The sequence below is a fragment of the Zea mays genome, chromosome 8 (genome assembly GCF_902167145.1).
Source record: "Zea mays cultivar B73 chromosome 8, Zm-B73-REFERENCE-NAM-5.0, whole genome shotgun sequence".
In the NCBI taxonomy this organism is placed as follows: Eukaryota; Viridiplantae; Streptophyta; class Magnoliopsida; order Poales; family Poaceae; genus Zea; species Zea mays.
The window spans coordinates 6037764-6109852 of record NC_050103.1 but is presented as its reverse complement, the minus strand read 5'-3'; the positions used below and the strand labels follow the sequence as shown (position 1 = coordinate 6109852).

The 72089-nt window shown below is 47.2% G+C and overlaps 1 protein-coding gene across 1 annotated transcript; it reads left to right on the top strand.

Moving 5' to 3' along the window:
- Positions 1-37870: 37870 nt before the first annotated feature.
- On the top strand, positions 37871-38978 carry LOC100283356 (uncharacterized). Its single transcript, XM_020542662.2, has one exon. It carries the CDS (start codon positions 37981-37983, stop codon positions 38497-38499), a length of 519 nt encoding a protein of 172 aa, XP_020398251.1. The 5' UTR covers positions 37871-37980; the 3' UTR covers positions 38500-38978.
- Positions 38979-72089: the final 33111 nt, after the last annotated feature.

The window sequence follows — 72089 nt, the reverse complement described above, 5'->3', positions numbered from 1 at the left end:
GGAGATCGATTGGTTGTTCCCAAGGACCCGGAGCTCAGAAAGAAGATATTGGATGAAGCTCACCTTTCTAAATTCTCCATGCACCCCGGTAGCAACAAGATGTACCATGATCTCAGATCCTTATACTGGTGGACCAGAATGAAGAGGGAAATTGCCAAGTACATATCTGAGTGTGACACCTGCCAAAGGATTAAAGCCAGTCATTTGAAGGCAGCAGGCCCTTTGCAACCCCTTCCCATACCATCTTGGAAATGGGAGGACATTTGCATGGACTTTATCGTGGGACTGCCCAACACCTCCAGGCACCATGATTCCATTTGGGTTATCGTGGACAGATTGACCAAGTCAGCTCATTTCTTGCCAGTACACACCACCCATAGGACGGAGAAGTATGCGGAAATCTACATTGACCAGATAGTTCGTTTGCATGGTGTACCAAGGACTATAGTCTCAGACAGAGGAGCACCATTTGTGGCACGATTTTGGGAACAATTGCAGGAATCACTTGGGACCCATGTAATACGAAGCTCAGCGTACCATCCTCAAACAGATGGCCAGACTGAAAGGGTAAATCAGATTTTGGAAGACATGTTGAGGGCGTGTGTGCTACATTATGGAAATGATTGGGACAAGTGTCTTTCGTTGGCAGAGTTTTCTTATAACAACAGTTACCAGTCTAGCCTGAAGATGGCACCTTTTGAGGCCTTATACGGGAGAAGATGTAGAACCCCGCTGAATTGGTCTCAAGCAGGAGAGAGGGAAATATTTGGGCCAGATTTGGTACTGGAAGCAGAGGAAAAGGTCAGAGTCATCAAAAAGAACTTAGAAGCTGCTCAGGCCAGGCAAAAGAGCTATCATGACAAGAGAAGGAAGCCTCTACAGTTTGAAGTGGGAGACCATGTTTATCTTAAGGTGTCACCCACTAAGGGTGTCCAGAGATTTGGGCTCAAGGGCAAGTTAGCTCCTCGCTACATTGGACCCTACGAGATCAAGGAGACTTGTGGACCTGTAGCATATCAATTGAAGTTGCCACCCAACATGTCAGCTATTCATGATGTGTTCCATGTATCTCAGCTGCGGAAATGTGTCCGCTTACCCACTAAAGTGCTACCTGAACCAGAAATTGAGATAGAACCAGACTTGTCCTATCAAGAGTACCCTGTCAAGGTATTGGATCAGAAAGAGAGATCAACGCGGGCAAGATCGATCAAAATGTATAAAGTTCAGTGGAGTCACCATTCCATGGAAGAAGCTACATGGGAGACGGAGAATTTCCTACGCTCTCGCTTCCCCGACTTTCTGCCCAAAGGAGCCGGTATGTAACCCAAAACCCCACCCCCACCTGCCCTTTGAATCCAAATATAAGAAAGATCTAGATGATAAGGGTAGTATAAGTTGTGGTTTTAACTTAGAAAGGACTTCCTTCTGAAGTTGCAAAGAGGATAACATTCGAAGAACAGTTAACTAGAGAAACTTAAAGAAAAGCAGAAACCACCCACCAGCACACCTTCATGGCACCCTCCTGAGGACTCTACCTAAAATCTCGGGGCGAGATTCCTTTAAGGGGGGAGGGCTGTAACAGCCTAGGTGTTACTCAGGGTACCCACCCAGGGCTACACCATTTGAACCTACTATCACATGTGGGTTAGCTTGAGCAAAGTCCATCAAACTTAGAATTCAAATCCTAAGCAAAGTGCAACCCATCTTAGATGTTATACCTTATCCCATCATGCATCTACAAGGGAGAATTGCCTAAAACCTTAAAGCAAACCCCTTTGGACAATGGGAACCCTAGATGTAAGTATGACCAAAAGATCATGAAAACCTTATGATCATGGCTTAGACCAAATATAAAAGTTGTAGTACACTTAATAACCTACAAATAATAGTAAGAAAGTAACCCCAAAAGGATTTCAGAAAAACCCCAAAAAGTTCACCAAAGGTTGAGCACAAAAGAAAAATCAGAAATTGCCTAAGTCCAAAAACTAACCCTTGGCCAAAGATCACACATGTTCACCTTCATTCAAACTTCAAAACACTTCGACCCAATTGACAAAGTGGCGCCAAATTAACCCTAGAATGCCCTGGAAAAAGTTGACACCTACCCTAAGTCGTTTGACACGACTTGGCATGGCTTTTGTCCCGGGTTGGACAGTTATGACATAGGCAACTTCTCACCCCTCTATCTCCCTACCCCGACCGTATCTTGGCTTGGAACTCACAGCAAAAAGATAGGATTTGGAGCAGAGAAGAGACCGTACACAGTGGTTTTGCCAAGATACGCACGCTATGGTGCTCAAAATCGCCGTTGAAACATGGCAGAAGCAAGCTCCCACGTGTTCGACGCGGGCTGACACTCGGGGGCACGCTCAGAGCACGCCCGCGCGCGAACCCCCGCGCGCCCGCGGCCACCCATGACCCCGCCCGCGCCACGGCTATAAAACCCGTCCCAGAGCCCGGTTGCCTTCCCCGTTGCCTCCTCCGTACCACGCCTAGCTTCCCCGAGCCCGCCCATAGCTCCGGCGACCTCCCCGCGACCCGCCAGAGCTGCCCGAGGGCAACCACCGTGGCCAACCCCTTTCCCGCCCTCCTCCGTTCGATCCGAGCCCTCGGATAGCTTCCCTGGGAGGCCGTGAAGCTCGCACGAACTTGAACCGAGGACCCGCGCCACCGGAACAGTGCAATCGTGCTCGCCGGAGTTCAAAACCTCGCCGGCGCACGTGGACCGGGTAAGCCACGACACCATTTCCAAATTTGTTGCGCGCAGGGCCTCTACATCACCCCATGGAGCTCCTCGTGCACTTTAATCGAACTCTACCGTCATGGTTTGGCCGGAGCAGGAGCCGCCGACGACCCCCACCGCCTGTGCTCGTGGCCAGGATAGCTCCGACCACCTCCGACACCGACCAGCATACCGACGTGACCGTCGTGACCTCCCCGACGTCAATTACCACCCCGCGCGGAGCTCTACTGCCGCCGGTAAGCCTCGCCGCCGTAATCTATGTCGCGGGTACTGTTTAAGCCAGCCAAGGAGCGCGGGTTAGATTTCGGTTAGGCTCGGGGGGTTATGTGCAATGTCAGTGACTCGGATGAATAGTAGCGCGAGGGTATAACTGAGAGAGTTAGTTTGGAAATAACCCGAGGACTTCAGTGCAAAGTGGTTTTTCCAGGAAACCTTTAATTAAATCTGATTTAAAATTGAAACAGCACTTGAATAATTCATATCTTCTGTTTATTCATCTAAATTGAGTCAAACCAATTTTGTCAGATCTTAAATAATATAAACTACTGAAGAAAAATATGAAACCCCTATGTGCTACAGAAAACTTTAGGGTTCTGAATTAAATACTGATTTGGCCAAAAGCTAAATAATGAGAATAAAAATAGTTGCACTATTTAACTAAGGTTAAGAAAATTTGGAGAAGTATATGACCACCTACTGACCTACTTAAAAATGCTAAACCCCTCTGTACACCCCCTTAAGGTAGATTTTGCCATTTATTTTACATTATGCTTAAAGTTAAAGAAAATAGGGAAGGTGATTTAAATAAAGAACCAGGGAGCCCCCATATTTTTGTTAGTATATTTATTTAGTTTAGTTCACTAGAAAAATTGATTATACCCTGATTTAGTATAAAATAAATAGGATACCATTTATTTTTAGAAAACAAGGCAAACTTAGAAAAACCCTAGAAAAATAACCCCAAGGCAAAAACACCCCAAACCTTGGGATAACTAATGAATTGTTATTAAGAACATAAAAAAATTTAAAATCTGTTGTTTGATATTTTTCAAATAACAAGTTAGTTATAAGCACTTTTTTGGCATAAAACTTTAGAAAATCACAGCTAAATAACCACCAATTAACCTTCTGTGATTCTTGGCACAAAAGCTTATTATTACTGTTAGATGCCAACAAAAATAACCCTTAGGGCAGAACCCACTCCTAGTTAAGAGTTGTAGTGTAAAGTGGCCCATTTACACAACTTTTGTTATTTTTGTCTAAAGCATAGCCTTTTTATTTTGAACCTCAAACTCCTAGAACAGACTATATTGACCAATGGCAAGCCACTGTAATTTTTATAGAATTTTTGGAAGAAGTTAATTCACTGTTGTAGTTCAGACCCACATTAGAATTCATAAATAAAGAATAAAGAAGAGGAAAAGGAAATGATGGAAATTAGTGTGACCCTAAAACCCTTTGTAAATTGTCCACTGAAGTATATAAGGGGAATTACAAATCCACTATGCTTATCCTTAACAAAACCTAAACTTAGAATGATAAGCGTAAACTACTAAAAGCCACGTATGACCAAGAAACCCTAAGTTACGAACTAACTTAGTTTTCCTTCCTTTAGCATAAAGTTGTTAAATCCTGCATAATCATGACACCCATATTCATTGCATTCGATAGATTGCAACCTCGCTGACGGAGAGTACGTCCTCGTGCCGGAGCAAGGAGCTGCTCAGGAGGTAGCCCCGGATCCAGCACCAGAGGATCTGCCTGCCACAGCTTTGGAAGGCAAGCCCCGGTTTTATGCATAACCTGTTATTTATGCTATTTTACTATACTTAATGATTGTAGGATTGATTGTGCACTTAAGTGTAGGAGTTGTTTGAAACCCTAGTTGCATGACCTCAGGAATCCTTTTGAGATGGATACTAGTATGCTAGGTCGAGTAGCTGCTTTACTAATTAGGATCTCGGTAGAAGTCGAGTGATTTTTCTAGCACTCGCGCGAGGTCAGGAAAAATTGGTTGTATCCACTTTCTTATCATAATGATACTGGTTGGTGGACAACAATCCATGGGGATTGGTTGTCCATGGGATAAAAATTGGAATAAGGATTAAGGTGTGGTACCGTGTGTCAAGCGTTTGAATGTACTAAGCACATGCCGAGAAATATGGTAAATCGGTAAGCCTAGTACCTGAGTGAACCTGGTAGTGGACATATCCCCTCACGCGACCTGAGACGAGGTCTCCCATTCCGGTTATGGTGGGTACAAGTGCGGTCACTGCACGACGGCAGTCGGGGTCAGTGAGGCATTGTACGCCAAGGCGGTGAGCCCTAATCTGCTGACGGGGAATCGATGGGGACGGTTGATGTGTGTGGGGACGGAGTGCCTCGCCATGTCGTGTGTTTAGGTTTACCTTGCGAGGATATAAACTCGATTTAAATCGTCTGCTTCTCGCAGCTAATGAGACTGCTTGATCCATGCTGCTACATTGAGTAACAAGTGGAAATATGATGAGTTGATACAAGATGTTGATTGCTAAAAATGTTTGCTACTATGTATGAGTAGATAGTACATATTTAGCCTTAAGAGAGTCACACTTAAATTTGCAAAGTTAAAACTTGATTTAGAAACTCAGCTAGTGCTTTTGGCAACCAAACCCCACAGCCAAACAGATGCATGTCAAGAGGTAGAGGAGTAGACTCCTCACACCGGGTAAGTCTAGCTGAGTATTAGTATACTCAGCCTTGCTTGTGGCATAATTTTTCACAGGTTCCTTGGAGGATATGGTTGCTGGAGTGACTTGGTCGTCCGCCTTGCCACCGGGTTGGACTGTCGAGTGGGACCCCGCCTCGGCCGAGGAGGAGCATGAGGAGTGATGGGACAGGCTTCCCCATCCCTCCATTTATCTATCGTTAGTTTTATTCCGCTGCACTTCGAACATGATGACTACTTTTGCAAAACTCCGATGGTGATGTAATAATTTAATACTCCTTAATGTATGGTTTTATGCTTTATTGTATTTGCTCTGTGACTCACCTTCGAGTGAGATTGTGGTACTTGATCCTGTCAGTGGCCTCGTCGGACTAGATCCGAGGGATTGACGGGTTATTCCCATTTAAGTGTGGTCTAGCCTCTAAGGTGGGACTTAGGCACTTAAGTCGGAATAATTCGGGCAGTTCTGCCACAGGCTAGTTCTAACACACCGGACAGTCCTGTCAGCCAATGGTGCGCCAACTGTGTGCCAACAGTGCACCAACGGTGAGCCAACGGTGCGCCAACGCTGTGCAGCCAACGGCTAGTTCTGACACACCGGACAGTCCGGTGCACCAATAGTGTGCCAACGGTGAGCCAACTGTGTGCCACCGGTGTGCAGCCAACGGCTAGTTCTGACAGCTAGCCGTTAGGTGCACCGGACAGTCCGGTGCCTCCTCTCAGAAAACTCTGTTGGCTGTCCTGTGCGCCAACTGTGGGCCACCGGTGCGCCAACTGTGCGCCACCGGTGAGCCAACTGTGTGCCACCGGTGCGCCAACTGTGTGCCACCGGTGAGCCAACTGTGTGCCACCGGTGCGCCAGCTGACAGCCCATCTTCTAGGTCTTCTCTATTTTATTCTTGGGCTCCTTTGGTCTTGAGTCTTGGACTTCTAAGCTTTTTTTATGTCTTTATTTGAGGTGTTGCATCCTCAGTGTCTTAGTCCAATCCTCTTCGCATCCTGTGAACTATAAACATAAACACTAGCAAACACATTAGTTCACAGGTTGTGTTAATCATCAAACACCAAAACTCATTTAGCCAAATGGCCTGGGGTCCATTTTTCCTTACAGTCTCTTAGGAAGTGATGTCGGATGTCTATGTGCTTAGTGCGGTTGTGTTCAATAGGATTATTCGCCATGCGGATTGCACTCTCATTGTCACATAGGAGTGGGACTTCGCTCAGATTGTAGCCAAAGTCCCGGAGGGTTTGCCTCATCCAAAGTTGTTGCGCACAACACTGTCCTGCGGCAACATACTCGGCCTCAGCGGTGGATAGGGCAACGGATGTCTGTTTCTTTGAACTCCAAGACACCAGGGACCTTCCTAGGAATTGGCACGTCCCTGATGTACTCTTCCTATCAACCTTGCATCCGGCATAATCGGAGTCTGAATATCCAATCAAGTCAAGGGTAGACCCCTTTGGATACCAGATCCCGAAGCAAGGCGTAGCAACTAAATATCTAAGAATCCGCTTAACGGCCACAAGGTGACACTCCCTTGGGTCGGATTGAAATCTAGCACACATGCATACGCTAAGCATAATATCCGGTCTACTAGCACATAAATAAAGCAAGGACCTATCATAGACTAGTATGCATTTTGATCAACGGACTTACCTCCTTTGTTGAGGTCGATATGTCCGTCTGTTCCCATTGGTGTCTTTGCGGGCTTGGCGTCCTTCATCCCGAACCACTTGAGCAGGTCTTACGTGTACTTCGTTTGGGAGATGAAGGTGTCGTCCTTGAGTTGCTTCACTTGGAACCCAAGGAAGTAGTTCAACTCGCCCATCATCGACATCTCAAACTTTTGAGTCATCACCCTGCTAAACTCCTCACAAGACTTTTGATTAGTAGAACCAAATATTTTGTCATCAACATAAATTTGGCACACAAAAAGATCACCGTCACAAGTCTTAGTGAAAAGAGTGGGATCGGCTTTCCCAACCTTGAAAGCGTTAGCAATTAAGAAATCTCTAAGGCATTTATACCATGCTCTTGGGGCTTGCTTAAGTCCATAGAGTGCCTTAGAGAGCTTACACACATGGTCGGGGTACCTTTCATCCTCAAAGCCAGGGGGTTGTTCCATGTATACCTCCTCCTTGATTGGCTCGTTGAGGAAAGCGCTCTTCACATTCATTTGGAACAACCTGAAAGAGTCGTGAGCGGTATAGGCTAATAGAATGCGAATAGACTCTAGCCTAGCCACAGGAGCAAAAGTCTCCTCGAAGTACAAACCTGTGACTTGGGCATAACCTTTTGCCACAAGTCGAGCCTTGTCCCTTGTCACCACCCCGTGCTCGTCCTGTTTGTTGCAGAACACCCACTTGGTTCCCACAACATTTTGCTTGGGACGTGGCACCAGGCTCCAAACTTCATTCCTCTTGAAGTTGTTGAGCTCTTCTTGCATGGCCAACACCCAGTCCGGATCTTGCAAGGCCTCTTCTACCCTGAAAGGCTCAATAGAAGAGATAAACAAGTAATGCTCACAAAAGTTAGCTAATCTTGAGCGAGTAGTTACTCCCTTGCTTATATCACCCAGAATCTGGTCGACGGGATGATTCCTTTGAATCGTCGCTCGGACTTGAGTTGGAGGGGCCCGTGGTGCTTCTTCCTCCATAGCTGGGTCTTCTTGTGCTCCCCCTTGATCACATGCCTCCTCTTGAGGAACCTGTTCATCATCTTGAGTTGGGGGATGCACCATCGTTGAGGAAGAGGGTTGATCTTGCTCTTGTTGTTCCTGTGGTCGCACATCTCCAATCGCCATGGTGCGAATTGCGGCTGTTGGAACGTCATCTTCATCTACATCATCAAGATCAACTTGCTCTCTTGGAGAGCCATTAGTTTTATCAAATACAACGTCGCTAGAGACTTCAACCAAACCCGATGATTTGTTGAAGACTCTATATGCCTTTGTATTTGAGTCATAACCTAGCAAAAACCCTTCTACAACTTTGGGAGCAAATTTGGAATTTCTACCTTTCTTTACTAAAATGTAACATTTACTCCCAAATACACGAAAGTATGAAACGTTGGGTTTGTTACCAGTTAGAAGTTCATACGAGGTCTTATTGAGGAGGCGATGAAGGTAGACCCGGTTTATGGCGTGGCAAGCTGTATTCACAGCCTCCAACGAAAACCTCTCGGGTGTCTTGAATTCTCCAAGCATCGTCCTTGCCATGTCGATAAGTGTCCTGTTCTTCCTCTCTACCACACCGTTTTGCTGTGGTGTGTAGGGAGCGGAGAACTCGTGCTTGATTCCTTCCTCCTCAAGGTACTCCTCCACTTTTAAGTTCTTGAACTCGGACCCGTTGTCGCTTCTTATCTTTTTCACCTTGAGCTCAAATTCGTTTTGATCTCTCCTTAGAAAGCGCTTTAGGGTCCCTTGGGTTTCTAATCTATCCTGCAAAAAGAATACCCAAGTGAAGCGGGAAAAATCATCAACAATAACAAGACCATACTTACTTCCCCCGATGCTGAGGTAGGCGACGGGTCCGAAGAGGTCCATATGAAGTAGCTCCAGAGGTCTTGATGTGGTCATCACATTCTTGCTGTGATGAGTGCTTCCCACCTGTTTACCTGCTTGACAAGCTGCACAAGGTCTATCTTTTTCGAAAAATACATTGGTTAGTCCTAACACATGTTCTCCCTTTAGAAGTTTATGAAGGTTCTTCATCCCAACATGTGCTAGACGGCCATGCCACAGCCAGCCCATGCTAGTCTTAGCAATTAAGCATGCATCTAGATCGGCCTCCTCTTTCGAAAAATCAACTAAGTAGAGTTTGCCGTCTAGTACACCCTTAAAAGCTAATGAACCATCACTCCTTCTAAAGACAGACACATCTACATTGGTAAATAGGCAATTGTAACCCATATTACATAGTTGACTGACAGACAATAAGTTGTACCCGAGCGATTCAACTAAGAACACATTGGATATGGAATGCTCGGATGAAATGGCTATCTTTCCTAGTCCTTTAACCTTGCCTTGGTTCCCATCTCCAAAGATGATCGAGTCTTGGGAATCCTTGTTCTTGACGTAGGAGGTGAACATCTTCTTCTCCCCCGTCATGTGGTTTGTGCATCCGCTGTCGATAATCTAGCTTGAGCCCCCGTATGCATAAACCTGCATGGCAATTTACACTTGGGTTTTAGGTACCCAAATTTTGTTGGGTCCTACGAGGTTAGTTACAATAGCCTTAGGGACCCAAATGCAAGTCTTGTCTCCCTTGCATTTGACCCCCAACTTCCTAGCAACCACTTCTTTATTTTTACATGTGAATACAAAAGTAGTGTTGCACGCATGGGAAACAGTAGCAGATTCATTACGCATTTTCCTAGGTACATGATGCAAAACATGATTTTTCCTAGGCATATTTCTACCATGCACAAAAGTAGAGCTTGAAGCAATCATAGCATGTGAATCATAAGCATCATAACTCCTATTATAATGAGCATTCCTAGAAAATTTTCTATCATAAATGAAAGCATGATTCCTTTGAATGCTACTAGACATAGGGGCCTTCCCTTTCTCCTTGTTGGGAATGGGAGCCCTTTGGCTTGTTAAGTTCTTGGCTTCCTTTCGAAAGCCAAGCCCATCCTTAATTGAGGGGTGTCTACCAACAGTGTAGGCATCCCTAGCAAATTTTAATTTATCAAAGTCACTTTTGCAAGTCTTAAGTTGGGCATTAAGACTTGCCACTTCACCATTCAATTTGGTAATAGAAGTAAGGTGTTCAACACACGCATCAACATCAAAATCCTTACACCTATTACAAATGACAACATGCTCTATACAATAACTAGATTTATTAACTCCTTCTAGCTTAGTAGTTAATTCATCATTTAAGCTCTTTAGACTAGAAACAGTTTCATTGCATGCAGACAACTCAGAGGATAGAATTTCATTCCTTTTAATTTCTAGAGCAAGAGACTTTCGTACAATGACAAGTTTATCATGTTCTTCATATAATATGTCTTCCTGCTTCTCTAACAGTCTATCTTTTTCATTTAAAGCATCAGTTAGTTCATTAATCTTTTCTATTTAGCTCTATCTAATCCTTTAAATAGACTAGAGTAATCTACTTCATCATCACTAGAATCATCATCGCTTGAAGTAGTATACTTAGGGGTTTCTCGAGCGCTTACCTTTTTCTCCTTTGCCATGAGGCAAGTGTGGCGCTCGTTGGGGAAGAGTGATGATTTGTTGAAGGCTGAGGCAGCAAGTCCTTCGTCGTTGGAGTCGGAAGAAGAGCAGTCTGAATCCCATTCTTTGCCAAGGTGTGCCTCGCCCTTTGCCTTCTTGTAGGCCTTCTTCTTCTTCCTCTTCCCGCTCTTTTCTTGTTCCTGGTCATTAGCATTATCAGGACAATTTGCTATAAAGTGACTAGTCTTACCGCACTTGAAGCAGGAGCGCTTTCCCCTTGTTTTGTTCTTGTTGGGGTACTCCTTGCATCCTTTAAGGGCGGTCTTGAAGCGCTTGATGATGAGGGCCATCTCATCTTCGTTTAGCCCGGCAGCCTCAACTTGTGCCACCTTGCGAGGTAGCGCCTCCTTGCTGCTTGTTGCCTTGAGCGCAATGGGCTGCGGCTCGTAGATGGGCAATGGGCCGTTTAATGCATCATCAACATATCTTGCTTCCTTGACCATCATACGCCCGCTCACAAACTTTCCGAGTATCTCCTCGGGCGTCATCTTTGTGTACCTAGGATTTTCATGGATGAGGTTCACTAGATGAGGATCAATAACAGTAAAAGACCTGAGCATAAGTCGGATGACGTCGTGGTCCATCCATCTTGTGCTTCCATAGCTCCTAATCTTGTTGACCAGTGTCTTGAGCCTGTTGTACATTTATGTTGGCTCCTCTCCCCTGATCATTGTAAACCTCCCCATCTCGCCTTCCACTAACTCCATTTTGGTGATCATGGTGGCTTCGTTTCCCTCATGTGATATTTTGAGGGTATCCCAAATTTGCTTGGCGTTGTCCAAGCCGCTCACCTTGTTGTATTCGTCCCTGCACAAGGATGCTAGCAAAACAGTGGTAGCTTGCGCATTCTTATGAATTTGCTCATTAATAAATACAGGGTTATCAGAACTATCGAATTGCATTCCTGTCGGGGACCATAATTAGGGGTACCCTCAAGACTCCTAATCTCAGCTGGTAACCCCCATCAGCACAAAGCTGCAAAGGCCTGATGGGTGCGATTAAGTCAAGGATCGGTCCACTCAAGGGACACGATCTTGCCTCGCCCGAGCCCAGCCTCGGGCAAGGGCAGCCGACCCTGGAGGATTTACGTCTCGCCCGAGGACCCCCTCCAGCAACGGACACACCTTCGGCTCGCCCGAGGCCCAGACTTCACCAAGAAGCAACCTTGGCCAAGCCGCCACGCCGACAGACCGTATCGCAGGAGCCTTTAATGCAAAGGTGGCCTGACACCTTATCCTGACGCGCGCCCTTCAGTCGACAGAGCCGAAGTGACCGCAGTCACTTCGCCGCTCCACTGACCGGCCTGATAAGAGGACAGCGCCGCCTGCGCCGCTCTGACTGCTGTGCCACTCGGCAGAGTGAGGCTGACAGCAGCCAAGTCCGGCCTTAGGCGCCATAGGAAACTCTGCTTCGCCCGACCCTCAGGGCTCGAACTCGGGCTCAGCCCCAGAAGACGACGAACTCCGCTTCGCCCGACCCCAGGGCTCGGACTCGGGCTCAGCCCCGGAAGATGACGAACTCCGCTTCGCCCGACCCCAGGGCTCGGACTCAGGCTCAGCCCCGGAAGACGACGAATTCCGCTTCGCCCGACCCCAGGGCTCGGACTCGGGCTCAGCCCCGGAAGACGATGAACTCCGCATCGCTCGACCCCAGGGCTCGGACTTGGGCTCAGCCCTGGAAGACGACGAACTCCGCATCGCCTGACCCCAGGGCTTGGACTCGGGCTCAGCCCCGGAAGACGACGAACTCCGCATCACCCGACCCCAGGGCTCGGACTCGGGCTCAGCCCCGGAAGACGACGAACTCCGCCTCGCCCGACCCCAGGGCTCGGACTCAGCCCTGGCCTCAGCCGACAGTCTCCGCCTCGCCCGACCCAGGGGCTCGGACTCGACCTCGGCCTCGGAAGACAGACTCGACCTCGACCTCGGAGGAGCCTCCGCCTCGCCCAACCCAGGGCTCGGACCGACCACGTCACAAGAGGCGCCATCATTACCCTACCCCAAGCTAACTCAGGCTATGGGGAACAAGACCGGCGTCCCATCTGGCTCGCCCCGATAAACAAGTAATGATGGCGCCCCGCATGCTCCATGACGACGGCGGCTCTCAGCCCCCTTACGGAAGCAAGGAGACGTCAGCAAGGACTCGACAGCCCCAACAGCTGTCCTTCCACCAGGCTCCAGCGCTCCTCCGACGGCCACGACACCACACGAACCGGGTGCCAAAACCTCTCCGGCTGTTACGACGGCATGTACTTAGGGCGCTAGCTCTTCTCCGCTAGACACGTTAGCACACTGCTACACCACCCATTGTACACCTAGATCCTCTCCTTACGCCTATAAAAGGAAGGTCCAGGGCCCTCTTACAGAGGGTTGGCCGCACGAGGAAGGACGGGACGGCGCTCGTGTAAGCCTCTCGCTCCCTCCCGCGTGGACGCTTGTAACCCCCTACTGCAAGCGCACCCGACCTGGGCGCGGGACAAACACGAAGGCCGCGGGTTTCCCCTTTTACGCCTGTCTCCCTCCGGCTTCTTCCCCCCTTCACGCTCTGTCTCGCGCCGACCCATCTGGGCTGGGGCACGCGGTGACAATTTACTCGTCAGTCCAGGGACCCCCCCCGGGGTCGAAACGCCGACAGTTGGCGTGCCAGGTAGGGGCCTACTGCGTGTTGACGAACATCTTCCCGTCAAGCTCTAGATGGGTAGTCTCCAGCAACCTTTCTAGCCCGGGACGGTGCTCCGTTTTAGGAGTCTTGAGTTCATGTCCCTCGACGGTAGCTACGACATGATACTCCTTCCCCCGCCGCGCGACAGCGACAATGGCGGCCGACAATCCGCCCGCCGGCGGCGGAATCGACGACGTCTTCCCCACGTGACGGAAGAACGACATTCGAGCTTGTCCCGTCCCCTCCCCCGCTGACGGAGGAGGAGACGGGGCAACCAAGGCCAAGCAGGAGTCGGCATCTCGTCGGTTGTCGAGCGAGTCGGCGGCATCGGCGCCCCAACTGGGGGCACGTCGGGCATCGACCTCGCGTCTGAGACGAAGACGAGTGCCGTCTCCCCGCAACACGCCAACTCCAAGCAAACGGACGACGCCAGCACGCTCGCAAAGGACTTGCTGGGCGTCACCCTTGTACCTGAGACAACGGTGCAGTCTGCCCCTAACGCGACTTTGTCACCGCCCATCGACCAAGAGGTACCGACCGACTCCCATCTCGTGCCTTTTGAATTCAGCCTTGACCCACCAAGCGACTTCGCTTCGGTGGACGCTCTCATAGAGGCGAGTCCAAACCCTCTGGGGTATTGTATGCGGTCACCCTGGGACCGGCTGACGGCCGTCTCGACCTACGGGCCCTCGGGTTCCGAGGAAGATGACGAGCCCGACTTTTGTTGGGATTTCTCCGTACTTGGTAACCCCAGTGCCATGCGGGACTTCATGACCGCATACGACTACTGTCTTTCCAATTGTTCCGACGGTAGCCACAGCCTCGGCGACGAGGACTGCGGCCCAAGTCATGAATGTTTCCACGTTGATCTAGGGGGTCCTGGCGAAGGCAACCATCTTGGTACGCTGGAAAACGGTGATCCCCCTAGGCCTGCGCCTCGCGTTGACATCCTTCGGGAGCTAGCTGTGGTCCCCGTCCCGGCGGGGGGTCATGACCCACAGCTCGAGCAAATCCACGAGATGCAGGCCAGGCTCGACGAGGGAGCAGGAACCCTTGAGCCGTTCCGCCGGGACATCGGGCAGGAATGGGCAGGCCAACCTCCGGCCGGAGAAGCGCGTCATCTACCCCAGGGCATCCAGCACCGCATCGCCGACGATGTCAGGGCAAGGCCGCCACCGGCTTCCAGTGGGGTCGGCCAGAACCTGGCTGCAGCGGCAATACTTCTCCGTGTGATGCCGGAGCCATCTACCACCGAGGGGCGGCGTATCCAGGGAGAGCTCAAGAATCTCCTGGAGGATGCCGCGGTCCGACAGGCCGAAAGCTCCGCCTCCCGAAGGCAGGGGTACCCCTCGAAACATGGCGCCGCGACTTCTCGATTCATGCGGGAAGCCTCGGTCCACACCGGGCGCACGCGCAACACAGCGCCTGTGGCCCCGGATCGCCTCGGCAACGGACACCCTCACCGCAACCGTCGAACCCACCTCGACGAGAGGGTGCGCCGAGGCTACCACCCCAGGCGTGGGGGACGCTACGACAACGTGGAGGATCGGAGTCCCTCACCCGAACCGCCCGGTCCGCAGGCTTTCAGCCGAGCCATACAACGAGCGCCGTTCCCGACCCGGTTTCGAACCCTGACTACTATCACAAAGTACTCGGGGGAGACGAGACCGGAATTGTGGCTCGCGGACTATCGGCTGGCCTGCCAACTGGGTGGAACGGACGATGACAACCTCGTCATCCGTAACCTCCCCCTATTCCTCTCCGACTCCGCTCGGGCCTGGCTGGAGCATCTACCTCTGGGCAGATCTCCAACTGGGACGACCTGGTCCAAGCCTTCGCCGGCAACTTCCAGGGCACGTACGTGCGCCCTGGGAACTCCTGGGATCTCCGAAGCTGCCGCCAGCAGCCGGGGGAGTCTCTCCGGGACTACATCCGGCGATTCTCGAAGCAGCGCACCGAGCTGCCCAACGTCACCGACTCGGATGTCATCGGCGCATTCCTCGCCGGCACCACCTGAGAGCACCTAGAGGGGGGGGTGAATAGGTGATCCTGTGAAACTTAAAAACTTAAGCCACAAAACTTGGTTAATCGTTAGCACAATAATTGCCAAGTGGCTAGAGAGGAGTCAAAACACAATAACCACAATAAATCAATCACAGAGATGGCACGGTGGTTATCTCGTGGTTCGGCCAAGACCAACGCTTGCCTACTCCACGTTGTGGCGTCCCAACGGACGAGGGTTGCAATCAACCCTTCTCAAGCGGTCCAAAGACCCACTTGAATACCACGGTGTTTTGCTTGCTTTTTCTCAATCCCGGTTGCGAGGAATCTCCACAACTTGGAGTCTCTCGCCCTTACACTTGAAGTTCACAAAGAAACACGGAGTAAGGGAGGGAAGCAACACACACAAATCCACAGCAAAATGTGCACACACACGGCCAAGAATCGAGCTCAAAAGACTATCTCAAAGTTCTCACTAGAACGGAGCTCGAATCACTGAGAATGACAAACGAATGCGCAAAGACTGAGTGTGGATGATCAAGAATGCTCTAAGGTTGCTTGGTATTCTCCTCCATGCGCCTAGGGGACCCTTTTATAGCCCCAAGGCAGCTAGGAGCCGTTGAGAGCAAATCTGGAAGGCCATTCTTGCCTTCTGTCGTCTGGCGCACCGGACAGTCCGGTGCACACTGGACAGTGTCCGGTGCCCGATTTCTTTCCTTCTACGGCGAAGTCGACCGTTGGCAGCCAGAGAGCCGCTGGCGCACCGGACATGTCTGGTGCACACCGGACAGTCCGGTGCCCCCTTCCGACCGTTGGCTCGACCACGTGTCGCGCGCGGATTTCGCGGCTGACCGTTTGCCCGGCCGACCGTTGGCTCACCGGACAGTCCGATGCACACCGGACAGTCCGGTGAATTATAGTCGTACGTCGCCGGTGAATTCCCGAGAGCAGCCACTTCGCTCGAGCCAGCCTGGCGCACCGGACACTGTCCGGTGCACCACCGGACAGTCCGGTGCTCCCAGACTCAGCAAAGTCTTGGCTGCTCGAGCCAAGGCATTTCTAGTTGGTCTTTTCCTGTTTCCAGCACTTAGACACAATACATTAGTCTCTAACACAATGTACTAAGTCTAAGAAACATACCTTTATCCTTGATTTGTACTTTGTCCACCATTTTACACTTAGACACTCGTGTTGGACACTAAACCCCCAAAATACTTAGAAATGGCCCAAGGGCACATTTCCCTTTCAATCTCCCCCTTTTTGGTGATTTATGCCAACACAACATAAAGCAAGTAGAGCAAGTACAAAATCACTTCAAATAAAAACTCAAATTGTTTTGATTCAAATTTGACATATATGGATCATTCTATGCCACCACTTGGTTTGTTTTTGCAAATCAAACTCAAATTCCTATCTCTAAGTCAAATCCACTTGTAGAGACATAAAGAGAGGTTTTCCAAAGAAATTTGATCAAGGATTTCAAAAACTCCCCCTTTTTCCCATAATCAACACTTCTCCCTACAAGAGGCCAACTTTTGACACAGGAGACAATAAAAGAGTTTTGACAAACCAAAAGCTCTACTCTACTATTTTCAAAATTTCTCAAGTGGTAGTTGATCCATCTATCACTTTGGCCTTTATTTTCTCCCCCTTTGGCATCAAGCACCAAAACGGGATCAATCTTGGCCCTTTAACCCCATTGCCTCACCAAAATCTTCAATTAAGAGCAAATAGGCAATAAGAGTTTAAAGATGAACTTGGAAAAGTTACTCTTTTCATCGGAGTGCAGTGGAAGTCTTGCATGGTCCAAGTCCACCTTTTCCCTTTCAATTCTCCTTCGAGACTAAATCAAGCAAACTCAAGCATATGGTTAGTCTCAAAGGGTCAAGTTGTAACACATCTCCCCCTAAATATGTGCATTACTGGCACAAGGACTTGTGAGGTCCGGGGAGTGCTTGTACAACTTGAGCACCATAATAAGCAACACAATGCAGAATGAACATGATCAAAGGCATAAACACATGTATGCTACAATTCAATCCAAGTTCCGCGAATCTAAGACATTTAGCTCACTACGCAGCCTGCAAAAGGTCTTCTCATCTAGAGGCTTGGTAAAGATATCGGCTAGCTGGTTCTCGGTGCTAACATGAAACACTTCGATATCTCCCTTTTGCTGGTGGTCTCTCAGAAAGTGATGCCGGATGTCAATGTGCTTTGTGCGGCTGTGTTCAATAGGATTTTCCGCCATGCGGATAGCACTCTCATTGTCACATAGGAGTGGGACTTTGCTCAGATTGTAGCCAAAGTCCCGAAGGGTTTGCCTCATCCAAAGTAGTTGCGCGCAACACTGTCCTGCGGCAAAATACTCGGCCTCAGCGGTGGATAGGGCAACGGAGGTTTGTTTCTTAGAGTTCCACGACACCAGGGACCTTCCTAAGAATTGGCACGTCCCTGATGTACTCTTCCTATCGAGTTTACATCCAGCATAGTCGGAATCTGAGTATCCAACCAAGTCAAAGGTAGACCCCTTTGGATACCAGAGCCCGAAGCAAGGCGTAGCAACCAAATATCTAAGAATTCGCTTCACCGCCACTAAGTGACACTCCTTAGGATCGGATTGAAATCTAGCACACATGCATACACTAAGCATAATATCCGGTCTACTGGCACATAAATAAAGTAAAGACCCTATCATTTACCGGTATGCTTTTTGATCAACGGACTTACCTCCTTTGTTGAGGTCGGTGTGTCCGTCGGTCCCCATCGGAGTCTTTGCGGGCTTGGTGTCCTTCATCCCAAACCGCTTTAGCAGATCTTGCGTGTACTTCGTTTGGGAGATGAAGGTGCCGTCCTTGAGTTGTTTCACTTGGAACCCAAGGAAGTAGTTCAACTCGCCCATCATCGACATCTCGAATTTCTGCGTCATCACCCTGCTAAACTCTTCACAAGACTTTTGGTTAGTAGAAACAAATATTATGTCATCGACATAAATTTGGCACACAAACAAATCACCATCACATGTCTTAGTAAAAAGAGTTGGATCGGCGTTCCCAACCTTGAAATCATTAACAATTAGAAAGTCTCTAAGGCATTCATACCATGCTCTTGGGGCTTGCTTAAGTCCATAGAGCGCCTTAGAGAGCTTACACACGTGGTCGGGGTACCGTTCATCTTCGAAGCCAGGGGGTTGCTCCACATACACCTCCTCCTTGATCGGCCCGTTGAGGAAAGCGCTCTTCACATCCATTTGGAACAACCTGAAAGAATGGTGAGCGGCATATGCTAGCAAGATACGAATTGATTCTAGCCTAGCCACAGGAGCAAAAGTCTCCTCAAAGTCCAAACCTGCGACTTGGGCATAACCTTTTGCCACAAGTCTAGCCTTGTTCCTTGTCACCACCCCGTGCTCGTCTTGTTTGTTGCGGAACACCCACTTGGTTCCCACAACATTTTGCTTGGGACGAGGCACCAGCGTCCAAACTTCATTTCTCTTGAAGTTGTTGAGCTCCTCCTGCATGGCCAATACCCAGTCCGGATCTAGCAAGGCCTCCTCTACCCTGAAAGGCTCAATAGAAGAGACAAAGGAGTAATGCTCACAAAAATTAACTAATCGAGATCGAGTAGTTACTCCCTTGCTAATGTCACCCAGAATTTGGTCGACGGGATGATCCCTTTGAATCATCGCTCGAACTTGGGTTGGAGGTGCCGGTTGTGCTTCTTCCTCCATCACATGATCATCTTGTGCTCCCCTTTGATCACACTCCTCTTGATGAACCTGTTCATCGTTTTGAGTTGGGGGATGCACCATTGTTGAGGAAGAAGGTTGATCTTGCTCCAATTGTTCCTGTGGTCGCACATCACCAATCGCCATGGTGCGCATAGCGGCCGTTGGAACGTCTTCTTCATCTACATCATCAAGATCAACAACTTGCTCTCTTGGAGAGCCATTAGTCTCATCAAATACAACATCGCTAGAGACTTCAACCAAACCCGATGATTTGTTGAAGACTCTATACGCCTTTGTATTTGAGTCATAACCTAACAAAAACCCTTCTACAGCTTTGGGAGCAAACTTAGAATTTCTGCCCTTCTTTACTAGAATGTAGCACTTGCTCCCAAATACACGAAAGTAAGATACATTGGGTTTGTTACCGGTTAGTAGCTCATACGAAGTCTTCTTGAGGAGGCGATGAAGGTAGACCCTGTTGATGGCGTGGCAAGCCGTGTTCACGGCTTCCGACCAAAAACGCTCGGGGGTCTTGAATTCTCCAAGCATCGTCCTCGCCATATCGATTAGCGTCATGTTCTTCCTCTCTACCACACCATTTTGCTGTGGTGTGTAGGGAGCGGAGAACTCGTGCTTGATCCCTTCCTCCTCAAGGAACTCCTCCACTTGAAGGTTCTTGAACTCGGACCCGTTGTCGCTCCTTATCTTCTTCACTTTGAGTTCAAACTCATTTTGAGCTCTCCTGAGGAAGCGCTTGAGGGTCCTTTGGGTTTCAGATTTATCCTGCAAAAAGTATACCCAAGTGAAGCGGGAAAAGTCATCAACAATAACTAGACCATACTTACTTCCTCCTATGCTTAGATAGGCGACGGGTCCGAAGAGGTCCATATGTAGTAGCTCCAGGGGTCTTGAAGTGGTCATCACATTCTTGCTGTGATGCGCTCCTCCCACTTGTTTACCTGCTTGACAAGCTGCACAAGGTCTATCTTTTTCAAATGCACGTTAGTCAAACCTATCACGTGTTCTCCCTTTAGAAGCTTGTGAAGGTTCTTCATCCCCACATGTGCTAAGCGGCGATGCCACAGCCAGCCCATGCTAGTCTTAGCAATTAAGCATGCATCTAGACCGGCCTCCTCTTTTGCAAAATCAACTAAATAAAGTTTGTCGTCTAATACACCCTTAAAAGCTAGTGAACCATCACTTCTTCTAAAGACAGACACATCTACATTTGTAAATAGACAATTATATCCCATATTGCATAATTGACTAACAGATAACAAATTATATCCAAGAGACTCAACTAAAAACACATTAGAGATAGAGTGCTCATTAGATATTGTAATTTTACCTAACCCTTTTACCTTGCCTTGATTCCCATCACCGAATATTATTGAATCTTGGGAATCCTTATTCTTGACGTAGGAGGTGAACATCTTCTTCTCCCCCGTCATATGGTTTGTGAATCCGCTGTCAATAATCCAGCTTGAACCCCCGGATGCATAAACCTGCAAGGCAAATTTAGGCTTGGGTCTTAAGTACCCAACTCATGTTGGGTCCTACAAGGTTAGCACAAATATCCTTAGGGACTCAAATGCAAGTTTTGTCTCCCTTGCATCTTGCCCCTAATTTTCTAGCAATTATCTTCCTATCCTTTCTACAAATAGCAAAGGAAGCATTTAAAGCATGATATATTGTAGAAGGTTCATTAACTTTCCTAGGAACAACATTTCTCTTAGGCATATTCTGAACAACATTTCTCCTATCAACATTTCTATCATGCACATAAGAAGAACTAGAAGCAAACATGGCATGAGAGTCAAAGGCATCATATGCATTACAACTCCTATAAGCATTTCTAGATTGTTTCCTATCATGATACATAAAGGCATGGTTCTTTTGCACACTACTAGCCATAGGGGCCTTCCCTTTCTCCTTGGCGGAGATGGGAGCCTTATGACTTGTCAAGTTCTTGGCTTCCCTCTTGAAGCCAAGCCCATCCTTAATTGAGGGGTGTCTACCAATCGTGTAGGCATCCCTTGCAAATTTTAGCTTATCAAAATCACTCTTGCTAGTCTTAAGTTGAGCATTAAAACTAGCCAATTCATCATTAAGTTTGGAAATTGAAACTAGGTGTTCCCTACAAGCGTCAATGTCAAAATCTTTACACCTATTACAAGTTGCAACAATTTCTACACAAGATGTTGACTTACTAGCTATTTCTAACTTAGCATTCAAATCATCATTAATGCTCCTTAAGTTAGAAATTGTCTCATGGCAAGAAGATAATTCACAAGAAAGCATTTCATTTCTTTTAACTTCTAGAGCATGAGATTTTTGTGCTTCTACAAATTTATCATGTTCTTCATACAACAAATCCTCTTGCTTTTCTAAAAGCATATTCTTATCATTCAAGGCATCAATCAATTCATTAATTTTGTCTACCTTGGTTCTATCTAGGCCCTTAAACAAACATCAATAATCTATTTCATCCTCATCACTCGATTCGTCCTCACTTGAAGAAGCATAAGTAGAGTTTCGAGTACATACCTTCTTCTCCCTTGCCATAAGGCATGTGTGACGCTCGTTGGGGAAGAGGGCCGATTTGTTGAAGGCGGTGGCGGCGAGTCCCTCATTGTCGGAGTCGGAAGAGGAGCAATCTGAATCCCACTCCTTGCCTAGATGTGCCTCGCCTTTTGCCTTCTTATAGTTCTTCTTCTTCTCCCTCTTGTTCCCTTGTTCCTGATCACTATCATTGTCGGGACAGTTAGCAATAAAATGACCAAGCTTACCGCATTTGAAGCATGAGCGCTTTCCCTTGGTCTTGGTCTTGCTTGGCTGTCCCTTGCGATCCTTTAGCGCCGTCTTGAATCTTTTGATGATGAGGGCCATCTCTTCATCATTAAGTCCGGCTGCCTCAATTTGCGCCACCTTGCTAGGTAGCGCCTCCTTGCTCTTTGTTGCCTTGAGAGCAATGGGTTGAGACTCATGGATTGGACCATTCAACGCGTCGTCCACGTACCTCGCCTCCTTGATCATCATTCGCCCGCTTACAAATTTTCCAAGGACTTCTTCGGGCGACATTTTGGTGTACCTGGGATTCTCACGAATATTATTCACCAAATGAGGATCAAGAACGGTAAAGGACCTTAGCATTAGGCGGACGACGTCGTGATCCGTCCATCGCGTGCTTCCGTAGCTCCTTATCTTGTTGATAAGGGTCTTGAGCCGGTTGTATGTTTGGGTTGGCTCCTCGCCCCTTATCATTGCGAATCTTCCAAGTTCTCCCTCTACCAACTCCATCTTGGTGAGCAAGGTGACGTCGTTCCCCTCATGAGAGATCTTGAGGGTGTCCCAGATCTGCTTGGCATTGTCCAAGCCGCTCACCTTGTGATACTCGTCTCTGCACAAAGAGGCTAGCAACACAGTAGTAGCTTGTGCATTTTTATGAATCTGTTCATTAATAAACAAAGGGCTATCCGAGCTATCAAATTTCATTCCACTTTCCACAATCTCCCAAATGCTTGGATGGAGAGAAAACAGGTGAGTACGCATTTTGTGGCTCCAAAATCCGTAGTCCTCTCCATCAAAGTGAGGGGGCTTGCCAAGTGGAATGGGGAACAAATGAGCATTTGAGCTATGCGGAATGCACGAATAATCGAAAGAAAAGTTTGAGTTAACCTTCTTTAGTCTGTCATAGTCGTCGTTGTCCTTTTGGGAAGAAGAGGACTCGTCGCTGTCGTCGTAGTAGACGATCTCCTTGATGCGTCTTGTCTTCTTCTTCTTCCCATCTTTTCGCTTGTGGCCCGAGCCCGAGTCGGTAGGCTTGTCATCTTTGGGCTCGTTGACGAAGGACTCCTTCTCCTTATCGTTGGTCACCATCCCCTTGCCCTTAGGATCCATCTCTTCGGGCGGTTAGTCCCTTTCTTGAAGAGAACGGCTCTGATACCAATTGAGAGCACCTAGAGGTGGGGGTGAATAGGTGATCCTGTGAAACTTGAAAACTTAAGCCACAAAACTTGGTTAATCGTTAGCACAATAATTGCCAAGTGGCTAGAGAGGAGTCAAAACACAATAACCACAATAAATCAATCACAGAGATGGCACGGTGGTTATCCCGTGGTTCGGCCAAGACCAACGCTTGCCTACTCCACGTTGTGGCGTCCCAACGGACGAGGGTTGCAATCAACCCTTCTCAAGCGGTCCAAAGACCCACTTGAATACCATGGTGTTTTGCTTGCTTTTTCTCAATCCCGGTTGCGAGGAATCTCCACAACTTGGAGTCTCTCGCCCTTACACTTGAAGTTCACAAAGAAACACGGAGTAAGGGAGGGAAGCAACACACACAAATCCACAGCAAAATGTGCACACACACGGCCAAGAATCGAGCTCAAAAGACTATCTCAAAGTTCTCACTAGAACGGAGCTCGAATCACTGAGAATGACAAACGAATGCGCAAAGACTGAGTGTGAATGATCAAGAATGCTCTAAGGTTGCTTGGTATTCTCCTCCATGCGCCTAGGGGACCCTTTTTATAGCCCCAAGGCAGCTAGGAGCCGTTGAGAGCAAATCTGGAAGGCCATTCTTGTCTTCTGTCGTCTGGCACACCGGACAGTCCGGTGCACACCGGACAGTGTCCGGTGCCTGATTTCTTTCCTTCTACGGCGAAGTCGACCATTGGCAGCCAGAGAGCCGTTGGCGCATCGGACATGTCCGGTGCCTCCTTCCGACTGTTGGCTCGACCACGTGTCGCGCGCGGATTTCGCGGTCGACCGTTTGCCCGGCCGACCGTTGGCTCACCGGACAGTCCGGTGCACACCGGACAGTCCGGTGCATTATAGCCGTACGTCGCTGGTGAATTCCCGAGAACAGCCACTTCGCTCGAGCCAGCCTGGCGCACCGGACACTGTCCGGTGCACCACCGGACAGTCCGGTGCTCCCAGACTCAGCAAAGTCTTGGCTGCTCGAGCCAAGGCATTTCTAGTTGGTCTTTTCCTGTTTCTAGCACTTAGACACAATACATTAGTCTCTAACACAATGTACTAAGTCTGAGAAACATACCTTTATCCTTGATTTGTACTTTGTCCACCATTTTACACTTAGACACTCGTGTTGGACACTAAACCACCAAAATACTTAGAAATGGCCCAAGGGCACATTTCCCTTTCACCACCTGCCGCGACCTGGTGAGCAAGCTGGGTCGCAAGACCCCCACCAGGGCGAGCGAGCTGATGGACATCGCCACCAAGTTCGCCTCTGGCCAGGAGGCGGTTGAGGCCATCTTCCGGAAGGATAAGCAGCCCCAGGGCCGCCCACCAGAAGATGTCCCCGAGGCGTCAACTCAGCGCGGCACCAAGAAGAAAGGCAGGAAGAAGTCGCAAGCGAAATGCGACGCCGCCGACGCGGACCTTGTCGCCGCTGCCGAGTACAAGAACCCTCGGAAACCTCCCGGAGGTGCCAATCTCTTCGACAAGATGCTCAAGGAGCCGTGCCCCTATCATCAGGGGCCCGTCAAGCACACCCTTGAGGAGTGCGCCATGCTTCGGCGCCACTTTCACAAGGCCGGGCCACCTGCGGAAGGTGGCAGGGCCCGCGACGACGATAAGAAGGAGGATCACAAGGCAGGAGAGTTCCCCGAGGTCCGCGACTGCTTCATGATCTACGGTGGGCCAGTGGCGAACGCCTCGGCTCGGCACCGCAAGCAAGAGCGTCGGGAGGTCTGCTCAGTAAAGGTGGCGGCGCCGGTCTACCTAGACTGGTCCGACAAGCCCATCACCTTCGACCAGGGCGATCACCCCGACCGCGTGCCGGGCCCGAGGAAATACCCGCTCGTTGTCGACCCCGTCATCGGCAACGTCAGGCTCACCAAGGTCCTCATGGACGGAGGCAGCAGCCTCAACATCATCTACACCGAGACCCTCGGGCTCCTGCGGATCGATTCGTCCTCGGTCCGGGCAGGCGCTGCGCCTTTTCATGGGATCATCCTCGGGAAACGCGTCCAGCCCCTCGGACAACTCGATTTACCCGTCTGCTTTGGGACACCCTTCAACTTCCGAAGGGAGACCCTCACGTTCGAGGTGGTCGGGTTTCGAGGAACCTACCACGCAGTGCTGGGAAGGCCATGCTACGCCAAGTTCATGGTCGTCCCCAACTACACCTACCTCAAGCTCAAAATGTCGGGCCCCAACGGGGTCATCACCGTCGGCCCCACGTATCGACACGCGTACGAATGCGACGTGGAGTGCGTGGAGTACGCCGAGGCCCTCGTCGAATCCGAGGCCCTCATTGCCGACCTGGAGAGCCTCTCTAAGGAGGCGCCAGACGTGAAGCGCCATGCCGGCAACTTCGAGCCGGCGGAGACGGTTAAGTCCGTCCCTCTCGACCCCAACAACGATGCCTCCAAGCAGATCCGGATCGGCTCCGAGCTCGACCCCAAATAGAAAGCAATGCTCGTCGACTTTCTCCACGCGAACGCCGACGTTTTCGCGTGGAGTCCCTCGGACATGCCCGGCATACCGAGGGATGTCGCCGAGCACTCGCTGGATATCCGAGCTGGAGCCCGACCCGTGAAGCAGCCTCTACGCCGATTTGACGAAGAAAAGCGTCGAGCCATAGGCGAGGAGATCCACAAGCTAATGGCAGCAGGGTTCATCAAAGAGGTATTCCATCCCAAATGGCTTGCCAACCCTGTGCTTGTGAGAAAGAAAGGAGGGAAATGGCGGATGTGTGTAGACTACACTGGTCTAAACAAAGCATGTCCGAAAGTTCCCTACCCTCTGCCTCGCATCGATCAAATCGTGGATTCCACTGCTGGGTGCGAAACCCTGTCTTTCCTCGATGCCTACTCAGGGTATCACCAAATCAAGATGAAAGAGTCCGACCAGCTCACGACTTCTTTCATCACACCCTTCGGCATGTACTGCTATGTTACCATGCCGTTCGGTTTGAGGAATGCGGGTGCGACATACCAAAGGTGCATGAACCACGTGTTCGGCGAACACATTGGTCGAACGGTCGAGGCCTACGTCGATGACATCGTAGTCAAGACGAGGAAAGCCTCTGACCTCCTTTCCGACCTTGAAGTGACATTCCTATGTCTCAAGGCGAAAGGCGTAAAGCTCAATCCCGAGAAGTGTGTTTTTGGGGTCCCCCGAGGCATGCTCTTGGGGTTCATCGTCTCCGAGCGGGGCATCGAGGCCAACCCGGAAAAAATCACGGTCATCACAAACATGGGGCCCATCAAGGACTTGAAAGGCGTACAGAGGGTCACGGGATGCCTTGCGGCTCTGAGCCGTTTCATCTCACGCCTCGGCGAAAGAGGCCTGCCTCTGTACCGCCTCTTAAGGAAGGCCGAGTGCTTCACTTGGACCCCTGAGGCCGAGGAAGCCCTCGGGAACCTGAAGGCGCTCCTCACGAACGCGCCCATCTTGGTGCCTCCCACTGCCGGAGAAGACCTCTTGATCTACGTCGCCGCTACCACTTAGGTGGTCAGCGCCGCGATCGTGGTTGAGAGACAAGAAGAAGGGCATTCATTGCCCATCCAGAGGCTAGTCTACTTCATCAGTGAGGTACTGTCCGAGACCAAGATCCGCTACCCACAAATTCAGAAGCTGTTGTACGCGGTAATCCTGACGCGACGGAAGTTGTGACACTACTTCGAGTCTCATCCAGTGACTGTGGTGTCATCCTTCCCCCTGGGGGAGATCATCCAGTGCCGAGAGGCCTCGGGTAGAATTGCAAAGTGGGCGGTGGAAATCATGGGCGAGACGATCTCGTTCGCCCCTCGGAAGGCCATCAAGTCCCAGGTCTTGGCAGACTTTGTGGCTGAATGGGTCGACACCCAGCTCCCGACAGTTCTGATCCAACCGGAACTCTGGACCATGTTTTTCGACGGGTCGCTGATGGAGACAGGGGCAGGCGTGGGCCTGCTCTTCATCTCGCCCCTCGGAAAGCACCTACGCTACGTGCTACGCCTCCACTTCCCGGTGTCCAACAATGTGGCCGAGTACGAGGCTCTGGTCAACGGGTTGCGCATCGCCATCGAGCTAGGGGTCTGACGCCTCGATGCTCGCGGTGACTCGCAGCTCGTCATCGACCAAGTCATGAAGAACTCCCACTGCCGCGACCCGAAGATGGAAGCCTACTGCGACGAGGTTCGGCGCCTGGAAGACAAGTTCTACGGGCTTGAGCTCAATCACATCGCCCGACACTACAACGAGACTGCGAACGAGCTGGCTAAGATAGCCTCGGGGCGAACAACGGTTCCCCCGGACGTCTTCTCCCGAGACCTGCACCAACCCTCCGTCAAGACCGACGACACGCCCGAGCCTGAGAAGGCCTCGGCCCTGCCCGAGGCATCCTCGGCTTGGCCTGAGGCACCCTCGGCTCTGCCCGAGACACCCTCGGCTCAGCCCGAGGCAACCTCGGCCCCCAAAGATGAGGCACTGCGCGATGAGGAAGAGCGAAGCGGGGTCACGCCTAATCGAAACTGGCAGACCCCGTACCTGCAATATCTCCACCGAGCAGAGCTACCCCTCGACCGAGCCAAAGCTCAGCGGTTGGCGCAGCGCGCCAAGTCGTTTGTCTTGCTGGGGGACGGGAAGGAGCTCTACCACCGCAGCCCCTCAGGCATCCTCCAGCGATGCATATCCATCGCTGAAGGCTAGGAGCTCTTACAAGAAATACACTCGGGGGCTTGCGGTCATCACGCAGCACCTCGAGCCCTTGTTGAAAACGCCTTCCGACAAGGCTTCTACTGGCCGACCGCGGTGGCCGACGCCACTAGAATTGTGCGCACCTGCAAATGGTGTCAATTCTATGCAAGGCAGACCCACCTGCCCGCTCAGGCTCTGCATACCATACCCATCACCTGGTCGTTTGCTGTGTGGGGTCTGGACCTCGTCGGCCCCTTGCAGAAGGCACCCAGGGGCTACACGCACCTGCTGGTCGCCATCGACAAATTCTCCAAGTGGATCAAGGTCCGGCCCCTAAACAGCATCAGGTCCGAACAGGCGGTGGCGTTCTTCACCAACATCATCCATCGCTTTGGGGTCCCAAACTCCATCATCACCGACAACGGCACCCAGTTCACCGGCAGAAAGTTCCTGGACTTCTGCGAGGATCACCACATCCGAGTGGACTGGGCCGCCGTGGCTCACCCCATGACGAATGGGCAAGTAGAGCGTGCCAACGGCATGATCTTGCAAGGACTCAAGCCGCGGATCTACAACGACCTCAACAAGTTCGGCAAGCGATGGATGAAGGAGCTCCCCTCGGTGGTCTGGAGTCTGAGGACGACGCCGAGCCGAGCCACGGGCTTCACACTGTTCTTTCTAGTCTATGGGGCCGAGGCCATCTTGCCCATAGACTTAGAATACGGTTCCCCGAGGGCGAGGGCCTACGACGATCAAAGCAACCGAGCTAACCGAGAAGACTCACTGGACCAGCTGGAGGAGGCTCGGGACATGGCCTTGCTACACTCAGCGCGGTATCAGCAGTCTCTGCGACGCTACCACGCTCGAGGGGTTCGGTCCCGAGACCTCCAGGTGGGCGACCTGGTGCTTCGGCTGCGACAAGACGCTCGAGGGCGGCACAAGCTCACGCCTCCCTGGGAAGGGCCGTTCGTCATCGCCAAAGTTCTGAAGCCCAGGATGTACAAGCTGGCCAACAGTCAAGGCGAGGTCTACAGCAACGCTTGGAACATCCGACAGCTACGTCGCTTCTACCCTTAAGATGCTTTCAAGTCATTCATACACCTCGTTCACACACAAAGTCTAACCATCAAGGAAGGGTCGGCCTTGCCTCGGCAAAAAGCCCGACTCTCCCTCGGGGGCTAGAAGGGGGGAACCCCTCTGCGTCAAAATTTTTCCTCGGAAAAAGATCTTTTCTGCCAGAATATCTCTTGTGCTTTTCGACTACTTCGAAAGTGGATCCTGAAAACGACGGAGTACATGTAAGCAGCCAAGGCTGACCGAGCCAAGGGACTCCTACGCCTCCGGGATACGGATACCTCACTCATCCCCTTCTGCGATAAGTAACTCACGCTCGGATAAGCGATTCCGCTGATCGAACAAGTCCCAACGCTCGAAGACCCTTCTGTCGAAATGATTTTTCGGGCCTTCTCGACTACATCGATAGCAGAATCCGGCGGACGAGTAAGAGTACACGTAAGCGGCAAGGCTGACCGAGCCGAGGGATTCCTACGCCTCCGGGATACGGATACCTCACTCATCACCTTCTGTGAAAAGTAACTCTCGCTTGGACAAACAACTCTGTTACCGACAAATAAGTCCAGATACTCGAAGCAAGGGGAAAAGACACGCAGCTTTACAACATGATGACAGTATGTTTGGGCCTCGGCGGCCGCAGAAAACATACGCACACTACAAGATAACCTGATCCTGTAGGCTCGGACCTTGACGATTGAAGGGAGCAGCAGCACCCTCGGCGTCAACTACACCTTCGGCACGGTCCGACCTAGCCTCGGACGGCGACGCGGTCGGAGGATCTCCACTTCGAAGGACGACATCAGCACCACGCCCGAGCCATCGTCGCCAGGGTCTCTTCCAGGAGTCCGGCTCGAGCAGATGGCTCGGCCGGTCACCCCGAAGCCTCAGCCAGCTGTCCCCCGAGGACATCAGCTCGGCTCGTGGCCTCGGCAACTCAACTCCGACGCTGGTCCCGCCAGTGGACGGCCCGGTCGGGCTCCGGCCGACGAAGTCTTCTTTTCGAGTCAACTCCGCCTCTGTCTGTGCTGACACCGCTACCTCCGGCTTCGGCTCATCGAAGAGCGGTCGAGGGTTTCTTTAACTAAGCAAGAGAAACCTTGGACAGCAAGGCCGACCGAGCCGAGGGACTCCTATGCCTCCGGGATACGGATACCTCACTCGTCACCTTCGCACGAGGCAACTCACGCTTGGTGAAGCGGTTCAGATAGCCAACAGGCGAGTCTTAGTGCTCGAAATGAAGAAAAAACACGGCTCCGTGCCAAAAACACATACATGTTCAGGCCCCGACAGCCACAATGAACAGACTCCGGCACTCAAGGTGCCATTACAGACGGAACTCCGGTTCCGCCCCTGCAGGTACAAACAACCCCCCACGTTGGAGGGCCTGCGGGGCGACAAAACCCCTTGTGGCTCGCTGACGCCCGCTTCGAAGTGGCCAAACAGCAGCAGCGATGACCTCAGGGCGGACGCTGCTGCGACGGGCTCCTCGCCCACGCCCCCACTCGAGGGGCGAGGACAAGCTGTCAGAACCAAAGAGCCGGAGGTTGGATCACGGGTGGCGCTGACGGTCTCGTCGGCAGAAAAGCCCACCTCTCCAGCTGCCACCGCCTCAGCACCGACGGCGGCATCCACCTGTCCGCCAAAACCGCACCAGCGGGCGCCGGGCGCCCCAAAGCGCACCGGCAGGTCCTCGCTCCTGCCTTCACCGAGGCCGCCCCAGAACATGAGCGCCGCCCTCACGGCACACAACGTGCTGGGCAACCCTCTGGCGCGGCTGTTGGCGCAGGGAAGACCCGGACATGGCCGGCCCGTACGCGGCGCGACCATCGCCCGGACAGGGGACGGAATGCTGCACCCTGGCTAGGCAGCAGCAGTTCGCCTTCCCCGGCATGGCTGGAGGAAGCCTCCACAGGGCTAGAGGATGCCTTTTTTCTCCAAACGCTGGGGGAAGAAAAGGGTTACCGGCCCACATGGAGGCAACCCCCCACTCGGTGCGCCCCTTCGCCTTAGCCCAGATGACGAAAATCCTTGAAGCTGAGGGCGGGGTGGAGGCCGCAGCCCGGCTCGCTTCCCTCCACCAAACTGCCCATTGGTGGGGGAGTGCAGCCGGGCTGCCTGACAAAAATCCTTGAAGCCGAACGATGGCTGAAAGGTACCAACTTCCGCGAAGTTGCATTTCCCCAACGACGACAAGGCGGAAGAACCACGGGTGCCCCCCATCTGGGGGCTCGAAAGGTGGAAAGACACGATGCATGAGGGGAGCACGAAGACATGGTTGCCCTTCAAGGGGGTCGCCCTCCTTTTAAAGGCAACTCTCCCCACTTGCGTCCTCAGCCGTCGCGGGCTGAGTCTTCTCCAACACGCTCCAAGATCCTCCCCCTACGACACGGGGGTTGGGTCCCACGCGTCATGCAAGCTGGCCTAGGGCAGAAGAAGACAAATGACCGCGCGCGGCGCGCGCAACTGCCCAGCGGTTACAAGCATTCCCCCACTTTCGCCCAGACCAGCGGGTGAAAGGGCGGACCGCCATGCAGGCGGCATGCAACCGCACTGAAGGGGCGCACCCTTTCGACTTCGACGCGTCCAGCATGGAGGCCCAGGCCCACGCGTCATGCAACCGGCGCGTTGGTCGCCACGTGCAAGAAACTGCACCGCCACTCACGCCACTACCGCGCCTCCTCGACTGCGGAACCAGTACCGCGACTCGAGGCAACCCTGCGCATGACCCAACAGTGCCAACCAGGCACATCGGTCACGGGCCAGTCAGCTGCAGGAGAAGGCGCGACGGTCGATGCGGCCAGAAATGGGCCGGCAGTAATGGCGGTGGCAGGCGAGCGAAAGCAGCGGTCAAGTCGTCAGCCAAGCTCACGTCCCCTCCTGGGACAGCGGGAGAGCCCTCTCCCACGGCGTGAAGACGGCGCGCCCGTGTCCCGTTCCTCGAACGGCTCGCGCACGCGCAACGGCTGCCCCGCGAACCACTCGTCCCGCCGCATTAACTCCGCCGCGGGACAGGCGGCACCTTTGGCAGGAGAAGCGAGCGACGCTTTACCTTCGCCATAATGACCGCGTCCAAAAAGGTACGCCACGTCATTCGATTTCGTATCCTTTTCCTCTTTCTCTCTCTTACAACAGGGACTGGGACAGGGGATGCCCCGAAAGGGATCCTTCTCCGCGAAGGAAACGGGCCCCGAGCCCCCCTACTGATCAGAGGTTCAAAGGCTGGCCCCTCGGAGGGGTTCAACAGCCGCCTCAGAGCGCCCGGGCTCCGCGCCCACTACTGGTCAGGGGTTCAAAGGCCGGCCCCTCGGAAGGGTTCAACGACCGCCTCAGGCCACTCGGGCTCCGCACCCACTACTGATCAGGGGTTCGTAGGCTGGCCCTCGAAGGGTTCACAGCCGCCTCAAATGCAGAGCGAGGGATGACCCTGGGTACGTTCGATACATAACCAAGGCTCGGGTTACGCTCCCGAGGTACCCTAGGACATTTCCGAGACCAGCGGGAACGATCTTGTAACGGAATCCCATCAGAGGGAGGCATCGAGCCCTCGGACCCCGTCAAAAGGGGACCGGGTCCGGCAGATCACCCGTAGGTACTTTTGGAGCGCGCCTCCGGGCCTCTAGCCGACCCCTAACAAATGGGGCACGGGCGTCCACTCGGATTACCCGTTAGCAGCTCACCGGAGCACCATGTTCGACGCCCTCCAAGGGCAACATGGCGCTTTCCCCCCCTCCTCCTTGCGGAAAGGCGACGCAGGGGCGTATGTAAAGAAGTCGAGTCTGTCCTTGACCGTCCTCTCGCCCTGTGCGGAGGCTCGGGGGCTGCTCTCGCAGACCCAGCCCGAGAACTTGGGACCTGACCGTGCACCCGGGCTACGGCCAGCTCGCATGAGGGAACAACCAGACCGGCCGAAGCATTGCGAAACGCATTAAGACCTCGAAGGAGTCAAACCACTCCTCTGAGGCCTCGGGGGCTACACCCGGCGGGTGCGCTCGCGCGCACCCACCAGAACAAAATGCAACCGAGAAAGGTCGGTCCCCTTGCAAAAAAGTGCGACAAAAGCCTCCAAGCGAGTATTAACACTCCCTTCGAGGCTCGGGGGCTACTGTCGGGGACCATAATTAGGGGTACCCTCAAGACTCCTAATCTCAGCTAGTAACCCCCATCAGCACAAAGCTGCAAAGGCCTGATGGGTGCGATTAAGTCAAGGATCGGTCCACTCAAGGGACACGATCTCGCCTCGCCCGAGCCCAGCCTCAGGCAAGGGCAGCCGACCCCGGAGGATTTACGTCTCGCCCGAGGACCCCCTCCAGCAACGGACACACCTTCGGCTCGCCCGAGGCCCAGACTTCACCAAGAAGCAACCTTGGCCAAGCCGCCACGCCGACCAACCGTATCGCAGGAGCCTTTAATGCAAAGGTGGCCTGACACTTTATCCTGACGCACGCCCTTCAGTCGACAGAGCCGAAGTGACCGCAGTCACTTCGCCGCTCCACTGACCGGTCTGACAAGAGGATAGCGCCGCCTGCGCCGCTCCGACTGCTGTGCCACTCGGCAGAGTGAGGCTGACAGCAGCCAAGTTCGGCCTTAGGCGCCATAGGAAACTCCGCTTCGCCTGACCCCAGGGCTCGGACTCAGGCTCAGCCCCGGAAGACGACGAACTCCGCTTCGCCCGACCCCAGGGCTCGAACTCGGGCTCAGCCCCGGAAGACGACGAACTCCGCTCGCCCGACCCCAGGGCTCAGACTCGGGCTCAGCCCCGGAAGACGACGAACTCCGCTTCGCCCGACCCCAGGGCTCGGACTCGGGCTCAGCCCTGGAAGACGACGAACTCCGCATCGCCCGACCCCAGGGCTCGGACTCGGGCTCAGCCCCGGAAGACGACGAACTCCGCATCGCCCGACCCCAGGGCTCGGACTCGGGCTCAGCCCTGGAAGACGACGAACTCCGCATCATCCGACCCCAGGGCTCGGACTCGGGCTCAGCCCCGGAAGACGATGAACTCTGCCTCGCCCGACCCCAGGGCTCGGACTCAGCCCTGGCCTCAACCGACAGTCTCCGCCTCGCCCGACCCAGGGGCTCGGACTTGACCTCGGCCTCGGAAGACAGACTCGACCTCGACCTCGGAGGAGCCTCCGCCTTGCCCAACCTAGGGCTCGGACCGACCACGCCACAGGAGGCGCCATCATTACCCTACCCCAAGCTAACTCAGGCTACGGGGAACAAGACCGGCGTCCCATCTGGCTCGCCCCGATAAACAAGTAATGATGGCGCCCCGCATGCTCCATGACGACGACGGCTCTCAGCCCCCTTACGGAAGCAAGGAGACGTCAGCAAGGACTCGACAGCCCTAACAGCTGTCCTTCCACCAGGCTCCAGCGCTCCTCCGACGGCCACGACACCACACGAACCGGGTGCCAAAACCTCTCCGGCTGCCACGACGGCATGTACTTAGGGCGCTAGCTCTTCTCCGCTAGACACGTTAGCACACTGCTACACCCCCCATTGTACACCTGGATCCTCTCCTTACGCCTATAAAAGGAAGGTCAAGGGCCCTCTTACAGAGGGTTGGCCGCGCGGGGAAGGACGGGACGGCACTCGCGTAAGCCTCTCGCTCCCTCCCGCGTGGACGCTTGTAACCCCCTACTGCAAGCGCACCCGACCTGGGCGCGGGACAAACACGAAGGCCGTGGGTTTCCTTTTTTATGCCTGTCTCCCTCCGGCTTCTTCCCCCTTCGCGCTCCGTCTCGCGTCGACCCATCTGGGCTGGGGCACGCGGCGACAATTTACTCGTCGGTCCAGGGACCCCCCCCCCCCCGGGGGTCAAAACGCCGACAATTTCGTTTTCAACTATCTCCCAAATACTAGGATGGAGAGAGAAAAGGTGACTACGCATTTTGTGACTAAAAAGAGTAGTCTTCTCCATCAAAGTGTGGAGGTTTCCCAAGAGGGGTAGATAGCAAATGAGCATTAGAGTTGAATGGAATGCGAGAATAATCAAATGAAAAATTTGAGTTAACCGGTTTCTTTTTCTCGTCGTCGTCGTCTCTTGGTGAATAAGAAGATTCGTCGCTATCGTAGTAGACGATCTTCTTGATACGTCTCTTCTTCTTCCTGTCCTTCTTCTTGTGACTCGAGCCAGAGTCAGTGGGCTTGTCGTCACTTGGCTCGTTGAAGATGGACTCCTTCTCCTTATCGTTGACCACCATCCCCTTTCCCTTAGGATCCATCTCTTCGGGCGATTAGTCCCTTACGTGAAGAGAACGGCTCTGATACCAATTGAGAGCACCTAGAGGGGGGTGAATTGGTGATCCTGTAAAATTCAACACTAAATAGCCACAAAACTTGGATAAGTGTTAGTACGGCTAAGTAGCGAGCTCTTGCGAACACACAAGTAATCACAGAAAAGCAATCACAAGAGACACACGAGTTTATCTCGTGGTTCGGCCAAGTAACACTTGCCTACTTCCACGTTGTGGCATCCAAATGCACGAGGGTTGCACTCAACCCCTTTGAAGGGATCCAATGATCAACTTGAATACCACGGTGTTCTTCTTTCTTAGACTTTCTCCCGTTTGCGAGGAATCTCCACAACTCGGAGCCTCTCGCCCTTACAATTGATGATCACAAAGAAGCATGGAAGTAAGGGAGGGGAGAGCAACACACACAAGACTCAAAATGAGAGCACAATCACGCACACAAGTCACAACTCGAGCTCAAAACACAACACAAGGAGTTATCAACTCAAATGGAGCTCAAGTCACTATCTCAAAGAATCAAATGCGTGAGAATGGAGTCTTGGAGTCTTAGGATCTTTCTTGTAAGCTTGGGTGACTCCTCCATGCGCCTAGGGGTCCTTTTTATAGCCCCAAGGAAGCTAGGAGCCGTTGGAGATCAACAAGGAAAGCCAATCTTGCCTTCTGTCGGGTGGCGCACCGGACAACCACTGTAGCTTGTCCGGTGCAGATCTCCTTCTTTTTCTGGCGCAGACGATCGTTGCACCTCGGCGTCGGTTGGCGCACCGGACAGTCCGGTGCCCCCTTCCGACCGTTGGTGTGGGCCACGTGTCGCCCGCCGATTTCGCTGCCGACCGTTGCGCAGTCGACCGTTGCACCACCGGACAGTCCGGTGCACCACCGGACAGTCCGGTGAATTTTAGCCGTACGCCGTTGAACTTTTCCCGAGAGCGACGACTTCGCCGCGGACGACTCACCGGATAGTCCGGTGCACCACCGAACAATCCAATGAATTATAGACGTATGCCGTAGTCGAGTCCCGAGAGCGGCCTGTTCACCGAGACTGGTCCTGGCGCACCGGACACTGTCCGGTGCACCCAGACCGAGCAGTAGTTGGCTGTACACAGCCAACTCTTTTCCAATCTTTTTCTCCTGTTTCTAGCACTTAGACACAATACATTAGTACCCAAATCAATGTACTAAGTCTAGAAACGTACCTTGTTACATGATTTGCACTTCTTCAATCTTTGGCACAATTTAACACTTAGAGAATATGTGTTGGGCACTTAATCACTAAAACACTTTAGAAATGGCCCAAGGGACACCGGACAGTCCGGTGTACCAGCCGACCGTTGGAGCAGTCCACGTGTCGCGCGAGGATTGCGCGGCCGACCATTGGCGCTGGCGACTGTTGGCTCACCGGACAGTCCGGTGCACCACCGGACAGTCCGGTGAATTATAGCCACGTCGCCCCTATGCTTTTCCCCAGAGCGACGAGTACACCGCGGACGACTCACCGGACAGTCCGGTGAATTATAGCCGTACACCGCCGTCAACTCCCGAGAGCGGCCTTTTCACCGAAGACCAGCCTGGCGCACCGGACACTGTCGGTGCACCACCGGACAGTCCGGTGTGCCAAGCCGAGCTGGAGTTTGGTGCACATAGCCAACTCTTTTTCTAATTCTTTTCTCACTGTTTCTAGCACTTAGACAAAACACATTAGTACTCAAAACAATGTACTAAGTCTAGAAACGTACATTTTTCTTTGATTTGCACTTCTCACTTTACTTGGCACATAAGAACTTAATTAACCGTGTTGGGCACTTAATCACCAAAACATTATTGAAATTGCCTAAGGGCACATTTCCCTTTCGGTTGTACCATGTGACTATAAATAGGGGCACAATGTCATGCATACATACGTTTTTTGGGCCCAAGAGAACCGACTTGCTCCGCCTACGAAGTTATTTCACTTCCTACCTTCACATTACTGTTCGTAAAGTCGAAGGTATATATAATTGTAATCATTTGTTATATAATAAAGAATGGAGCAAAGTATACCATATCAAGATGAGCAACCTATTTCATCTCTTATGTTTTGCATTATTTTATTCCTGGTGTTCTTTATTTATGTTTCTTACATTCTTCCTTTAATTAATCTCTCAAAAAAGAGTTACTTAAAGGATGAAGTGAAAGAATAATTCATTTGTGTTGCCTTATTTTTTATGTTCTTTGGGAATAAAAAACGAGTGACCAACAAATACTGACTTCACTAAGGTTGCCCGGTCTGGGTAGATGCCATCAGTCAAATAATATCTCATATTTTATCGGATTCCATTAATTGTGAAGTTTACCTCAGTGGCATTACCAGATGCTAGGTGGTGAGCGATGCAATGCAACACATTATATAACTTCATCGTGTGGGACCCGTCAAGCCAAAATATGCATATCATGTTGTTGGAAGGTCTTTGTTTATCTGTTTTAATGGTCTTTAGTACTCTTTAGTTTCTAGAATTAAACTAGGTAGGAACTAAAATTTAGACCTTAGAGGCTTAGACTAATAATGTCTAAGGAAAACAAACAGGCCCATCTCTTCCTACGGAACGTATATGACATGCATTATCCGCATGGAGTTTGCCTATCTTGCGATCTGCTCTAGTTAAGGGCTACTAAAAATGGAAACTTACAATGGCAACGGCAATACCAACGAACGGACAAAGAGAATCCGGGCAAAGGAGGATAACCCGCCATTTCCGTTGTCCATGCATGATGCATGCAGCCAGCCACGCCACCCATCTCGCGTACTTATGTCGTCGTCCTCCCCGTCCGAGCAGCCCCCCACATCATCGCCTTTCCTCTTCTCACCAGCCTCCTCCGACACGCAGCTAGCCCACGTAAATTGCACCGAGACACAGACACAGGTAACAAAGGCAACAGCCATGGCGGGAACCCGTGCCCTGTACCTCCTCGTCGCGGCTGTCGCGGCGCTCTTAGCCACGCCTGCGGCCGTGGACGCGGCCACGCTGGCGGAGATCTGCAGGGGAACCGCGTTCCCCGACATCTGCACCAGCACGGTGGGGAGCGAGGCGCAGAGCGCCGGGGTGTTGGACGCCATGGCGGTGTTGCGGATGCAGGTGGACGCGTTCAACAAGCGCACCGAGGCGGCGAGGGCGCACGTCAAGGAGGCCGCCGTGACGGCGTCCCCCAAGGCGCGGACGGTGCTGGACCTGTGCAACAACCTGTACCTGGACGTGGAGGACAACCTGGGAGCCTGCCGCCGCGCCATCGGCTTCAAGGACGCCGTCACCATCCGCGCCACCATGGGCATGGCGGCGCAGGACATGCAGAACTGCGACGAGCAGTTCAGGCAGATCGGCGAGAAGAACCCCATGGAGCAGTTCGACGCGTCGCTCGTCGAGATGTCCGAGAACTGCCGCTCGCTCTCCAACATGATCTGATCGATCTCCTTCTCCACGGACGACAACAGAGAGCCGGGCGTTTTGGGCCCTCGCATCGTTTGTCGCCGCTGCTAACGTTCGCATGCCCATGCCCGCGAGCGCGCTCTCGCGCGACAATAACTGATGAGTTAAGTTTGTTTTGCTTTGACCATCTCACATCGTTATTTCCTGTAGAGATGCGTTAATTTGGTCTCGGAAACGGGGAGGCGAATTGAGGTGGAATATTTATAATTCAAGAAACACAGTTTTGGTTCTAGAAGAGGATCGTCGATCATGCTGCTCTACTCGATCTCCTCTCCTCGTTACGATTTTAATTACCGTTTTGTATCTATGAGAAGATCTAGCAATTATAGTCTATACTTTTTTATAGATGTTTGAGACGATAAAGAAGACATATTTAGGGGTTGTTTGGTTCGTGGTTAAATGTGTCACACTTTGCCTAATGTTAGTCGTTCAAATTGACGGTCTGTTTGATTTGATGTCTAACTTGTCATACTTTACCTAACTTTTCTGCCTAAGGTTAGTTCTTCAATTCGAACGGCAAAGTGTGACACATTTAGGGGCTGTTTGGTTTGTGGCTAAACGTGCCACACTTTGCCTAAGGTTAGTCGTTCGAATTTAAGAACTAACCTTAGGCACAAAAGTGTGGCAAAGTGGGACAAGTTAGTCATCAAACCAAACAGGTCTTTAGCCACGAACCAAACAGCCTGAATAACTAACCTTAAGCAGAAAAGTTAGGCAAAGTGTGTCAAGTTATACATCAAACCAAACATACCTTTAGACCATCTTATTTGAGCCCACGCGAGAATTTTTGGGAGCTCATCCATCTAAACCGGATTAACGAGTTCCCAAAATGGACCAGACCAGATTTTTTAACTTTGTAAAATGAAAGAATGGATTGTATCATTATGTTCTTCTCGTCGAGCTAATAAAAAAACATATATGGGTCGTTTTGTTTGGAAGTCGAATAAATTAGTTACAAATTTTGTAAGGTTTTATATGCTAGACTTAGAGATGTCAATAAAGAATTTCCCATCGGGTTCTAACACTCTATCATCACCATCATGTTTTATCTATCCCCATACTCATACCCACCATGAATGCAAAACTCGTGTCATACTCATCTTCAATCGGGTTTTGGGTCTCAATCTCAACTTGTTTTGTTTAAGGGTTGTGTGTCGAATTGTATTGGGTATGAAACATCCATGGATAATCAGGTTCAGATAATTGCTCCCCACCCATACCCACTTATCTAATGGGTGAGGAATTTATCCAATATATATACTCATGTGGATAATTTTGTTGCATGCCCTAACTAGACAATTTTGTCCCACGGATTAGCGGGTATCGGGTTCCCATTGACATCTCTAGCTGGACTGCAAGAAAACTAGATAAATTAGATTTCCTCCTTGTGATGTTGTCTGGACCCGTCAAAATTGTCTTGGTTGGGTTTGGGACCTAGCCATCACAGATTTTGTGTACTATTATGAATCAATTGATTTTCAAAATGCATTCAGATTTGGCGTAGGAAACACTAAGATTGTGATCTGAACTTATTTCTTATTGTGATAAGATCACTCCTAAATAAATGGGAGGATCATATAGCCGCGATATCTAACATCTAATGAAAACCAGTATAGTACATCTCTTCTGCACTTCCAATCCTTTTATTATTGTTCATCTCTTGATATGACGAACAAGAACGACGACCTAGGCTTGCCGACTGACCTAGATCAATTCGATGACATCCTTGTCTGAAGGGGTCCCTCCCAGTTGAGAGCTTTGACGGTGCCTTTGCTAATTTTTCCAGAAACTAACTATTCTTCGTCATATAAGCATGCTTGCTTATCCTTTAGTTGTGTCGAGGAAAATTCGATAGTAAATTTACAGTGTTGATGCACAAAGGGACACGAGGATTTAGATAGGTTTGGGCTCTCACTATGAGATAATACCATAGGTCATGTGTGTTGTAGTGTATACGCCTGTGTAATATGATCAGATGATTTGTCCTTGATGGGCGCTACCACCCCTTTTATAGTTCAAGGAGGTCCTTGATGGGCGCCATTAGAATATGTACATTGATGGGTTAGTTGTTGTTTTTCTATCAGGGAATATTTGTTACATTAATTATTTTATCATCCCTAGAAGGTTATACCTCCTTAGGTTGTGTCCTGTCCTGGCTCTTATCAATTGTCTCCCAACCTGCTAGACTGACTTTATCTGAGTTGAAGTGAGCGAACAAATTGGGAGTGATAACAAGAGGAACGGAAACTTGATAACGCCTTGGATAATAATACATGATCCCATACTATATCCGATCCACATTTACTCTATTTGAACCCGAGTGAAAATAATTATGATAAAATATAGAATGACCTGCTACCTATTTGTATCTGTTATGCTTTCATCCGCTCCAACAGCACACACATCCTATCGTGGATGCATATTTTGCGTGATCGCGTTCAACTATTCACGCTTGTAGCAGATCGCAAACGAGAACGCGCAAAATGAGCGCTCGATCACAACTTATTTCCACGTATTTTCTCCTCTATGGATCACAATGCGCATTTGCTTTCGCGAGCTGCTAGACACGACAACTGTTGTGGTCGCGTATGCAGGCCACATATCCCACAAAATGCGCATGCGCAATGGGGTTACCGGTGATTGCCTAACAATTTATGGGTCTACAGTAGAGATGACAATGGGTAAATAACCATCGTTTATTACTATCACATACATATACTGAGAGCACCTAGAGGGGGGTGAATAGGTGATCCTGTAAAATTCAACACTAATAGCCACAAAACTTGATTATGAAAGTTAGAACGGCTAAGTAGCTTGAAGCGAGTTCTTGTGAACACAGATAATCAAAGAGAAAGCACACAAGAGACACACGATTTTTATCTCGTGGTTCGGCCAAGTAAAACTTGCCCACTTCCACGTTGTGGCGTCCCAATGAACGAGGGTTGCACTCAACCTCTTTCAAGTGATTCAATGATCAACTTGAATACCACGGTTTTTCCTTTCTTTGTCTTTCTCCCGTTTACGAGGAATCTCCACAACTTGGAGCCTCTCGCCCTTACAATGATGATCACAAAAGATGTACGGAAGTAAGGGAGGGGAGAGCAACACACACAAGACTCAAATCACAGCACTATCACGCACACAAGTCACAACTTGAGCTCAAAACACAACGCACGGAGTTCACAACTCAAGTGGAGCTCAAGTCACTATCTCAAAGAATCAAATGCACGAAGTTGGAGTCTAGAAGTCTTAGAGTGTTTCTTGAATGCTTGGGTAGCTCCTCCATACGCCTAGGGGTCCCTTTTATAGCCCCAAGGCAGCTAGGAGCCATTGGAGGCCAACATGGAATGATATCCTTGCCTTCTGTCGGGTGGCGCACCGGACAGTCCGGTGCGCCACCGGACAGTCACTGTAGACGGTCCGGTGTCGATCTCCTTCCTATTCTGGCGCAGACGACTGTTGCATCTCCGGGCCAGATGGCGCACCAGACACTATCTGGTGCACACCGGACAGTCCGGTGCCCCCTGCATACCGTTGGTGCGGGCCACACGTCGCCCGCGGATTGCGCGGTCGACCGTTGAGCTGGCGACCGTTGGCTCACCGGACAGTCTGGTGCACCACCGGACAGTCCGGTGAATTATAGCCGTACGCCGTCGATTTTTCCTGAGAGTGGCCTGTTCACCGGAAGCTAGCCTGGCGCACCGGACACTGTCCGGTGTGCCAGACCGAGCTGGACTTTGGCTGCACCAAGCCAAGTCTTTTGCAAATCTTTCTTTTCATGTTTCTAGCACTTAGACAACATATGTTAGTACTCAAAACAATGTACTAAGTCTAGAAACATACCTCATGTCTTCATTTGCACTTTTCTCTTCATTTAGCACATAAGAACTTAATTAAGTGTGTTGGGTAATCACCAAAACATAATAGAAATTGCCCAAGGGCACATTTCCCTTTCAATCTCCCCCTTTTTGGTGATTTATGCCAACACATCCAAAAGCAACCACAAGAAGTGCAACATCAATGCAACTGAGAATAAAATTGTCTTGGACAAGATTTGACATATTTGGATCGTTCTTTGCCACCACTTGGTTTGTTTTTGCAAATCAATTTCATTTTGCTATCTCTAAGTCAAACACACTTGTTTAGGCACAAAGAGAGATATTCCAATGGAAAAATCAAACAAGTGCCAAAAACTCCCCCTTTTTCCCATAATCATAAATTCTCCCCCACAAGAGCCCAAATTTTGCAATAAGAGTATTTTGGACAAATCAAAAAAATTCTAACTCTACTATTTTCAAAATTCTCAAGTGGTAGCTGATCCATTTGCTTTGGCCTTAATTTCTCCCCCCTTTTGGCATCAAGCACCAAAACGGGATCATTTTTTGCCCTTTAACCGCATTGCCTCACCAAAAATGTCAATTAAGAGCAAAAAGGCAATAAGAGCATAAGAATGAACTTGGAGGTGAGTACACTAATACCAGAGTGCAGTGGAAGTCTTTGCATGGTCCAAGTTCACCTTTCCCTTTCAATGCACTTTTGAGACTACATCAAGTAACTCAAACACGAAGGTTAGTCTCAAAGGGTCAAGTTGTAGCACTTCTCCCCTAAATATGTGCATCATTCACACATGGACTTGTGAGGTCCGGGGATCCCTTGCACAACTTGAGCACCATAAATAAGCAACAAATTTCATAAATGCATAAAGTAACATGATCAAAGGCATAAACCACATGTATGCTATAGATCAATCCAAGTTACGCGAATCTAAGACATTTATCTCACTACGCAGCCTGCAAAAGGTTTTCTCATCTAATGGCTTGGTAAAGATATCGGCTAGCTGGTTCTCAGTGCTAATATGGAACACTTCGATATCTCCCTTTTGCTGGTGGTCTCTCAGAAAGTGATGCCGGGTGTCTATGTGCTTAGTGCAGCTGTGTTCAACAGGATTATCCGCCATGCGGATTGCACTCTCATTGTCACATAGGAGTGGGACTTTGCTCAGATTGTAGCCAAAATCCCGGAGGGTTTGCCTCATCCAAAGTAGTTGCGTGCAACACTGTCCTGCGGCAACATACTCGGCCTCAGCGGTGGATAGGGCAACGAAGGTTTGTTTCTTTGAGCTCCAAGACACCAGGGACCTTCCTAGGAATTGGCATGTCCCTGATGTACTCTTCCTATCAACCTTGCATCCAGCATAATCGGAGTCTGAATATCCAATCAAGTCAAAGGTAGACCCCTTTGGATACCAGATCCCGAAGCAAGGCGTAGAAACTAAATATCTAAGAATCCGCTTAACGGCCACAAGATGATAGTCCCTTGGGTCGGATTGATATCTAGCACACGTGCATACGCTAAGCATAATATCCGGTCTACTAGCACATAAATAAAGTAATGACCCTATCATAGACCAGTATGCCTTTTGATCAACGGACTTACCTCCTTTGTTGAGGTCGACATGTCCGTCGGTTCCCATAGGTGTCTTTGCGGGCTTGGCGTCCTTCATCCCAAACCGATTGAGAAGATCCTGAGTGTACTTCGTTTGGGAGATGAAGGTGTCGTCCTTGAGTTGCTTCACTTGGAACCCAAGGAAGTAGTTCAACTCACCCATCATTGACATCTCAAATTTTTGAGTCATCACCCTGCTAAACTCCTCACAAGACTTTTGATTAGTAGAACCAAATATTATGTCATCGACATAAATTTGGCACACAAAAAGGTCACCATTATAAGTCTTAGTGAAAAGAGTGGGTGTCACACCCGTTTCCAAAGGACAGAGCCGGGCGCATAGCATATGTGTGCCAGGATCTATTTCCACACATATGTTGACGTCACAAGTGTAATATATCAAAAGAACAATGCATAAAAGCGTAAATAGCGATTATATTAACATATTACACTTTGAACAGACATAATGTCTTAACCTTTATCCATCAAAGTACAGCGAAACAAGGACATCCATCCACAGGAAGATGACCGGGGGTATCACTAGACTAGCATCCATGGAGTTCAGCATCATAATCTTCATCTGCAACTTCTGATCAAAATTAAGCAAGGGTGAGCTCACTTATGGTCGGGGCTCAGCAAGTGGGGGAAAAACTAATGCAAGTCTAACAAGGTGAGGCTGAGGTTGAGCAGTAAGCATTTTAGTTGGTCAACATTTTATTAACAACACCTGTCTTACTAATAAGTGTGAATCCCAAGTATTCCCATTAAAAAAAGTACAAGAGTATATCAAAAACACTTAAGTGAAACCACTTAAGCAAACCATTGGCAGATCATCGGATCTCGATTTATTTTCATCTTCAAGTTCAATTATCATGTGAGGAGTCCAGGCTGCTCATAACCGTGAGCACGGCTGATATATCAGTTTTACACTCTGCAGAGGTGGCGCATCTTTACCCATGAGTCGTGATTCCCTTCTAGCCCGGGTTAGCTAGACCCGTATTCACTTCCAAGGTGAATGGCCAGGGTCTCACTACGAGGCTTCTCCCTAGAGTCCTCATTACGCAAATGCTAGAAATGGTCAAACTGCATAAGGCACACCTACCGTAACCAACTTATAGTCCAGACTACAGGGTAAAGCTTTGGGAACTATGCCCGTATCCAATCTGCCTGAGCCGGAACTATAAGAGCTTGCCAGATGCCCCCGTTCCTGTCGACCACGACCAGCACCCAACATAAGACTTCCCTAGTTATTTAGCCAAGACCAGAGCCATGATAGTTCTCATGGTAGCACTGTTTTCCCGGGTGGTCACTCCATGTTCCAATTAATATGCAATAATCTTGTTTAACCATCGGGTTAACAACAATAGAGTAAACTTACCATTTGGAACATTAGTATCATACATGAGTGACTGCATAAAGTTAAGTTGTAGCAATAGCATAGCTACGAAGGTAAAGTATAATTCCCAGGTTTGATCAAGGAATAAGGTTGGAAAGGTTATCTAAATAGGTAACCCGTCAAATTATGCATATATATATCCAAAAGAATAAACCTTATTAAATGTATTGTTTGGGATCAAACAGAGTATGCAGAGGGAGAAGTCCACTTGCCTTGCTTATTGAAAACTTGAGGTTCTTCCACGGATAGGAATAGATCTTGATTCTTAACTACTAGATCAACCACTGAATATCACACAAACAAACAAGAAGAACAAACACCACTCAATAACATACCACATTCACCATACATAAAGCTAAAAGAAAGCCTAACGAAAAGAGTGTTCGCTTTTTAAAACATCGCACGTAATGGTTATAATAAAAAGGTATTCTCAAAAGTGTGTGATCTATACTTTATAAAACAAGACATGAGCTTAAAATATCTTAATTAAAATATTCAAATATTAAGTTCACCAAATTAATCTTTTATAAAACGCCATATGTGATACGTCTAAGATTAAGGGTTTATAAGATGAGAAAACACGTTATAACAATATTAAACCTTTTTTTTAACTTTTTAAGAAAAGATATATGTTATATATCTAAGGTTAATGAGTTATTAAACACATTATTAAACATTAATTGATGAGAAGCTAATATATAAGCCTAAACATGTTTTATGTGGAAATATAATGAAACAATTAAGTATCTTTATTTTTATTAATAAAACACATGGCCTATATTATTTTTAATAAAGCTATATTCAGATTTAATATATACACTAACATTTTAATTATAGAAACACATGAATACTAATTATATTATTTTATTCTTTAGGAAAAACTAAGTGGTGTAAATAATATGGCCTCGATCTGATGATCAGATTATTCATGCCTAGAAAGCTAACTAAGCCATTTTAAATTAAAAACAAATTATCTATTTCATTAGTCAGAAAACAATATAAACTATCATTTTCTTTATTATGAAAGTATGAGCACCTAATTAAGTCATTTTGACATTATTATAAAATTCTATTCTTTCTTACCGTGAATAGAAAAATATCTATACTGCACGAAAATATATAAGACTCTGATTAATGTCTAAATCACGCTTGATGCAAAGATAATCATGTAATTATTTATTTAAATGTTTTTGTTACTAAAAAGGTGATCTACTCATTTCTCTTGCTAATTTAGAAAACCCACAAGTGAATCGATTATAAACATTTTAAATTTGCAGCCACACAGTAATGGATGAAAAAAAAGATATTTCTATATGCTTATCACATGATTATAAAGTTAATAATACAGATCCACATTTAATTCAAACTAGAAATAATCTTTTACATATAAACAACAAAGACTATTGCAAACAGCTAAATAGAATTAATCGTAGCACGGAATCAGCTTCTTCTACCTCGTCTTTGTTCCTGCGCAGGGGTGCCAACAAGCAGAAGGGGCCGACGAGGGAGCAGTGGCACGGACGACCGTCGGTTGTGGGAGTAGGAGGTCGACGGGCGGCGTCGAGATCACCGGCGAGCGCGGTGACAGACGGCAGTGTCAGACGGTGGCAAGCAGAGAAGCAGTTGCGACAGCACAACAGCAAGGAATTTCGGTAGCGGCATCGGGGCACGAGGCAGAGCCGAGTCAGAGCGAGAAATCAACTGTGGCGCGATAGGAAACTACGAGGCGTACTTGCCAATGGCATAAGGGCACGGAGGAGCCCAGACGACGGCGAAAATGGCGAGCGACTGTGCAGCAGCCTCAGACAGGGAGCAGCAAGCAGGGTGCGACGCTGTGCAAATGAACAGGGGCGAGGGGCTGGCGAGCTCGGGCAGGGGAAGGAATGCTCCGTTGGCGTGGCTTTTATAGAAGAAGGGGGAGAGGAAGAGGCGGCCGGGACTTCAATCGACCATCAATGGCGTCGGTAATGGGAGAGTTAGTGGAGAGGGAGAAGGGAAAACGGCAGCCGTTAACGGCTCGACATCAAGGGACGGACAGGGTCATTCAAGCTGTCATCAACGCCGTCCATGAAGAGTGATTAATGGGGGAGTAGAAACGGACGAAATGAAGCTCCATTTGAAACGATGGCGAATGGTCGCGGGACGTCGGGCGTGGATGGCGCGGCGGGGTCCTTGCGCGTGTGGTCGGTTCCGGGTCACGGTCGGGGTTGGCGGCTTCTGCTGGTCGGGGCAGGGGCGCTGGGTTGGGCGCGAGGCGGCCGGTCGGCTGCGCGGGCGCGGCGCGTCGAGGCTGGTTCAGGACAGGGACGCGCTTGGTTGCTGGCATCCGCTCGGCGGGTCCTGGCGTGGGGGAGGGCGAGCGGCTGCAGGGGCGTCGGGGCAGGGGCGGTCGGTGCCGGTGTGAATCATCTAGGCCCCTTTAGTAATGTTTTGGTAATTAATGACAACTACTTGTGGACTAACGATTCTTGGAGAAATAAGAATGCAGGGTTGGACCACATAGAACAGGAAATGTTGAAGAGTCATACGCATTGGTTGTGGATCAGATGAAGGCAAAGGTATAATATAGGTTTTACTTTTGCCGGTCTTGAGGAGTTTAGAGAAGATACCTGACCGGATTAGTAGGCTAGATAGCCGTACTATTAAGAGGGGTCAATGACTTAGATCTGTGTAAAACTTAGTGCCTCATAGAGCATCAAGTAGTTGCATTTGCATGAGGACTAACAGCGCTTCTCATTTCGTGAGTTAAAAGTTCATTCAAAAGCATGTTTGAAATTTGAGAAGTCTTGGTCGCGCGGACTGTCCGGCCTTTGGGGGCGGACCGTCCGCGATCCTCCAGAGGGTCCGAAGTCTGACCATTTGTGTTGGCACTGTGTTCTATTGCACTGCGGACCGTCCGGGCCTTAGGGCCGGACCGTCCGCAGTCCTGACCAGAGGAAGGTGGCTTCGGGTCAGTCCCTGAATTATAGGCGGACGGTCCGCCTGTGAGGGGCGGACGGTCCGCATGTGTCTATCTCGTTTTTGGACAGGGACTGTGTGTTTTTATTGAGTTGTACTACGGACGGTCCGGGAGACCAGTCCGGACAGTACTGTCTCAGGTCGCGGACGGTCCGGGATTTATAGCCGGACGGTCCGCGTGTGTTAACTCCGTTTGATCCGAGGCTCAGGTGTTTGAAATTGCCTGGTCGCGGACGGTCCGACCTTGAAGGGCGGACTGTCCGGACCCTCCTTTTGAGTCGTCTCTGACATGTTCCAACGGTCATTATAGCCGTTATGGTGTACGGCGGACCGTCCGGCCCTAGGGCGCGGACGGTCCGCGCGTGCGCAGAACTGCCCTCTTTTGTGCATAACGGTTGGTTTTAGATGGGGGCCTATAAATAGAAGGGTAGCTCGTGTGTGAGTGCTCTCTTGGCCATTCCTTGCACACATTGAGCTCATTTGTGATCCTCCAACTCACTCTCTCACACTCTTTGCTTGAGGTTGCATTCTAGTGAGAGATTGAGGGTTCCTAGTGCATTTGCATCATTTGGTGATTCTTGAGGCACTAGGTGGTACACCGAGCAAGCGTCGTTGGCTTGTTACTCTTGGAGGTTGCCGCCTCCTAGACGGCTCGGGTGATTGTCTCCGTCGAGCTCTCCAAGAAGATTGTGGAGAAGCCGCGGTGTTGATTGTGAGGGGTTCGCGCCTACCTCGCCGGAGCGGCAAAGGTGACATTAGTGGAATCGAGGTATTGAGTGATTTCTTGTCCACTTGGCTCAAAGATCAAGTCGTGTCTTGATAGAGGAGCAAGTGAGAGCTTGAAGTCCACCTCAACGTGGATTAGGGGTGATCGGCAAATCACCGATACCACGGGATAAATTTCGGTGTCCATTTCTTCTAGCATTACTTATTGCCTTGCAATTGATTAGTGTTTTGCTTATAGTTCTTCAAGTATTCAATCTCCGTAGTTGTCTTTCATACATTGTTTACTTATTGACACTAGTAAATTTATTCCCCTTGTTGTATTGATTAAATTTACTTAGTATTGTTGTTTTTAGTCAAAACCGTCTATTCACCCCCCCTCTAGCCGGTGTCCTAGATCCTACAAGTGGTATCGGAGCCGAGGACTCCATTGTTTGTGGATCTAATCATCCCGGAGTGGGACAAAATGGCTAGTAACAACAATGTGCACATAGGGAAGCCACCGCACTTTGATGGAAACAATTATGATTATTGGAAAATAAGAATGTCAATGCATCTTAGAGCAATGGGTGGAAAAATTTGGCCAATTGTCAGAGATGGATTTGTTGTATTGAAGGAAGATGAACCATCCGTTAGTGATAATGAGAATATCCTCACAAATGATCAAGCCATGAATGTCTTTTATGATGCTCTTGATATAAATGAGTTCAATCGTATCAAGAATCTCACAACCGCTCATGAGATTTGGGTAAAACTAATGGAAATTCATGAAGGAACTACAATTGTGAAGAGTGCCAAACTATATGTGTGCAAAGGGAAGTTTGAGCAATTTATTATGAAAGAAGATGAGAGTGTATCCGATATGTTCAATCGATTGAATGAGATTGTAAATGAACTCAAAGGACTTGGTTTTAATGTTCCGGATGTGGATTTCACACACAAGTTCCTTAGATCACTTCCGGAGAAATATGAGACTATTGTGACAATGCTAGTAAGGAGTGATCTATCTACAACCTCTCCAACCGAAGTATTGGGAGAAATTCTCACTCAAGATATATTTAAGAAGTCACAAGCCGATGCTTTAAGTTTGGCAAAGAAGGTGAAAAATGAATCTATTGCTCTCAAAGCCAAGGCCTCAAAGGCAATTGAAAAGGAAGATAGCAATGATGAAGAAAATGAAAGTGAGAGTGATGGTGACATGGCTTTATTTGTAAGGAAATTCAATAAATTCATGAAGATGAAAAGAGGTCAACCTAGAAGAGGTCAAACATCTAGAAGAAATGCTTTCAATGATAGAAAATGTTTTGAGTGTGGGGAACCCGGTCACATTGCCATGAATTGTCCAAGCAAGAAGAAGAAGGGCAAAGATGAAAGTGACAAGAAGAAAAAGAAATACTATAACAAGAAGAAAGATGGCAAAGCCTACTTAGTTGAATGGGACTCGGATGATAGCTCGGATGACGATGATGATGACACCTCATCCAAGCTTAATGCCGGAATTGCCATCAAGGAAGCTCCCTCACTCTTCTCATCCCCCCATTGCCTCATGGCAAAGGGAGATGCTAAGGTAAAAATCATCACCGATTTAAATGATATAAATGATGATGATGATATCGATGATGTTGATGATGATGGCTATTCATATGATGATCTTGTTAGAATGTTAGGTGAGGCCGATGACTACATGCACAAAGAAAAAGAAAAATTTAAGGCCTTGAGGGAATTGTATAAAAACCTCCAAGTGTCTTTTGAGGAGCTCAAGATCTCTCACAATGATCTCAAAGAAAATTGTGAGAAGCTTGCGGATGCTCAAAAATCCTCTATTGTGCATGAAGTTGAGGTGGTCACTAAGGATGTTGGAGTCACTTGTGACTTACTTGATAGTCTTACAAGTGAACCACTACCCACTAACTCTATTTGTGATAAATGCAAAATTTCTCTCAATGATAATATTGCTCTTGATGAATCAAAAATTATTGTTGAGAATGAAGTGTTAGTGGATAGAATAAATACTCTAACTCATGACCTAGAAAAGGCATATGGTGGTAAGAAGAAGTTGGATTTCATATTGGGAAGTCAACGATGTTCTCTTAACCGTGAAGGTCTTGGATATGTTCCCAAGAAAGGAAAGAATGCTTTTGTAAAGCAAAAGACATTGTTTGTGAAAGAATGTGACAAAGTGTGTCACAAGTGTCACAAAAAGGGACATGTTAAGAAAAATTGTCCCAAGTTCAAACATGTATCCTCCACTTGTTTTGAGCATTGTTATGTTCTTTCTCATAATGCAAAAGGTGTTCATGCTAAATTTGTTGGTACTTCAATTGTTGGAAACAAAAAGAAAGCTATTTGGGTGCCAAAGACCTTGGTCACTAACATCCAAGGACCCAAGCAAGTTTGGGTACCTAAAAGAGATTGATTTCCTTTTGTAGGTAAACTACAAGGCGGGAGGGAATCATTGGGTGTTGGATAGTGGATGTACTCAACACATGACCGGGGATATGAAGATGTTTACCCAAATGAGTGAGGAAGATTGCTCAAATTATGATAGTATCACATTTGGAGATAATCGTAAAGGAAAGGTTAAAGGTTTGGGTAAAATTGCTATTTCAAATGATCATTCTATATCAAATGTGCTATTGGTTGAGCCTTTGAATTTTAATTTACTTTCCGTAGCTCAATTATGTGATTTAGGATTTTGTTGCAATTTCACAGTTGAAGATGTTATTATCTCTAGTGTTGACGGTAGCAATCTTAAATTTAAAGGTTTTAGACATGAAAATCTTTATCTTGTTGATTTCTCATCTAATGAGGCAAAGCTCACAACTTGCTTATTTTCAAAAGCTTCACTAGGTTGGTTATGGCATAGAAGACTTGGTCATGTTGGGATGAAGCAACTCAATCGGTTAACCAAGCATGACTTAGTTCGAGGCTTGAAAGATGTGAAGTTTGAAAAGAACAAATTGTGTAGCTCTTGTCAAGCCGGTAAGCAAGTGGCAAATACTCATCCAAATAAAAGTCAAATGTCCACTCATCGACCTTTGGAATTACTTCACATGGATTTATTTGGGCCCACATCTTTTGTAAGTATTGGTGGTAATTCTTATTGTCTTGTGATTGTGGATGACTATTCAAGATTTACTTGGGTTTATTTTCTACGAGACAAATCCAATGTGTTTGAAACATTCAAGTCATTTGCTATATTGGCTCAAAATCAATTTGATTTCGACATCAAAAAGGTTAGAAGTGATAATGGGTCGGAATTCAAAAATGCAAGGATTGATCAATATTGTGATGACAAGGGTATCAAACATGAATTCTCTTCTAAATATACCCCAGAACAAAACGGTATTGTTGAAAGAAAGAATAGAACTCTTATTGATATGGCAAGGTCTATGTTAGCGGAATATAATATATCGGATTCTTATTGGGCCGAGGCAATAAATACCGCTTGTCATTCATCAAATAGACTATATTGTCACAAACTCTTGAAGAAAACTCCATATGAATTGCTCATTGGTAGAAAGCCAAATATCTCATATTTTAGGGTATTTGGTTGCAAATGTTATATTTTGAGAAAGGGAAGCCGGCTTTCTAAATTTGAGAAGAAATGTGATGAGGGTTTTCTTCTTGGATATTCATCAAATAGTAAGGCTTATAGAGTCTTCAACAAATCTCATGGTATTATTGAGGAAGCATATGATGTTGAATTTGATGAAACAAATGGGTCTCAAGATGAGAGTGATAATCTCGATGATGTTGGGGGAACTCAATTGATAAATGCAATGAAAACAATGGCCATTGGTGAAATAAAACCTAAGGAAGATGATGATGAAGATAGTGTAGTTGTTATTCCTTCATCCTCAACTATAAATGAGGAAGATCACCAAAGCCAACAACTCGATGAAACCTTGGATACTCATGATCAAGGTACTTCAAGACCTACGGTTCCTCCCAATGCTTCAACAAGCAACTATCAAACCGTATCAAGAATTCATCATTCCATTGTGAAGGATCACCCGGTTGATCAAATTGTGGGTGATATTAGTAAGGGTGTTCAAACTCGCTCTCGCATAGCTTCATTTTGTGAACATTTCTCTTTTGTATCTTGTATGGAACCTAACCGTGTAGATGAAGCTCTACTTGATGTTGATTCGGTGAATGCAATGCATGAAGAATTAAATAACTTCGCTCGAAATGAAGTTTGGGAGCTTGTTGAGAGACCAAAGAACCACAATGTTATTGGTACAAAATGGGTGTTTCGCAACAAGCACAATGAAGATGGTGTGGTAGTAAGAAACAAGGCAAGATTAGTTGCACAAGGATATACTCAAATTGAAGGATTGGATTTTGGGGAGACATTTGCTCCCGTAGCAAGATTAGAAGCAATCCGGATTCTACTTGCTTATGCTTGTGCACACAATATCAAGCTCTACCAAATGGATGTAAAGAGTGCCTTTCTAAATGGTAAGATTAGTGAACTAGTGTATGTTGAACAACCTCCCGGTTTTGAGGACCCCAAAAGACCTAACCATGTGTTCAAGCTTTCTAAAGCTCTCTATGGGCTTAAGCAAGCTCCACGCGCTTGGTATGAAAGGCTTAGGGATTTCTTGCTTTCCAAAGACTTCAAAATTGGGAAGGTTGACACTACTCTATTCACTAAAAGAATTGGTAAAGATTTATTTGTTTGTCAAATCTACGTTGATGATATTATTTTTGGATCTACTAATGAATTATTTTGTGAGGAGTTCGGAAAAATGATGTCAAAGGAATTTGAAATGTCTATGATAGGAGAATTGAGCTTCTTTCTTGGCCTTCAAATCAAACAATTGAAAGATGGAATTTTTATAAGTCAATCAAAATATTTGAGGGACATGCTCAAGAAGTTTGGTTTAGAAAATGCTAAGCCTATCAAGACTCCAATGGCAACAAATGGTCATCTAGACTTAGATGAAGGAGGTACAATAGTTGATCAAAAACTTTATCGTTCAATAATTGGTAGTTTGCTTTATATTACCGCATCTAGGCCCGATGTTATGTTTAGTGTATGCATGTGTGCTCGATTTCAAGCTTCTCCTAGAGAGATTCACTTGAAGGCCGCTAAAAGAATTCTAAGATATTTGAAGTATACTCCCAATATTGGTCTATGGTATCCCAAAGGTGCTCAATTTGAATTAATTGGATATTCGGATTCGGACTATGCGGGGTGCAAAGTTGATAGAAAAAGCACCTCCGGTTGTTGTCAATTTCTTGGTAGATCTCTTGTTTCATGGTCTTCTAAGAAACAAAATTCGGTTGCTCTATCTACCGCCGAGGCGGAATATATATCGGCCGGAAATTGTTGTGCTCAACTATTATGGATGAAACAAACCTTATTGGACTATGGAATTATTTTCAAGAATGTGCCTCTCATGTGTGATAATGAGAGTGCGGTGAAATTGGCTACCAATCCGGTCCAACACTCAAGAACCAAGCATATTGATATACGGCATCACTTCTTAAGAGATCATGTTGGCAAGGGAGATATCTCTATTTATTCCATTGGCACCGATGATCAATTAGCAGACATTTTTACAAAACCTTTGGATGAAACAAGATTTTGTTCTCTAAGAAGTGAAATGAATGTGATCGATATCTCTAATGTGACTTGAAGTTGATCACACATGTGTCGCCTTGCATCTTGGGTCTAAGTATGTTTTTTGTGCTATTTATTTGGTATTATTTGTGCATTTTTCATTTCTAATTGCTCTAGATAGTTTAATTCAAAAATCTTGCATTTCTCAAATACATCATAAGTATATGCATGCATACCAACTTTTGGATTGGTCAAAATGTCCATATATGAGCACCAATTCGGATTCGGAATTCAAAATCAGAAAGTGGACAGAAATTGGAAAAATGAGTATCAGGCCGCGGACCGTCCGCCCATGGTCTGCGGACCGTCCGCAGCATCAGGAAATGGACAGTCCGAGCAGCCTCGCAGACCGTCTGAGATCATCAGGGCGCGGACCGTCCGCCGTCCCCGCGCGGACCGTCCGCGACAGGGCAGAAAAAGGGACAGAGCCCGCAGTCTTGCCAGTTGTGCCCATTCGGTTGTTCTCTTTTGCTCTCCTCTCGCATATACTCTCTTGTGTCGAGTGTGCGCGGACCGTGAAGTGAAGTTGCGTGCGGACAGTCCGACAGCTTGCTGCACCATTCCCTCAACATGTCTTCATCACGGTATCTTCAAATCTTGTGGATTTAATCAAATTTCATCAACTTTGAGATTATTTGGGTTTCTTCTCTGATCTGAAATTGAGCAGTGGGTTTCAAAATCTGATTGGTGGGATTGTTAGTTCTTCTCAATATCAATGCTATGCAAAATTTTCAACTTATTTGGCTGGGTATTATCTGCAAAACCATCAAATTGAACACTTGTGGCGGCTAGGGTTCTTGGAGTCGCCCCTGGTCGGTCGCGGACCGTCCGCCTGGTGGCCGCGGACCGTCCGGGCCTCTGGCGCGGACCGTCCGGCCCCCTAGCGCGGACCGTCCGGACCCTGGCAGAGTGTTACCATTCCATTCCTTCTTATAAGTGGCGATTGGTATCGATTATTTATCTCTAGCTGTCTGTCACCTTGTTGCAGTGGTTTTGGTGGTCTCCGCAAGAAACTTGCAGGTCGCTTTAAATCAAAGCGCCCTCGTGGCAATGATGATGATTATACACCGACCACTGATTCAGAGGCCCAATCCTCAGCTGGGGGCACTGAATCCATGGATGCTGAAGATTTTCTTAATGTTCATCCAGATTATCCCATTGATATCCAAGGATGGACTTATCCCAAGCGGCGATTTTCCATGGCTGAGTACTGCTCTAGACGGACTATGAACCAATATGCTCTGCCATCAGATACAAATATTCAGTTTTTCCACACTCAGCTGCAGTTTGACGTCTTTTGGGGCACCCTGGTGGATACCAACTTTCATAAGCATCAGGTGATTGATTGGTCCTTCTTGCTCAGTCAATCAGTCATGGAGGGTCTTATCCCCAAATTTGAAACATGTGGGTTATACCAGTTTATGGGGCAGCGCACCGATTTCAATGAAATGGCAGTTAAGCAATTCTTGGCTACCTCAGAGATTGATATTGCAGAAGAATCTATCACCTGGATGACTGGCTTCAAGCGGTATTCTGCTTCTTTTGCTGACTTTGCCGCTGCCAACAGTCTGAACTATGGCACTATTTCTGCTGGGGTGGATCTATATACTGAAGATAACTTTGAGGATTTTGTGCAGTTTTATGAGCCAGCCAGGCTCGGTATACCCAGGAGATTTGGAGAAACAGCAGGACTCAGACATCATCCTGCTGTCATCAACAAGATTGCCAGAGTCACCATTCTTCCCAAGAGTGGTGATAAGAGTAAAATTCGAGATAAGTTCTGGAACATAATTCATCACATTATGAATGGAGAAGTCATGAACATTGTTCTTTTCATGATGAGGCAGCTTAATGATTTAAAGATGGACAAGAATCAAAACTTGGCATATGCTCCATACATTATGGCTCTTATCAAATCCAAGACAAGATTTGAGGGCCCATGTGAGATTGTCCACACTCCATTCAGGCCTTTTAAGAATGAGATAGGGTTTCTCACCAGGCCACTCACTCCATTCCCAGATGATGAGGAAGACCCTGGCTATGAGGGTGGAGCAGCGCCTAATGTTGAGGAACAGCAGATGCCTCCTCCTCCACCTCCTCCTCAGCCTCAGCACTATTGGGAGCCTGCTCCAGGATATTTTGATCCTTATTTTCACAACATGCAGCAAGGGCTGGAGGCTCATATTGATACTCGATTTGAGGGGTTGATGTCACATGTGGATCACCGCCTCGATGACATGCAGTCTCGCTTTGACAGCAACTGGGATGCGCTCAACTCTGAATTTTCTGACCTTCGTGATCACATTCACACTAATGTCACTGATCCCATCATGTCAAGGCTGAATAATATGCAACAAAGCTTTCAAGATAACATGGGTGCTCTCTCCAGTCAGTTTGATAATCTTTCTACAACTGACAACATGCATGATATCAGTCAGAGGCAGCAGCAGCTCCAGCAGGACTTTGACCAGTTCTCCTCCCTGTTTGACACCTTCAGCACTCATTATTACAACATGCATCCTCCGCCGAGTGATCAGTAAGGCCTCTCCTTTGTGGCAATTGATGCCAAAGGGGGAGAGAAGTGATGAGAAGTTGTCAGGCGTCTCCTTCAGGGGGAGTTGGTGGTTCTATGTGGACACTAAGACCATGCATATGCATTTTATCTTTTTTGTGCCGTTTTAGTTTATGTCTTATGCATTTGGAACTTGGTTCGATCTATTAACTCTATGTCGTATGTCTGTGGATTATTATCTGTAATATTCTGTGGGATGAACTATGTTTTAGTTCAAATTACTCTGTGTGTGGTTAATCGAGATGTGATTATAATTGCTGCGCTCACTCTACGAATCATCGCTTGTATGTCTCGATAACCATGTTTGTAGGAAAGTCTCCATCAAGCTCCAATATATTATGTGTGTTATATCTTCAACTTCAAATAATCCTGCACACACTTAGGGGGAGCCTTTCTTGCATACTGAGTTTCTATTGGGATTTATCTATCTTTTGGACAGAACTTCAATTCAAGATAAGTCCTATGAAACTCATCTCCAAAATCTATTTTATACCTTAGGTATGAGAGAGATTTGGAGAAACTAAACTTCTCTTTAATATACTATGTGGTGTTGTCATCAATTACCAAAAAGGGGGAGATTGTGAATCATCTAGGCCCCTTTAGTAATGTTTTGGTAATTAATGACAACTACTTGTGGACTAACGATTCTTGGAGAAATAAGAATGCAGGGTTGGACCACATAGAACAGGAAATGTTGAAGAGTCATACGCATTGGTTGTGGATCAGATGAAGGCAAAGGTATAATATAGGTTTTACTTTTGCCGGTCTTGAGGAGTTTAGAGAAGATACCTGACCGGATTAGTAGGCTAGATAGCCGTACTATTAAGAGGGGTCAATGACTTAGATCTGTGTAAAACTTAGTGCCTCATAGAGCATCAAGTAGTTGCATTTGCATGAGGACTAACAGCGCTTCTCATTTCGTGAGTTAAAAGTTCATTCAAAAGCATGTTTGAAATTTGAGAAGTCTTGGTCGCGCGGACTGTCCGGCCCTTGGGGGCGGACCGTCCGCGATCCTCCAGAGGGTCCGAAGTCTGACCATTTGTGTTGGCACTGTGTTCTATTGCACTGCGGACCGTCCGGGCCTTAGGGCCGGACCGTCCGCAGTCCTGACCAGAGGAAGGTGGCTTCGGGTCAGTCCCTGAATTATAGGCGGACGGTCCGCCTGTGAGGGGCGGACGGTCCGCATGTGTCTATCTCGTTTTTGGACAGGGACTGTGTGTTTTTATTGAGTTGTACTACGGACGGTCCGGGAGACCAGTCCGGACAGTACTGTCTCAGGTCGCGGACGGTCCGGGATTTATAGCCGGACGGTCCGCGTGTGTTAACTCCGTTTGATCCGAGGCTCAGGTGTTTGAAATTGCCTGGTCGCGGACGGTCCGACCTTGAAGGGCGGACTGTCTGGACCCTCCTTTTGAGTCGTCTCTGACATGTTCCAACGGTCATTATAGCCGTTATGGTGTACGGCGGACCGTCCGGCCCTAGGGCGCGGACGGTCCGCGCGTGCGCAGAACTGCCCTCTTTTGTGCATAACGGTTGGTTTTAGATGGGGGCCTATAAATAGAAGGGTAGCTCGTGTGTGAGTGCTCTCTTGGCCATTCCTTGCACACATTGAGCTCATTTGTGATCCTCCAACTCACTCTCTCACACTCTTTGCTTGAGGTTGCATTCTAGTGAGAGATTGAGGGTTCCTAGTGCATTTGCATCATTTGGTGATTCTTGAGGCACTAGGTGGTACACCGAGCAAGCGTCGTTGGCTTGTTACTCTTGGAGGTTGCCGCCTCCTAGACGGCTCGGGTGATTGTCTCCGTCGAGCTCTCCAAGAAGATTGTGGAGAAGCCGCGGTGTTGATTGTGAGGGGTTCGCGCCTACCTCGCCGGAGCGGCAAAGGTGACATTAGTGGAATCGAGGTATTGAGTGATTTCTTGTCCACTTGGCTCAAAGATCAAGTCGTGTCTTGATAGAGGAGCAAGTGAGAGCTTGAAGTCCACCTCAACGTGGATTAGGGGTGATCGGCAAATCACCGATACCACGGGATAAATTTCGGTGTCCATTTCTTCTAGCATTACTTATTGCCTTGCAATTGATTAGTGTTTTGCTTATAGTTCTTCAAGTATTCAATCTCCGTAGTTGTCTTTCATACATTGTTTACTTATTGACACTAGTAAATTTATTCCCCTTGTTGTATTGATTAAATTTACTTAGTATTGTTGTTTTTAGTCAAAACCGTCTATTCACCCCCCCTCTAGCCGGTGTCCTAGATCCTACAGCCGGGGCCTGGCGCTGGTGGCACGGCCAGAGGTGATGAGCGGGATGCGAAGAGCCAACCGGTGACGGCGCTACGGCTCTACAAACAGCGGCTGCTGCTGTGGTTGGGCGAGTGGCGAGGAGACGAGCAGGCGAGTGGCGAGGAGACGAGGCGTCTGTAGCTTCATCCTGATATGCACAGTGGGAGGGCGAGGCGAAGTGGCGCTGGCGGATGGCACCGTCAGACAAGACAAAGAAATGACCAGGCAGGCTGTGTTCAACCAGCGTAGAAAATAAATGGAGAAACAGTATGACGAGTGGGTCCCATGAATAAGGGTAAGGAGAGAATGACGAGAGGGGTTTTGGCTGAACCAATCATGGACCCAAATGGCCAAGGAGCGTGTGTCGTCAATTTTATTTTGTATTGTGTTTTTTTCTCTTTCTTTTTTTACTTAATATATTATATAAAAGTATATGTTTAAATAAGATAATAAATCTAAAAAAATACTCACATTTACATGAATAAAATACCTATTTACAAAATAACTTATTTTAGGGAAAATTCTAATAATGAACTAACACAGGCTTTACAAAGAGATCAATCAATAAAATAAGATTGTTGTAAATAATTTTAAACAAAAGCTAACAACATATCAAAGTACATAGTCCAAGAATAATATTTTAACAATTTGTTGTTATTTTTAAGAAAATGAGATTTTTCGTCGCAAGATTAAATCCAAAAATTAGATTTGAACACCAAAACAGGCATGAATGCATCAAACACTTGATAAATTTTATTTATTTAAGAATTGTTTAATTGATTTATATTACCTTTCTGTTATTTGAGAACATAAATATTTTCCCATTCTATTGAAACTAATAAATAAAATTGGATCGCTTTTAATTGATGAATTAGGGTGTTACAAAATCTACCCCCTTAAAAAGAATCTCGTCCTCGAGATTAAGAAAGGCTAGCACGAAAGCAAAGGAGATACATGGTTTATTTGTAGGTTCTTAGTTCTTATTGAACTCCTCCGAATTAAGAAAATTTCTTATTTCTCTGCTCTGAAATGTATACTAATCAAGCGACCTTCATCATCATACTTATAAAATGGTGGGTCTTCTGAACTATTGCTTAGGTCATGCTTGACAGCCTTCTTCTTTATTCGGTCTAGACGCTTCTTGGGGCATTCGCGAATAATATGTCCTTCGTTTTTGCAGTACTAGCAAGCACCTCTTGCTTTGAGTTCTTTGTGAGTCAACTTTGCTTGACCAACAGGGGGTGAGGGTTGATTGGGTGTCTGTATCTCATGTAGCTGAGCCTGACTTGATTCTTCTGTTTGGGTATCCATGTGTTTCGTGGCTTTTGCTTGTGGTTGAGGTGAACTAATCATGTATCCAAACATTTTCCTATTCCTTTTGTTGTTCTTCATTCCATTCATCGAATATCTCCGTGACTCATTTTTCTCGTTCATAGTTGTTAAGGTAGGAATATTGTCGTTGTCATCATTTACTTCATTTCCATTGGGGTTCATCATCTGGTTAGAGAGTAAAAGAGATAGTGAGACTAGATTACATAAGAGGCTTGTACGATATGAAGATAAAGGGCGAACACAATTTTTTGATTTCCAAGATTAGTCAAGGAACAAGGGTGGTTTCATATTTCTCCTAGCTTCATCATACTACAAGAGCGTACAAGTGTTATAATCCTTAACATAGATCCTTTTGAACCTTATAAATTACAGAGCATGATATCCAAATCATCTTTCTGATCCAACAGTATTTCTTTGAGCACAAATTGAGAGAAAGACTTGAGTGGGATTTTAGGGCAACTAGAGTATCACATTGTTTGCATATAATAGATGACACCATACTTTATTTTCTTTATAAAGAGACAAAACACAATAGGTGTGAAAGATTCTCCAAATTTATTCATATATCACTTAGCACAATTACAATTTCTCAAAGGGGCAACAACTTGACATTTTTTTGTGAGACATACTCCTTCTCCTAGCTAAACGATATATTATTCTTCCTTGATAGATGTACCAATCTGAGCTGGAGGTCGGTTGTCTTCAACTACTATTGTTTCTCCAGATGGAGTTTCCAAGCACATGGTTTTGTCAGTATGTTGGATTACTGCTTTAGTTCTTTGTAACCAATTCTTTCCAAGAATCACATCCTTTCTCATTGATTCTATCACTAGGAGATCAGCTGAAAAATCTATCTCGTTGATTTTAACACTTACTTTCGGACATATGTAGTTTACTAACATTTTTCCTTCAGGTGTACTGATGGTCTTTCTTGATCTTAAGGGACACTTAAAGATACCATACTTTGTTGCAAACTGGGCACTGATAAGAGAATGTGTTATACGAGGATCATACAACACGGTGGCGATGGTTGTGTGAATGACTAGTGTTCCAAAAATTACTGCATCATTATATGGAATGGTTTCTGTCACTGCATAACTTATCCTTCCTGTGGACTCTTTCCGTTGTTTATTCTTTGTTGATGCATGGGTTTGAGGGTGTTGTCTTTTCTTTTGGACCTTATTGATCTCCATATCTTTCTTAGGACAACCATTAACAAGATGGCCGGTATCACCACAGCCAAAGCAAACACGACTTGATAAGTTACATGGTGGGGTCTTTATGTTGTTGGTAGAAGTTTCTATGCATTTTTGTTCATATTCCATGTCTAAAGACTGAGATAGCTTCATCTCGGAGGTGATCTGTAGTGAACTCTTCTCAGGACAGTTACGGAATAAATGACCTTCATGTCCACATTGATAACAAGCTTTTCTTGAAGTTATTTCTTGACTTTTTCCATGTTTCTTTTTTTGTTTCTTGGATCTGATGCGACCACGAGGCTGAAACTGTGTGCAGGTAATAGTCCATCCATCAATGTAACACTCCTGTGTTTCTTCTTGGGGCTGGGCATCCTTGTGATGTTTCCTCTTTGGAAAACCTGGTAATTCATCGTCTAACAGTGCATCTTCTATTAGATGTTCTTGGGGAGACATCTGTCTGTTTATGCCAGAAAATAAAATCTGGTTCTTCTGTTTTGTAGTTTCACTTTCGTTTGTACTGATCTGGCGACAAGGAATTCCATAGTACTCGCAACAACAACATGTTCCAAGGTCACTTGTCTGTTGGTTTGGTTGTGCATCCTTTTGTGTCCTGAATGTCTGTTCATCAGTTGTTTTATTTATAGTGCTGTTTTGACTTGCCAACACACCGCATTCTTTGCACTTGGTGACATCACTTGTAGTTGACATTCCAAGGTTTGACATCTGTATGGGTATGGAAGAATGGGAGGGGCGAAAGGGTTGAGTAAAGACAGATTATAGAGAGCAGAGAAAACCCATCTATCTAAGGTTTTACCTAGCTAACTGATGTCATTGTAGACAAAAGTCACACAATACACCAACAATCATTTCAAAGAAGCAAATCAAACATGAACACAAAGGACAATGAATTCAAGCATACTAACACAACACAATCCAATTCTACTCATTCAACCAAAACAAAAGGTGAGACGAGGTTTGGAATAAGAAAGATATTATAAAGTCAAGGAGTCAGGTAAGAACTATCAAGGAGTTATACAAGACATATTTGTCGGTGGCCAATAGTGAAATAAGATAATCATGAACTATTAAAGTCAGGATAAATGATACAACCAAGGATATAAAGTGAGTTAGGGAGAAAGCATTATCAAGGGGAAAAGTAGAGAGGCAAAGGTTTAATATATATCAAGGTAGATATTGCACAAAGGGGGCAATACAATGGCACGAAGGCAAAAGTGTAAGAATTTAATAGGGAGAAATCATTATCAAGGAGAAAAGTAGAGAGGCAAAAGTTTAATATATATCAACGTAGATATTGCGCAAGGATGGCAATACAATAGCAAGAAAACAAAAGTATAAGAAGTCAAGGGTTATATAGCAATATTAGGGATTAGAAAACCACTTATAATATAATATCGCCATTACCGATCTAGTCGAAAATCTTAATACTAAAGAATTATCCTATCAACCTAGCAAAGAAGTCAGATAATAGATCCCAAGAATCCATAGCAAAACTTCTTGCAGAGTGGGGATAAGATAGAGAATAGGGCATCGTCGATAGCTTCGAGGGGGTTTCTTCTGGCAAACTTCGCTTCAAGTTCCACAATCCTAGCTTGATCATCTTGTAGTGCTTCTGAGTAGAGTCTTCTGATAGACCAAAATCAGACTAGAAGAGTTGAAAATAAAAGAGACGAGTTTTGATATAAAGTAAGTTTTTATGGAGACAATTAAGCCAAGTTTTGAAAGACACTGGGCTTTCCATTTCTAACTAATCTAGCGACCTACGGTCACATTGCTTTGATACCACTTCTGTCACACCCGTTTCCAAAGGACAGAGCCGGGCGCATAGCATATGTGTGCCAGGATCTATTTCCACACATATGTTGACGTCACAAGTGTAATATATCAAAAGAACAATGCATAAAAGCGTAAATAGCGATTATATTAACATATTACACTTTGAACAGACATAATGTCTTAACCTTTATCCATCAAAGTACAGCGAAACAAGGACATCCATCCACAGGAAGATGACCGGGGGTATCACTAGACTAGCATCCATGGAGTTCAGCATCATAATCTTCATCTGCAACTTCTGATCAAAATTAAGCAAGGGTGAGCTCACTTATGGTCGGGGCTCAGCAAGTGGGGGAAAAACTAATGCAAGTCTAACAAGGTGAGGCTGAGGTTGAGCAGTAAGCATTTTAGTTGGTCAACATTTTATTAACAACACCTGTCTTACTAATAAGTGTGAATCCCAAGTATTCCCATTAAAAAAAGTACAAGAGTATATCAAAAACACTTAAGTGAAACCACTTAAGCAAACCATTGGCAGATCATCGGATCTCGATTTATTTTCATCTTCAAGTTCAATTATCATGTGAGGAGTCCAGGCTGCTCATAACCGTGAGCACGGCTGATATATCAGTTTTACACTCTGCAGAGGTGGCGCATCTTTACCCATGAGTCGTGATTCCCTTCTAGCCCGGGTTAGCTAGACCCGTATTCACTTCCAAGGTGAATGGCCAGGGTCTCACTACGAGGCTTCTCCCTAGAGTCCTCATTACGCAAATGCTAGAAATGGTCAAACTGCATAAGGCACACCTACCGTAACCAACTTATAGTCCAGACTACAGGGTAAAGCTTTGGGAACTATGCCCGTATCCAATCTGCCTGAGCCGGAACTATAAGAGCTTGCCAGATGCCCCCGTTCCTGTCGACCACGACCAGCACCCAACATAAGACTTCCCTAGTTATTTAGCCAAGACCAGAGCCATGATAGTTCTCATGGTAGCACTGTTTTCCCGGGTGGTCACTCCATGTTCCAATTAATATGCAATAATCTTGTTTAACCATCGGGTTAACAACAATAGAGTAAACTTACCATTTGGAACATTAGTATCATACATGAGTGACTGCATAAAGTTAAGTTGTAGCAATAGCATAGCTACGAAGGTAAAGTATAATTCCCAGGTTTGATCAAGGAATAAGGTTGGAAAGGTTATCTAAATAGGTAACCCGTCAAATTATGCATATATATATCCAAAAGAATAAACCTTATTAAATGTATTGTTTGGGATCAAACAGAGTATGCAGAGGGAGAAGTCCACTTGCCTTGCTTATTGAAAACTTGAGGTTCTTCCACGGATAGGAATAGATCTTGATTCTTAACTACTAGATCAACCACTGAATATCACACAAACAAACAAGAAGAACAAACACCACTCAATAACATACCACATTCACCATACATAAAGCTAAAAGAAAGCCTAACGAAAAGAGTGTTCGCTTTTTAAAACATCGCACGTAATGGTTATAATAAAAAGGTATTCTCAAAAGTGTGTGATCTATACTTTATAAAACAAGACATGAGCTTAAAATATCTTAATTAAAATATTCAAATATTAAGTTCACCAAATTAATCTTTTATAAAACGCCATATGTGATACGTCTAAGATTAAGGGTTTATAAGATGAGAAAACACGTTATAACAATATTAAACCTTTTTTTAACTTTTTAAGAAAAGATATATGTTATATATCTAAGGTTAATGAGTTATTAAACACATTATTAAACATTAATTGATGAGAAGCTAATATATAAGCCTAAACATGTTTTATGTGGAAATATAATGAAACAATTAAGTATCTTTATTTTTATTAATAAAACACATGGCCTATATTATTTTTAATAAAGCTATATTCAGATTTAATATATACATTAACATTTTAATTATAGAAACACATGAATACTAATTATATTATTTTATTCTTTAGGAAAAACTAAGTGGTGTAAATAATATGGCCTCGATCTGATGATCAGATTATTCATGCCTAGAAAGCTAACTAAGCCATTTTAAATTAAAAACAAATTATCTATTTCATTAGTCAGAAAACAATATAAACTATCATTTTCTTTATTATGAAAGTATGAGCACCTAATTAAGTCATTTTGACATTATTATAAAATTCTATTCTTTCTTACCGTGAATAGAAAAATATCTATACTGCACGAAAATATATAAGACTCTGATTAATGTCTAAATCACGCTTGATGCAAAGATAATCATGTAATTATTTATTTAAATGTTTTTGTTACTAAAAAGGTGATCTACTCATTTCTCTTGCTAATTTAGAAAACCCACAAGTGAATCGATTATAAACATTTTAAATTTGCAGCCACACAGTAATGGATGAAAAAAAGATATTTCTATATGCTTATCACATGATTATAAAGTTAATAATACAGATCCACATTTAATTCAAACTAGAAATAATCTTTTACATATAAACAACAAAGACTATTGCAAACAGCTAAATAGAATTAATCGTAGCACGGAATCAGCTTCTTCTACCTCGTCTTTGTTCCTGCGCAGGGGTGCCAACAAGCAGAAGGGGCCGACGAGGGAGCAGTGGCACGGACGACCGTCGGTTGTGGGAGTAGGAGGTCGACGGGCGGCGTCGAGATCACCGGCGAGCGCGGTGACAGACGGCAGTGTCAGACGGTGGCAAGCAGAGAAGCAGTTGCGACAGCACAACAGCAAGGAATTTCGGTAGCGGCATCGGGGCACGAGGCAGAGCCGAGTCAGAGCGAGAAATCAACTGTGGCGCGATAGGAAACTACGAGGCGTACTTGCCAATGGCATAAGGGCACGGAGGAGCCCAGACGACGGCGAAAATGGCGAGCGACTGTGCAGCAGCCTCAGACAGGGAGCAGCAAGCAGGGTGCGACGCTGTGCAAATGAACAGGGGCGAGGGGCTGGCGAGCTCGGGCAGGGGAAGGAATGCTCCGTTGGCGTGGCTTTTATAGAAGAAGGGGGAGAGGAAGAGGCGGCCGGGACTTCAATCGACCATCAATGGCGTCGGTAATGGGAGAGTTAGTGGAGAGGGAGAAGGGAAAACGGCAGCCGTTAACGGCTCGGCATCAAGGGACGGACAGGGTCATTCAAGCTGTCATCAACGCCGTCCATGAAGAGTGATTAATGGGGGAGTAGAAACGGACGAAATGAAGCTCCATTTGAAACGATGGCGAATGGTCGCGGGACGTCGGGCGTGGATGGCGCGGCGGGGTCCTTGCGCGTGTGGTCGGTTCCGGGTCACGGTCGGGGTTGGCGGCTTCTGCTGGTCGGGGCAGGGGCGCTGGGTTGGGCGCGAGGCGGCCGGTCGGCTGCGCGGGCGCGGCGCGTCGAGGCTGGTTCAGGACAGGGACGCGCTTGGTTGCTGGCATCCGCTCGGCGGGTCCTGGCGTGGGGGAGGGCGAGCGGCTGCAGGGGCGTCGGGGCAGGGGCGGTCGGTGCCGGGGCCTGGCGCTGGTGGCACGGCCAGAGGTGATGAGCGGGATGCGAAGAGCCAACCGGTGACGGCGCTACGGCTCTACAAACAGCGGCTGCTGCTGTGGTTGGGCGAGTGGCGAGGAGACGAGCAGGCGAGTGGCGAGGAGACGAGGCGTCTGTAGCTTCATCCTGATATGCACAGTGGGAGGGCGAGGCGAAGTGGCGCTGGCGGATGGCACCGTCAGACAAGACAAAGAAATGACCAGGCAGGCTGTGTTCAACCAGCGTAGAAAATAAATGGAGAAACAGTATGACGAGTGGGTCCCATGAATAAGGGTAAGGAGAGAATGACGAGAGGGGTTTTGGCTGAACCAATCATGGACCCAAATGGCCAAGGAGCGTGTGTCGTCAATTTTATTTTGTATTGTGTTTTTTTCTCTTTCTTTTTTTACTTAATATATTATATAAAAGTATATGTTTAAATAAGATAATAAATCTAAAAAAATACTCACATTTACATGAATAAAATACCTATTTACAAAATAACTTATTTTAGGGAAAATTCTAATAATGAACTAACACAGGCTTTACAAAGAGATCAATCAATAAAATAAGATTGTTGTAAATAATTTTAAACAAAAGCTAACAACATATCAAAGTACATAGTCCAAGAATAATATTTTAACAATTTGTTGTTATTTTTAAGAAAATGAGATTTTTCGTCGCAAGATTAAATCCAAAAATTAGATTTGAACACCAAAACAGGCATGAATGCATCAAACACTTGATAAATTTTATTTATTTAAGAATTGTTTAATTGATTTATATTACCTTTCTGTTATTTGAGAACATAAATATTTTCCCATTCTATTGAAACTAATAAATAAAATTGGATCGCTTTTAATTGATGAATTAGGGTGTTACAGTGGGATCGGCTTTCCCAACCTTGAAAGTATTAGCAATTAAAAAATCTATAAGGCATTCATACCATGCTCTTGGGGCTTGCTTAAGTCCATAGAGCGCCTTAGAGAGCTTAAACACATGGTCGGGGTACCTGTCATCCTCAAAGCCAGGGGGTTGTTCCACTTCCACATACACCTCCTCCTTGATTGGACCGTTGAGGAAAGCGCTCTTCACATCCATTTGAAACAACCTGAAAAGAGTGGTGAGCGACATAGGCTAATAATATTTGAATAGACTCTAGCCTAGCCACAGGAGCAAACGTCTCCTCGAAATCCAAACCTGTGACTTGGGCATAACCTTTTGCCACAAGTCGAGCCTTGTTTCTTGTCACCACCCCGTGCTCGTCTTGCTTGTTGCGGAACACCCATTTGGTTCCCACAACATTTTGCTTTGGACATGGCACCAGGCTCCAAACTTCATTTCTCTTGAAGTTGTTGAGCTCCTCCTGCATGGCCAACACCCAGTCCGGATCTTGCAAGCTCTTCTACCCTAAAAGGCTCAATAGAAGAGACAAAAGAGTACTGCTCACAAAAATTAACTAAACGTGAGCGAGTTGTTACTCCCTTGCTTATGTCACCCAGAATCTAATCGACGGGGTGATTTCTTTGGATCGTCGCTCGGACTTGAGTTAGAGGGGCCAGTGGTGCTTCTTCCTCCATAGCTTGTTCTTCTTGTGCTCCCCCTTGATCACACGCCTCTTCTTGATGAACTTGTCCATCATCTTGAGTTGGGGGATGCACCATTGTTGAGGAATAAGGTTGATCTTGCTCTTGTTGTTCCTATGGTCGCACATCTCCAATCGCCATGGTGCGTATTGCGGTCGTTGGAACATCATCTTCATCTATGTCATCAAGATCAACTTGCTCTCTTGGAGAGCCATTAGTCTCATCAAATACAACGTCGCTAGAGACTTCAACCAAACCCGATGATTTGTTGAAGACTCTATACGCCTTTGTATTTGAGTCATACCCTAGTAAAAACCCTTCTACAGCTTTGGGAGCAAATTTGGAATGTCTACCTTTCTTCACCAAAATGTAGCATTTACTCCCAGATACATGAAAGTAAGAGACATTGGGTTTGTTATCTGTAAGGAGTTCGTAGGAAGTCTTCTTGAGGAGACGATGCAGATAGAGCCAGTTTATGGTGTGGCAAGCTGTGTTCACAGCTTCCGACCAAAACCGCTCGGGCGTCTTGAACTCTCCAAGCATCGTCCTTGCCATGTCGATAAGCGTCCTGTTCTTCCTCTCTACCACACCGTTTTTGCTGTGGTGTGTAGGGAGTGGAGAACTCATGTTTGACACCTTCCTCCTCAAGATACTCCTCAACTTGTAAGTTCTTGAACTCGGACCCGTTGTCGCTCCTTATCTTTTTCACCTTGAGCTCAAATTCGTTTTGACCCTCCTTAGAAAGCGCTTTAAGGTCCCTTGGGTTTCTGATTTATCATGCAAAAAGAACACCCAAGTGAAGCGGGAAAAGTCATCTACAATTACAAGACCATACTTACTTCCCCCCATGCTAAGGTAGGCGACGGGTCCGAAGAGGTCCATGTGAAGAAGCTCCAGTGGTCTTGACGTTGTCATCACATTCTTGCTGTGATGAGTGCTTCCCACATGTTTCCCTGCCTGACAAGCTGCACAAGGTCTATCTTTTTTGAAGCAGACATTGGTTAGTCCTAACACATGTTCTCCCTTTAGAAGTTTATGAAGGTTCTTCATCCCAACATGTGCTAGACGGCGATGCCACAGCCAACCCATGCTAGTCTTAGCTATTAAGCATGCATCTAGATCAGCCTCCTCTTTCGAAAAATCAACTAAGTAGATTTTGCCGTCTAATACACCCTTAAATGCTAATGAACCATCACTCCTTCTAAAGACAGAAACATCAACATTTGTAAACAAACAATTGTAGCCCATGTGGCACAATTGACTTACAGACAAGAGGTTGTAACCAAGCGACTCTACTAGAAATACGTTTGAAATGGAGTGCTCATTGGTGATGGCTATCTTGCCCAAGCCTTTGACCTTGCCTTGGTTTCCATCTCCAAAGATGATCGTATCCTGGGAATCCTTGTTCTTGACGTAGGAGGTGAACATCTTCTTCTCCCCCGTCATGTGGTTTGTGCATCCGTTGTCGATAATCCAGCTTGAGCCCCCGGATGCATAAACCTGCAAGACAATTTATGCTTGGGTTTTAGGTACCCAACTCTTGTTGGGTCATACAAGGTTAGTTACAATAGCCTTTGGAATCCAAATACAAGTCTTATCTCCCTTGCATTTGGATCCCAACTTCCTAGCAACTACTTTTTCATTCTTACAAAAAATTGCAAAAGAAGTATTGCAAGCATGGTAAATAGTAGAAGGTTCTTTACATACTCTCCTAGGCACATGATGCACAACATGATTTTTCCTAGGCTTACTTCTACCATGCACAAAAGTAGAGCTAGAAGCAAACATAGCATGTGAATTAAATGCATCATAACTCCTAATATAATGAGCATTTCTAGAAAATTTTCTATCATAAATGTAAGCATGACATTTTTGAGAACTACTAGCCATAGGAGCCTTCCCTTTCTCCTTGTTGAGAACAGGAGCCTTTTGACTTGTTAAGTTCTTGGTTTTCTTTTTAAAACCAAGTCCATCCTTAATAGAGGGGTGTCTACCCACGGTGTAGGCATCCCTAGCAAATTTTAATTGATCAAAATTAATTTTGCAAGTCTTAAGTTGAGCATTAAGACTTGCCACCTCATCATTTAATTTGGTAATGGACATAAGGTGTTCATCACAAGCATCAACATCAAAATCCTTACATCTATTACAAATACTAACATGCTCTACACATGAACTAGATTTATTTGCTTCTTCTAGCTTAGCATTTAAATCATCATTAACACTCTTTAAACTAGGCACAGTTTCATGGCAAGCAGATAATTCAGAAGATAGCATTTCATTCCTTTTAATCTCTAAAGCAAGAGATTTTTGCACACTAACAAACTTATCATGCTCCTCATATAAAATATTCTCTTGCTTTTCTAACAATCTATCCTTTTCATTTAGTGCATCAATCAACTCATTGATTTTATCTACTTTAGCTCTATCTAAGCCTTAAAATAAATCAGTATAATCTACTTCATCATCGCTAGTAGTATACTTAGAGGTATTTCGAACACTCACCTTTTTCTCCTTGGCCATGAGACACGTATGGCTTTCGTCGGGGAAGAGTGAAGATTTGTCAAAGGCTGAGGCGGCCAGTCCCTCTTTGTCGGAGTCAGATGAAGAGCAGTCAGAGTCCCACTCCTTTCCAAGGTGCGCCTCGCCCTTCGTCTTCTTGTAGTTCTTTTTCTTTTCACTCTTGCCGTGTCTTTCTTGTGCTTGGTCATTCTCATTATCGGGACATTGAGCAATAAAGTGACCAGTCTTACTGCATTTGAAGCAGGAGCGCTTTCCCCTTGTTTTGTTCTTGTTGGGGTACTCCTTGCATCCTTTAAGTGCGGTCTTGAAGCGCTTGATGATAAGCGCCATCTCATCCTCGTTGAGGCCAACGGCCTCCACTTGTGCCACCCTGCTTGGAAGTGCCTCCCTGATGCTAGTAGCCTTAAGAGCCACAGGTTGAGACTCGTAGACGGGTAGTGGACCGTTTAGTGCATCGTCCACATATCGAGCCTCCTTCACCATCATGCGCCCGCTCACAAACTTCCCAAGAATATCCTCGGGCGTCATCTTGGTGTACCTGGGATTCTCACGAATAAGGTTGACAAGATGGGGGTCAATTACCGTAAATGACCTTAGCATTAGT

What these genes read in the sequence shown, in the direction of transcription:
- LOC100283356 (XM_020542662.2), top strand. Translation starts at nt 37,981, where the DNA reads ATGGCGGGAACCCGTGCCCTGTACCTCCTCGTCGCGGCTGTCGCGGCG.